This window comes from Thermobia domestica, chromosome 7 (assembly GCF_964235325.1).
Source record: "Thermobia domestica chromosome 7, izTheDome1.hap1.1, whole genome shotgun sequence".
NCBI lineage: Eukaryota > Metazoa > Arthropoda > Insecta > Zygentoma > Lepismatidae > Thermobia > Thermobia domestica.
This window is the reverse complement of record NC_137460.1, coordinates 163,258,976-163,331,064: the sequence shown is the minus strand read 5'-3', so window position 1 is coordinate 163,331,064 and position 72,089 is coordinate 163,258,976. Positions and strand designations below refer to the sequence as shown.

General features: G+C 36.3%; 1 protein-coding gene across 1 annotated transcript; it reads left to right on the top strand.

Annotated features, from left to right (window-relative positions):
* Window positions 1-18,620: 18,620 nt before the first annotated feature.
* LOC145690554 (calcyclin-binding protein) lies at window positions 18,621-66,592 on the top strand. The gene is made up of 5 exons (XM_081765546.1): window positions 18,621-18,811; window positions 23,938-24,142; window positions 40,787-40,883; window positions 57,395-57,504; window positions 65,942-66,592. Exons 1-5 carry the CDS (start codon window positions 18,788-18,790, stop codon window positions 66,190-66,192), a joined length of 687 nt encoding a protein of 228 aa, XP_081621672.1. The 5' UTR covers window positions 18,621-18,787; the 3' UTR covers window positions 66,193-66,592.
* The last annotated feature ends 5,497 nt before the right edge of the window (window positions 66,593-72,089 follow it).

Here is a 72,089-nt window from a genome sequence, read left to right as displayed (position 1 = left end):
AACTGTAGGTCCAAGTTGCATATAGCCTCGGTGCTGGAAAGAAACGCTAAATACTAATAATTAACTAATTAGATGGGTGCTTCTGGATCATGAAATTTATCCACTCTGATGCCGATCGATGCAGAGGAGAAAATGATTGTCACCTACATGGAGCTTAACCAATGAATATCACTATTTAATTGCACGAATCACTCTTAAAACGGTAGTTACAATCATTCCAACCCACTTTCACTCTACTGTTTGTATCAGGCGCATACGCAGCAATTTCTTTTTAGAGGGAGGGGTCCAATTTCAGTTGAGGATAAAGAATTTTAAAATTTGTAAAATCGCCCTACAAAATTAGACTAAATTTACAGAAAAGCAGCTTTTGGGGGGAGGAGCTGAGTCCGGACCACCAGAACCTATTGCCTGTGTATGTCCCTGGTTTGTATTTTATTTAGCTAGCTGAAATGCCCGTCCTTCGAACGGGGAGATCAGGTTTATAAAAATATTTGAACTCCCAACTACCCTAACAATATACATTTTAATAATTGATTACAGGATTCATCCCGACTATAGACAGTACATGTCATTCCCTATGTGACCCCGAAGGATTGATAGGGGTTTCTTAGCCACACATGGACAGAAACGCCATTTGGAATGGCACCATTCGTCTCCACAACCCTGAAAACCATAGATTCCAAACAAACATCGCTCATTTTCGATTATTTGTACGTCATTCCCCTTGTGACCACCCTAGGGATGGTAGGGTATCTGACCTCCACTGAGACTGAAACGCTATCTGGATTGTTTCCATTTATCTCCGTGACCCCGAAAACTAAGAATTCGACACTAATACCAGTCATTTTCGATTATTTGTATGTCATCCCCCTGTGACCCTCTTGGGGATGATAGGTGTATCTCATCCCTACAACATTTTTCCTGGTTATAAGTAATATGTGTACCAAATTTCGTTAAAATTGCTCCGGGCGTTCCAGAGTTATGCTAGACAATATAAAGACACATACAGACACACCTACATACATTATTTTTTACATATCATCCTCCTGTGACCCTCCTAGGGACGAAAGGGGTATCTTTCGCCCATAGTGTTTGTTTCCTCGCTGTAAGTAATACGTGTACCAAGTTTGGTTGAAATTGCTCCAGGCATTCGAGAGTTATGCTCGAACATACATACATCCTTTTTATATATATAGATAATGCCTTAACAAGTTTGATGTTTTTAATTTACGTACAGTACAACCTCGTTTATCCGGCCCTCGTTCACCCGGATCTCCGGATAATCCAAACCGGATTTGTAGAAACTTTTTAAAATTTAATGTTCCCATAGATAATAATTTTTAACTATGATAGCAAGAACGTAACCATAAGTACGACAAACATTTTCTTTTTGTTTTGATTAAATGTACAGTTCGTGTATAGATTTCACAATAAATTATGGTAATAGTGTACATAAAATGCTTCTTATCGAGTTTTAAAAAGCTTTACTCACAAGACATTGAAGTGAACTGACTCAGGATTCGTTTTGCTTATTATCCATATTATCAGGATTATTCGGATTTTCGATTTTCCAGATTGCCTTTGGTCCCAGATAGTCTGGATGTACTGTATATAAAAAAGACGTATGTAGACCCTATGTGTGTGGGTGTATATGTTCTAGCATAACTTTGGAACGCCTTGAGCAATTTCAACCAAAATTGGTAGGCCTACACGTATTACTTACAGTAAGGAACAAACATTATGGGCGAAAGATACCCCTTTCATCCCTAGGAGAGTCACAGGAGGATGATATGTAAAAAAATAATGTATGTAGGTGTGTCTGTATGTATCTATATATTCTTTAGCATAACTCTGGAACATGAGAAGCAATTTTAACGAAACTTGGTGCACATATTACTTATAACCAGGGGAAAATGTTGTAGGGATGAGATACATCTATCATCCCCAAGAGGGTCACAGGGAGATGACATGCAAATAATCGAAAATGACTGGTATTAGTGTCGAATTCTTAGTTTTCGGGGTCACGGAGATGAATTGTGACTCCCAATGCCATTACCGTAAAATATAGCCCCCACTGGTATGGGAAGTGAGGGGGAGTTAAAAATAAAAAATCACAGTGAGTATGACATGAACAAAGAATACATTCAGTCGAGATAAATCGGGTAATTAATCGTTAAAATGAGCATTATATGGGGAGTTGGGGACTTCGTCATACTGTGCGAAGAACTAGCATTTTAGCTAGTTTATATATATAAAACGAAAGGCGATGGTTCCGAATTTTACTTGAAGGAATAACAACGATAAGGACTGTGAGGAGTTTCCGTTATAGACAGATTTCCGTTTTATTCAAGTTCCGGTTTCTACAAGTTTCACTGGATATATACACTGCTGGATGAAGTTCTTTCCAACTCTTTTCTACAACAGCCTATCTTCCATTTCCACTTCCACTTTCTCTTCTGAATGGCCTTTGGTAGGTACTCCAATGCGCAAAAAAAATTGCGCGTATACTGTAACTCAAGATTTTTCGCATTTATTCCATTTTCCTTACGTTTATGGGTAAAATTCAGTTATTAGTATGTGGAGATAATAGAAAGCAATCCATCTAAGGAGATATTTCCAAAAAATATAATAAAATAATAAAAATATAAGCAAAAAACAAAATTATGCTCGGTTTTGTGTATACTGGCAACGATGATTTCTAGGGATTTTTTCAGTAGCAGATCACAATTGCGGAGGGAATTCAGTAGGGGAGTCGAGGATTGGACCAAGGAACTGGATAGTGGAATAAAATGTTGCATTTATTGGTTAAAACCTAGTGTGTAGATTGCCTGCCAAATATAAATTAGCTTCTGTAACTAAGATGTCGTACGAAAATATAAAATTAAACAGAAAAACTCTTATCTTAAGGTTCGAAGCGATACGGACCATGGTTATGAAGATTATTTCTTTAAAAAAAAAATAAATAAAAGCCAACCCAACCTAGCCTCCGTGGCTAGGTGGATAGAGTGGCGGAGTCGTAGTAATTTTACTATTTTGACACCACATCGAATCCCATCCCATCCTTTTTTCTTTTTCTTTCTTTTTTTTTTTTTTTTTTTTACAAAACATTATAATTTTCATGTTAGTAAGAACCGAAGCAATATAATAAGGACAACTTACTGATATTTTGCTGTAATGACGTATTTATCCAGGATTAGAGAACTATTGTTAATAGTTATTGTTTTCTGTTCATGCTGTTGTATAGTTTCTGTCATTCTGTTTTCTTGGGGAAAAAACAATTTTGTCTCCAACGAAGTGTGAAGGATATATACGGACAGAAAAAGACATCTTAGTACCAAACCTGATTTATCGTGATGAAGTGGACTAGTTTGCCATTATTAAAAAAAAAAAAATGAAGTTGGCTTTTCTTTAGGTTTTAACTATAATTTTTTTTCTTTATAAGAAAAAAATTAAATGAAATCTTTGAGTTTTACGTCCCACGCTTATGCCGGTTAGGCTAAAGGAGACGGTGATGATGAGTAATGAATGAAATGGTGGAATGAAGAAAGTGGGAGGAAACGGGAGAACCCCGAGAAAACCCACGCACACGGTGTTTGTCCACCACAAAGTTCACCTGGCGGGAGTTCTTTATAAGACTATACTTTATGAGGCAAGGTGTGTGATCATACCCTCAAATTTAGCTAGGGAGTGAAAGATAATTGTTTATATAAACATTTTACAGGTTTAGGTGCGTGAAACACCAATACAGCATGGTCTCGCTTATCCGACCATCCTTTGTTCCACATACCGTATGATCCGATATATCATTGCAAATAGCACCAATCGGCAAGAAGATCTGCAAGTTATGTTCTTAATCTATTTTGCATGCTGTGGAGTCTATCGCCTAGCGCGCCCGTCTACACCTTGACTCATACGTCTATCATTCAGTGCAGACACGTATTCAGGTTTTCTATTCGGAGGGGGCCCAACACGAATCCTCGTAAGCACGTAATTCTAATGTTTTTAAATATTATTATTATTATTATTATTATTATTATTATTATTATTATTATTATTATTATTATTATTAATAATAATAATAATAATAATAATAATAATAATAATAATAATAATAATAATAATAATAATAATAATAATAATGCAACAGTCCTGTACTTCTCTTAAACTTTTTCCTACTTTTCATTTATAAACCGGTTTATTTTGGAAACTGCATTATAGCACAAACAAAATGAAACATATTTTCGAGAGAAATGTAAGTAAAGAAAACTGTCTGCTACGTATATCACATAACAACAATAGCAAGAAGACATGGAGTGTATCGTTCTAATATATTAAAGTTAAAAACAGAACGGAAACGAAATGTTAATCCTATTTAAAACTGTTCTTTAATTCCACCTGACCTGGTATAATGGCATTATGGTATGTTCTTAGAATTATAACAAGACAACAGCACATTGCCCAAAGTTTGGACACTAACTACTAGTAAACTGATATAAAAGAACCTCAAAAGAGTAAAGGCAAGTTTATTAAAAAGTGCTTGAGTTTCGGAGAGAGACAGCTCTCAGGCCCTCACGCTGGATACGTCCCTGATTCAGTGCAGTGCAGTTATTTGTTATAAAACATTATTATTAGATGCGTAATATGTAAAATTATATCATAAGTTTTACTTTTAATAGGTCTTTTCTTAACACATCCATATTATCCAGCGTTCTGCCTGCCTGTTTATGTCGGATAAGCGAAACTCTTCTGTATTTCCAAAGCTAGCATATACATGAACTAGAATTGTATCGTCCTAGAACAGACAATAGTCTGAAATGTTTACATTAAAAGGCTGGAATAAAAAAAAGCATAAGTACTGTTTTAAAAATTAAACAAATTAAAAACAATTCAATATATTTCCTAGGTATCAGATTATCATCTTATTATGTCGATGTGTATTCTTTTTTAAACATAGTTTTAAAAGTTATACCATTCGCAATATTCCTAAGGAAATCGAAACAAAAACTCCTTGTGCCTCTTATGGCAAAGCGGCTTAAGTGCATGGTCCGAAACCGATTCCCACGTTAAGGTATAGATAAAGTTCCCGTACTTCAAAAATGCAAATCCGGGAGGCTACTAAATTACGAAAATCTTTGAAATGCTTAAAACTGAAAGAAGTGTTGAATACTAATTTACTTTCCTCCATTAGATAGAGTTGTTCAAGTATTACGTTATCACATTTTTATTCATTTCACTAGATCTTCCAAGGACGCCAATTTCCCTGTAAATTGGGGGGGGGGGGGCATTAAAATGCAGAAGATATATATATGAGGATTTTAAGACAAATTACACTCAAATAATGCCAAATATTGTATATTCATAAATACAAAGGAGGCCTACATGAGCTTTGAGCGGGCCCGACCCCCCAGATTCGGCGCCCTTGCCTTCTTCCTAGTTAAGCAAACGTAAGCAGATGATTTACTCCCTCCCCCTGGTAAGCAAAATTGTTTTTTTTTTTTTTCTCTCCTCAAGATCTGTTGTGTTTCGTGAAATAACAGAGGGAATTTCCTGATTACTTAACCATCTAAATGAATGTTTTCACTTAGAGCCATCCCGTCGATTCGCGTTGCCTAGGACTAAAATAAATTAAGGGTAAATAATGAAGATGAGACTTCCATATCAAACATGAAGAGACATGTGGATCGGAGATCTTTCTTTGTTCCAACTTGAATTTTTTCAAATCCATGATGGGAAATTATATTATGAGTACAATTTTCGAAATTAATAGTATACAATCGTAAAAATATCTTACAAAACGATGGTTTATTGCAAAATACTTTGACTCAAAGAATAAATTACAAGTAATAAACTTGTTACTTTTCCTGAAGAGTCTAAGTCTTGAATGAGACGGAAGCTGTCGAGCGTAGTGCTTGGAACGATTGCCTCACTTGTTCTACCTTCCCGTGGCGCAGCCTTGATTCGACCTGATCCTAAACGGATTATTCAGAAGTCAAAGTCGGAAGATGTTTCCCATTTTTCCAAAACACTCTTGGTCGATTACAATCTGCCTCACTCGTGAAGGGACTATCCCATGCCGTAAGCGTCGGTGGACCACCGATAGGCAACTAGTGACATGTCCCCAAAAATTGGCGGCCCCGCAGCCAAAAATTGGTCCCACTTCCATTTTGAAAATTATATCACCACCGGCAGAGAAGCGACGGAACGCCAACGAACCACAAAATTATTCCCCTAAAATATGTTAAATCGCCTATATACGTAATTTCTTTGCATCAGGATGAGTCTAAAAACATTTAAAAAAAATAAAACGAAAGTGCCCTGAGGTGGGCGTGAACCATCAACCTTAGGGTTACTAATTGCGTGTTCTTCCGAATTCGTCACGGAGGCGATTATGAAGACACAGCTTGTAGAGTGATAAGTCGTTGAAGTCCTTTTAATATTTCTAATCAGAGTGCTTCTTTAACCGTGTATATTTGAAGACAACTGTTCGGAATCAAATCAAATGCACTCGTCATGTAATTTTATAACAAAATGGCAAGCATCTATTTACTTTTTTCATAGTTCTCCCATATTCACTTGCTAGTGATCGGCGACAGTTGCCAACTAAATTCATACAATTATACGCACCCACCTCAAGATTTTTCACTTCATGATGAAAAGGCACTAGTTACTCTTGACCCCCGGAGCTCAAGTATTGTCCTTATAATAACAATTCGTCAGGAAAAAATAATATATAATAATAACCGCATGCACATGACTGGCGATAGTTCATGTTGGTCCCTTTACGATTCTCCGTGACAAATCAAACGAGCGCGGACCAAAATGAAGTCCTCGTTCTTACGTTGTGGTAACTTCAATACCCCCGATTCTAGATATCTGCTTCGACTCGACGAATCCCTGCCACTAGTGGCACGCTAGCGGCAATCCTTCGACGTGTCGCTATATGGACGATCGCCATTTACCGGCAAGTGGGCCACTAGGAGTTGGCGACGTTTACGGCATGGGGAAGCTAATAAACAAACAAACAAAAAAAAAATAAAAAATAAATAAATCTAAACCCTTATAAAAAAGTTTTCCGAAAAATTACATCTAGCAAAATCATTTGTTGGTATTCCAGAACTGTGAATTCACCTTTATTCATAATTTACTTCTATCGTAGTTTTGATATGAGAATGATATGTCTGAAACTGTAACACAGGTCATTAATACTTTTTTTTCTTTACTCAGATTTAGCAGTTTTACTTAACAGTCAATTTGGATCTGTGATATCAGAGTTTTAGAGATTTCCTTAATTTTTTCATTTCTAAAAAAGTTTGCAACTAACACCATTAACGTATCTCTTTCGATATTTCCATATGTAATGGCTTGGTCACTCCCAGTATATTTCAAACAATAAAATATTTACGGTGTCTTACTCCATTTACCCGAACTACATTTATATCCAACAACTCTGTGCATTTTCCCTTAAATCTGCAAATTTTCTACTAGGTTAAAACTGAGTATTTTCTATTTTCTTCCTTTCTTGCTAAAACGAAAGTGTTCTTTAGACAACCTGGAATGATGACTCTATACTACATTATGTTGCATATGGCATTTTATGTAGCATATCATTTGACAGTTGGACACTTTCTTTTTATATTGAATGCAACAGGGATTAAGTTCTTCTGCACTTATATGAGAAGTAAACACATTCTTTTTAATTCGTGGAATTGTGCCAATGCACTAGGTCCAGAGAGTTTTTAATTTAAGCTAATTAATAATAATAATAATAATAATAATAATAATAATAATAATAATAATAATAATAATAATAATAATAATAGTTATTATTATTATTATTTTATTATTGACTTAGGTTTTCCTGAATATTAAGCAATATTTCACAAAAAGCTGGTATTTTTAAACAAATGTGTTCGATATCAAGTTTTCATAAAAGTAGTCACTCTCTCCTATTAATAATTTCAGAGGGGCCGCGGTGGCTCAGTGATAAAGCGTTCATCTTTGGTGCATGGGATCCTTGGTTCGACCCCAGCTCGTACCAAGTGAATCTTGTGGTGGAGAAACACCATGTGCATGGGTTTTCTCGGGGTTCTCCCGTTTCTCCCACATTTTTCATTCCACCATTGCATTCATTTCTCATCATCACCGTGTCCTTTAGCCTAGCCGGTATAACCGTGGGTCGTAAAACTTAAAGACTTGATTTCAAATAATTCCAACCCAAACAGTTGCAGGAAGTATGTCACTTGGAATAAAACAAACTACTCTATAAAATTCTGAGTATTATTATTTTTTATATATACAATTCTATCGCACCTTATTTCTAAATCGAAGAGTAAGAAGACTAAATTCACACTCATATTATTATAAATTCATTTCAATTCAAGCAGTTAAAATAGTTGGGAAAAATTAGAAAGCCATACCCTATATTCCAGTGTGCCACAACCGGATAACGTGGCACACTGGCGTGCCCAGCAAAATGAACAGTGTGACGCAAACTTTTACCTATTATTTACAAGAATATTTGTCGAGTTTATTTTATTTATTATTATGAACGATTCTTCCACGGATCAGCTCTCTGTATACAATTAAACAAACGAGTATCACATTGAGGGAATGAGTGTAATTATTTACTTTAATAGTAATAGAAATGTATATTTTCTTGTATTTTCTACCGGGAATACCTGCATCCGGTCTAGAAAGCTGGGACTAACAACAAAGAAACCCGATGTGCTAAACACACACTACCTACGCACTTCAATACACCAATGAAGGTGCAGACTATTCATGAATTAAAGTCTCTCACCCAATGTATTCTATAATTTCTTCTATAATTTCGTAATATTGTATTATTTCTTTGTATTATTTATTAGGTTGGTTAGGCTTGTTTCAACACTTTTCTCTTTGCACCTACTTATTACCTATACCTTAACGTTGGATAAAAATACACTAGCTCTCACCGGGAATCAAATCCAGAACCAATGGACTTGAACCATTTGGCAACAACAAGGCACATTTAAATAGAAGTTTCGATTTTGTTAGGAAAATTGTGATTAGGTGTAACATTTAAAAATATATTTAAGAATGGGTACGGATGAAACGCACTGAATTTTCTCGTTCGAATTTCTTAAACTGACTCGTGTTAGGCTGCAGCTATTACTGAAACATTTATTTGGGAAATGCGAATATAATAATGTGTTTTTGGAAAATTTTGTTCGAAGCAACTTATGTCCAAAAGTAAAGTACCCATTGGTCATATTTCTGTTAGAAATAACTTATGCCATATATTAGAATTATTAAGGAAATAATTGTATGTGAACTATGAGCAAAAGCGTCTGAGTACTTTCTGAGAAATCGTCAAAAAAGTCATCCCCAAGAATAAAATATCCCTTGTGTATCTTTTCAGGACAAACGAGTTATGCTATTTATGAAATACGAACAAAATTGCCAGAGTCATTCTCGACAAAATCGTAGGGTAAAAATTGCCCCGAAAAGTAATATACCACATCTAGCTTTTTAGGATGATGGAATTATACCATATCGTTAGGTTATTTATGTGACATTCATTTATGAAATATGAACAAAATTGCGTCACGCGTTAATGGGAAAATCGTCGGAGAAGAGTAAACTACCTCTTCTGAATGTTTACAGGACGAACGAGTTGTGTCATATTGTTAGGTTATTAATGATACAATTATTTATGAAATGTGATTGAGAAAATTGCTCGAAAAAACGCATCCCATACAGTAAATTACACCTTACGTATTTTTTTTCAGAGCAATGATTCAAACTGTTTGTAAAAAAAAAAGAAAAAGAAAAGAAAAAAAAGCAAAATCTTTACAACTATTTTTGAAACAATTTAATTATTTTAAATTTTCATCCTTCAGTAAACTACCCTTATTTTTAGGTGTCGGAGAATATAGAATTCGAAACGATAAAGTGTTATAAAAACTTCATGTCTAGACTTAGGTCCAGATACGTCGAACAGTATGGCCTCTATTTGAATGCATGTAAAAGCGTGACGAACCAACAAATGAACAGATGGACAGACATCAAAATCACTTTTTCGATATGTGGGGGCGTGAAACTTGAATTCATTGAAATCTCGAATTCGATTTTTATCACTATTACTACAATTTCTTCTTTCGTCGCTTGAACGTGAAAAAGAATAGGAATACAACGACACGTAAGGTGGTAATTTGTAATTCCCAAAATTTAATGAGTTACGTATAATGTGTTGCCATGTTAGAAAAAAAGCTTATGCCTGTTTGTTATATTATTTTAATATCAGTTTTTCACGCTACTATATAATGTAGAAATATGGTATGATTATCGCTCATATTCATTCTATATTTGGAAATATTCGTGTTCCGCATACATAGATCTGTATAATTTAGTTACGTTCAACGAAAGCATTCTTGAACTTGTGGATATGAAAAAAAAGAGAGAGAAAGTCAATACTCTAAAAAAGCAAAAAACAAGCACACACACACACATACACGATCATCTAACATCAGGTCGATGTAACAAGGGGTAAGACTGGACAGACTTCAAGGTCGCGTATGTTCTTCCTGACACACAAACCCGAAGTGAGTGTTCTGCTTTTCAAGAACGGGAAGTAACATACAAGACTATAAACTGAAAACAATAACTGTTTCCAATAGTACACGTATTCTAATACTGAATAAATACGTCGATTAAAGGATACTACCAATAAATTATTTCCTTATTATATTGTTTCGGTTCTTATTAACATCAAAATTATACACTTCCTATAATGTTTTGTAAAAAAAAAAAAAGGATAGGATGGAATGGGATTCGATGTGGTGTCAAAATAATAAAAAAAACTACGACTCCGCCACTCTATCCACCTAGCCACGGAGGCTACGTTAAGTTGGCTTTTTTTAAAAAGAAATAATCTTCATAACCATGGTCCGTATCGCTTCGAACCTTAAGATAAGAGTTTTTCTGTTTAACTTTATATTTTCGTACGACATCTTAGTTACAGAAGCTAATTTATATTTGGCAGGCAATCTACACACTAGGTTTTAACCAATAAATGCAACATTTTATTCCACTATCCAGTTCCTTGGTCCAACTTCTCGACTCCCCTACTGAATTCCCTCCGCAATTGTGATCTGCTACTGAAAAAATCCCTAGAAATCATCGTGGCCAGTATACACAAAACCGAGCATAATTTTGTTTTTTGCTTATATTTTTATTATATTTTTTGGAAATATCTCCTTAGATGGATTGCTTTCTATTATCTCCACATACTAATAACTGAATTTTACCCATAAACGTAAGGAAAATGGAATAAATGCGAAAAATCTTGAGTTACAGTATACGCGCAATTTTTTTTTGCGCATGGGAGTACATACACTTGAATTACTTGTAGTGTATATCTCTGGGAGAGTTTGACTAGAAGTCTTGCTACTCGACTAGATATACTATCTACCTCAAGGACCTTGCTTTTCAATTTTTCGTTGATAAGAAATCCCACTCCGCCGGTCTTGCCACATTCTGATCCTCTGTAGTAGAATAAGTGTCCGTTCTTCAGTTCGATTAATTCTCCTTTCCTTCTTATTTCGCTCAATCCGATGATGTCCCAGTTGACTTTCTGTAGCTCTTCTTCCAGCTCCTGGAATCTTGCTTCTGAAGCCAGGGATCTTGCATTGTATGTAGCCATGGTCAATTTTAAATGGCAACCTCGTCCGTAACTCCGGGAATTCTTAGTACCCTCTGCCTGCATGTGATTCTGAACGTTGCCTTGCCGAGACACTGTTCGGCTTCCGGCGAATGAGGATCTTGGCTTATTGTGTCCTATTATGATTGTTTAAACACGTTGGAGGTATTTGGCAAAAATTACCGTGTCGGCCAGGCATGTTGGTGATAGCTCTCCCTGTTCGCCTTCCTATCGTTAGGGAAACCTGTAAGTTTCACCGTGGACAGGAAGTTACCAGTCTGCACCACTAGGAGGTACGGGTAGAACATAAATGGCTAGCCCGGCCGGTTCCATACGTCGTCGACTAATTCTCAGCGTGCGGGTCTCCTTCTGGTTTACTACTAGACACCATTTCGCAGATATATATATAGGGTACGTCATTTATAATGTCCAACCGTGATAACAAAAACTAAAAGAGGGAAGGAAGCGAAACCTTGCATGAAGCAACTTTAGGAAGGGGGACATCTAGCCACGTATTGGTTAATATCACCGGATGAAAAGTGTTGCCAACTCAACACAAAGTTGTATTTTTTGAATAGCACTACGTTAAGTTATTACAAATTTTAAGTCTACATACAAATCGAAAACACATGTGAGTAATGACACAAGTGAGACGGATGGTGCATCGCACATCGAAAGCACCTTAGTGTCGAATACTATGGTCAGCATATGGTGTATTTCTATCAAACAGAAGAAAAAAGCTAGAAGGAATTCAAAACTTGACTTCTTGCAAAGGGCTTTATTTCGAAAAAGAGCTGAGATAAGTATCACATCTAATTACGTGGATTATTTTCAAAAAGATATAATGATCATAATGCCGTTTACAGCAATTTGATATTTTACACCGTTTAGGAGATATGATAATGAATGTTAAAGTTGGCAATACTGCTAAAAGCCGTGAAATTAGGAGAATATGTGGTAATCGCAACTACCAAAAACTATTGGTCAAGTGTCAAAGGTACGAAAACAAGCAACGATCGCTTTAAAAATTTCTCGCAACTGCGTCATTTTAAGAAGTGTTGCCAACTGTAACATGTATATATGGTAATGTCCAAGAGGTCGGACGCCCCCAAAATATAACCTCAGTGCAAAAAGGGGGAAATCACTTCAGCAAATAACAAGAACGTTCATTTTTAACAGTTATAAAATTAACACACAATTACAAGCAAATTATCTCTCATTGCGTTAGACCATGTACGATTTATTGAACTTTTACATCATATGTCTCTCCTGTCTTCACAAAATAACCAACTTTTTAAACATATAGGGGAGACCGGGGCTGGTTGGCGGACTTTTCATTCTTTTATTTTTATGAGCAGATTGTGCACTGTATTGCAATGTGATGGATGTGTACGGACAGACCAATGTTTCCTCTAATAAATTCAATTTTTGTTTTTGTTTTGTTGCTTACAGTTTTCGAGAAATAAATATTTCTTTCTTTTAAAACGGAGTATGCCAACCGATCCCTACTAAGGGGCTGGTTGGCTGATATTGTGGGACTAGTTGGCATACTTTTTAAATATAGCAAAACACACACACACACACACATGGATTTATTAGAAATAAATGTTATTTTTCTAAATTCTATTACATATATTGCAATGAAGTAGGCTGTTTGAAATGACTTTCATTCACAACATTTAAAAGAATTAGCATTATGAAATATGAAAACTTCTTTCTTTCATTCAAGCTTGGTTGTCATGACATTGAAAGCTACAAGATTATCAAACCACATTCGTTTTAATATGATTTGGTGTAGGTTAATTCTTCATACTATTTCAAAATGTAATTAAAATAACTGAACTATGAAAAAATGTAGTTCATTTCCCGCTGTTCACAAAGTAGCTAAGAGAAACTAAGATATGTTTTTAGCTTAATTATCGAGAAATGCAGTTTATTTCCTACTTTCCACAAAGAAAGAAAAAGCAATAGCTAGGCCTCTATTTTTGTAACAAAGGAACACATACAAAATATTCTTGATCCTGAGAATTAGGCCTATTCAGAAAATTCAGAGTCCGGCATACAGTCTTATCTCGATTTCTAAATTTTGACAGTAATCCCATACGTGCATGTTATTCTATAACATTGAAGTAAAATATTAGTAGAACTGTAAACTACATAACAATAAAACAAACAATGTAACAATAAAGGTAAAATGAAATAAAATTTCACACGAGGTTGTTTGGTGCACTTATAAACCAACCCCAAATGCTATATGCCAACTAACCCCAAGCCCATGTTGTGCAACAAAGTCGTAATTACTCAGCAATTGTTTGGCATTTACGTTTTATTGTTTGAATATCCATAAAAAGAAAGTTCAGATGTAACTAATGCTATATTACTTACCTCTGTACTCAAGTAGTGACGAGTCTGTGATGTGACGGAGAACTGAAAAAAAAAAAAAAACATTCAGACTGGCAAAAATACTCTTTATCTAATAGACGCCATAATCCGCAAGTTACAAATTCCATATGAAGGTGGCAGCTGCATTCATAGGTCGCTCTTTTATGACAGCAGCAACAGCTCATTATGTTAAATAATGAAGGAGTTATATACAGTTCGTCAACCAGTCCCTGCTGCCAACCAGCCCCGATCTCTCCCACTAAATAAACGTTAATGTTATTGTAAATGGTTACCTCGTTCAAATCCTCAAATATTTGGGCGATGATTTGATTACTTTCTATTAATTGCTCTTAGTTTCTTGCTTGATATTCATAAATACTTTCTTTCTGTATGCTTTTTACTAGATTATCCAGTTATTTGATGATAATACAGAGTTGGGTGTTTTTCGTTTGGCAGATTTGTCCATTGGCAGATTTGGTAATTGGCGGATTTGTCCATTCTTGCGATTGGCGCATTTGGTCAGTTTTGCGTTTGGCAGATTTGGTAATTGGAAGATTTGTCAATTGGCAGATTTGTCCATTCTTGCGGTTGGCGCATTTAGTCATTTTCGCGTTTGGAAAATTTGGTAATTGACAGATTTGGTAATTGGTAGATTTGGTAATTGGCAGATTTGTCAATTGGCAGATTTGTCTATTGGCTGATTTGTCCATTTTCACAATTGGCACATTTGGTCATTTTCGCGTTTGGCGCATTTGGTAATTGGCAGACTTGGTAATTGGCAGATTTGTCATTTGGCGGATTTGTCCGGGTCCCTATGCTGCGACATTTAAAGAAATACTTTTGCAGCTTCCCGAAACATTTTCGTTGCCATTAGGTACAGTTTTCACTCTTTTAATACCTCAAAATACAACAATACTTAGAGTCACTCCACATTACAGTTATACAAAATAATCCTAAAACCTAGAATTATGTTAAATTCACTAAATTTAATTGTATATGCACACCCCTAAACTCTTATATTACACTGCAAAACAATGGAAAAGTAGAAGATGTTTCTTATTACTCTCTTTTTAATTAATATTCCTTACTGAGCTCCTTTCTGGCTAAGCATTTATCGTAAGCGCCTTTGACGTGGGAGACTCGCGTTCGATTCCCGGCAGGACTCATGCGGTTCGGATTCCAGGTTAATAATTAGATTCACGTCTCGTATAGCCTCGCTGTTGAACGGGATGTTAAACTCAAAAAAATCAAAGCAAAATATTCCTAACTACTTAGAAAGAAGAAAAGACATTTTAGGAACTGTCGATTTTTGTGCTATTAAAGAATAACTTATGAAGGACTTCCTTTTTGCGAAATGTTATCTCAGTTAGTTAAAAGGCGGCTGACTAAGATATCGAGCCCTTGTAAGAAGAAATGAAAGTACGCACGAATTGTGGCGCTCCAATAGGTTTATTTTGGGCCATTTTTTCGTGGCAATTAAAACACAATTCCTGTAGCTTTCTTTTGTTCAGTTGAAAAACGAGGAAATAAGAAATCTTTTCGTTAAAAATTTCGGAGAAAAATGTTCAAAGGAGGAAAGAATAGGTGCAGGTAGTAACGCACGGTGGGAACATATTAAACGTTGCTTACAGCAGGCTGCAGAAGAAGCAGTAGGTTACCGCGAACACAAAACTGCTAAGAAACCATGGGTTACAGAGCAGATGTTGCAGAAAATGAGGGAGAGGAAGATGTGGAAACAGGTTGATACAGAGGAGGGCAGAAAGATGTACAGAAAGTTAAATAATGAATTACGAAGAGAAACAGACAGAGCGAGGGAAGAGTTTTACAAAAGAAAATGCAAGGACATAGAACAATTAGAAAGAGTTGGAAAATATGAGGAAATGTACAAGGAGGTGAAATCTATGGAATTTCGGAGGAAACAAGGGGGTATTAATGGCAGTAGAAAATAAGAATGGGAAGGTAGTCAGCGAGACAAATGAGGTCATAGGAAGGTAGAAAGAATACGTTGAAGACTTATATGAGAGTAAGGATAGACCGTGTAGTCTAAATATTGAAGTAGAAAATGAAGTAGGCGAGGATGATAAAGGATTTAGTATTCTTAGGGATGAATTTGAAAAGGCTATATCCGAGATTAGGAATGGAAAGGCAACCGGAATAGATAACATACCAATCGAATTCATTAAAAATATAGGAGACAAGGGAAAGAAAGAATTGTTCCGATTATGCAATGAAATATATGAAACAGGAGAATGGCCAAAAGGCTTTCTGAAAACGATCATGATACCGATGGCTAAGAAATCGAACCCAAAGAGATGTGAGGATTATAGAACTATTAGTCTCATATCTTATGCAGCTAAAATTCTGCTAAAGAGAGTGCAATTGGAAGGGGAGTTCGACAAGGATGCTGCCTCTCGCCAACACTATTTAATGTCCATCTAGAAGAGATAGTGAAAAAGAGTTTACATGATGATGATGGCATTTCGGTAGAAGGTAGAATGATTAGATGCATAAAATTTGCAGACGATATGGCGCTTGTTGCAGAATCTGAAAAGAAAATCAATAAAATGTTAGAAAAAATGAGGAAGGGATTTGAAGAATATGGGATGAAAATAAATGTTAAAAAGACAAAATCCATGGTGATTGGAACGAAGATGTCTGTGTCAAATATAAAAGTGGGAGGGGAGAAAATAGAACAAGTGAATAGTTTTCGATATCTGGGTAGTATTCTTAGTAATGACATGAAGTGCGAACGTGAAATAAAAGCAAGGATAGGACGGGCGAAAGAAGCCTTTAGGAGGAAGAAAAGTCTGTTTTGTGGGATCTTGAATAGAGAGTTGAGAAAAAAAAAACTCATAAAATGCTTCGTGTGGAGTGTTGTACTGTATGGGGAGGAAACGTGGACATTACGTAAAGGTGATGAAAATCGACTGGAAGCCTTCGAAATGTAAGTGTGGAGAAGAATGAAAAGAATTAGGTGGGTCGAACGCAAAACGAATGAGAGTGTTAGAAATGGTGGGTGAGAAAAGAACACTTTTAGATATTATTAGGAAGAGAAACTGGTTGGAACATTGCCTAAGAAGAGATTGTATCATGAGGGACGTCCTAGAGGGTATGGTGTCGGGAAAGAGAGGGAGGGGGCGAAGGAGATTACAATTAATGGATGATATAAAAACAGAAAGATGATACGCGAAGACGAAGAAGTTAGCGGAGGACCGTGGAGCATGGAAGCTTTTCAGCTGCGGCAAGTGACCTGCCAATAAAGGCAGAATACCTATGATGATGATGATGTAGCTTTCTTAACTCCAAGGAAAGACAACCAATACGTACTCACGGAACGGCAAATATTTTAGAGCACCATTGGTATTCTATAAACCAATAATACATAAAAAAACTTCATATTTCCAAATGAAACTATATACATTCATGGGTCATTTCCAGTGGCGTATTTAGCGGGCTTCCGGGCTTAAGCTCCCCCCCCCCCGAAATCTTACTTACTATAGTAAAGTATATGAAATATCTTGCAGAATTTTCACATTTTCAGGCAAAGCCTGCCCCGAAAGTTAGCAAAGCCCTCCCCGAAACAAAATCGTAAATACGCCACTGGTCATTTCAAAAAGTGGGGGACAACTGCCCCCCTTTGACCCTCTAATCGCCGCTCATGTGTAGCATGATGTCCATACAATCAAGATATACCTTTTTGATATATTGACGGTGCAGAATGGCAAGACTTAATCATTAAAACGATGAGCCTAATGCAGAGTCATTCTGACGCATGAATAGTGCCATACTAAAGGATTCGACTAACATATGTTTCCTGCAGTAGTCAGGCTTTTAGTATGACGCTAATTATACTTCAAAAGGACTCTGCATAAGGCGGGATGACTTCCTAAGATATTAATTTCCACTGGTGTAGTATTTTTACATAACGTAGGAAACCGGTATTTTTTTTGTCCATAAACGTAAAAATACAACTGTCACATCATTACAAGTGCTATACCGCAGTTAAAATTAGTGACTTAAAGAAAAGAATGTAATATATTAATTTCTTCCGGCGGATTGTTCGTACAGAGTAGGAAACTTGTATTTTATGTTTACAAGTATAGAGTACTAGTGTGAAACCGTGACAAGTGCTGTAACTTATACAATTGCTCTGTTTTATGTGATATAATGTGTTTCTACCATGCAGTTTTACTATACGGTTCCATAATATAAGTAGTAGTAGTAGTAGTAACAGTAGTAGCAAAGGGTTAAAAGCCCCGCATAGGTGTTGGTTGGGTTTTGTTCCGACATACATTTTACGATTTATGGATCTGTATTGTAAAACTGCACCTATTATTCATTTATAATTTCACTACTTCATTTATAATTTCAAAGCAATACAATAAATATTACTAAATATAGTAAAAAAAAGAAAATAAAGAAAGCTCTATGTTACTGCATAAGGAATTTTTAATATACGGTCTTACGGAGGGTTAAATTGTCGATTCTTATCTTGCTTAAGGATTTCGGGTTTTATGAGTCTGGCAACGCTGCCTCTAGAAACATCCGAAACAGAAAGAAAAAAAAAAAAAAGAATCACATGGACGCACATGCAGGATCGTGAATGACGTACGTTTGATTTGTTTGTTGAATAAGAAGTCTGGTTGAATTTACTGATTACGAACTGAAAACTATATTAAACGAGTTAGAGACATAGGAAACACATATAGAGAATAGCGTGTAAAGATGCCAATGAACAAATTAGATGAAGTAAGTAACAAAGAATAGTTTTCTGGTCCGAACGTCAGGTAAACATTGTGCAGATTAAGAATCGAAGTGCACTAAAACCATTTTAGGTGTTATAAGCGGACAATATTTAGCAGAAGGGGTCCAGCTATTTTTTTCTAAAAAATGTTACAATTTCGGTAGTTTCTGTTCACAGGTTAGTTTATGTTAGGGTACTATGTTAAATTATAGCGTAGGGGTTTGGCATAATTTTCGAAAATATGATAAATTTTGTTATTAATATTACGGGATATAGTATACGAGAGTGCCTCATCATTTAGCGAGGACTCACGAAGTGCAGTCTTTTAAGGATTATTCATTGAGGATATAGGAACTTGAAAATGAGGTAAAAATGCGACTTTCATTTAATTACTGAGTAATATAAAATAAAATGTACGTCGGTTTGCGTTGCGTTTTATGGTATGCGAAGAATAATAATATGCCCTTGTACGTAGTGTATGAGTATATGTGGGGGATTTGAAACACATATCGCATGTCACGTGCACGTGGATGCTTCTTACTACTTCTAAATGTAATAAAATCATTTTTATACGTAATGCAACAGTAGGAAGTATCCACGCGCACAGATCATGAGGCACTGTTGTATACTATTACCCACTTGCTACTTCCATTTTTTTTTTTTATGTACTTCTGGACCCCGTATGCTAAATATTTACCGAGTATTTGTACACTGTACGAAAGTTGTACTTTATGATTACAAGTAGTATGAGAAACAATTACAAGTGCTATTGAAACTTTTATTACTGCGAAACTCACATTAAGATGTCTTGTAAATGGAATGTGCACTAGCACTGGTCAAGTTCAGTCACACCACATTTTGCAAAATTTACGGGTAAAGTTCAATACTGCCCATAGAAAGAGATGTTTATAACAAACAACTTACGTACCTAGTTTGTTAGGTGGCATTCTGAGGCGGGTTGTTGTGAAAGTAGGTGGGTGATGGTGGATTGCGTTGTTTCTTAAGATTGTTGGACATACATACTTAGAATAATTTGCATGTTTTGTGTGCTTGATAATATGAAAGGGGAGCGGAAGTTTTTATTTTATATAAAAGGTTCTAAACATGGAACTATTAGCAAACGGATAAAACTACTTGGCGCAAGGTTACTGCATGGTAGGATTGTGAAAATGTAATATACATTTGATTTGTAAACATGCTTGCAGGTATGTAGACACTATGTGCTGCAACAGTATTACAGTCTATGATACAATATGGTGATAATCAGGAAAATCTATTAGAAGTAAATGAAAATCATGCTTAATAGATCTAAAAAATAAATTGTAGAAAATATATTAAGCAAATAGTGGCAAAGAAACGTGGAGGAATGTAACGGTAAGTAACATGACCAACCTGGCTGCAAACCCGTTTTCACTCGCTGTCGCTCGCTCGGCATTACTATGTGGATTGAATATTAAGCTTTGATAAAGTAAATAAAAGTAAAAGTTGATAATTTCTAAATGTTCGTAGCTTCTTTACGCTTTTGGCCGAAAATAGGCGGAACTTCGGAATAAGTTACCTGTATTTTAGAAGTGTAGGGTTACTAGTGTATTACAGGTATTATACAACTGTGATCCCAAAGCTACAAGCTTAACCATTCGTTCACGACGAACACTTATAAGGAATAAAGTATACTTTACTCACCTTAGAAAACAGACTCTTCATCTTTATCAGAAATGGAAATTTCAGATCCTCTCCCAGACCCTTACAGGTGCTCTGATGTTTCTTGAGTCTTGCAACGAATTCTGTGTCATTTAGCTCTGTATCCTTTTCCACTTAAAGTTGGAATACGAATGAATGAAATCCATGTAGTCTTTTTTACTTCCTGCCGTTAAGAATTCCAACCATTTTTTCACGGAGTTAGCGAATGTTGCATGGGTGAGTCAAGGTACAATTACAATAAAACCGTATTAAGTACAGCACAGTGTGAAAAGACTGTTTCATCCAAAGAATGATCAGGAAAAATCCCATTTTGAATGGGTAATGGGGTCATCTTGCTTTCTTCTCTTCGTAGCATAGGGTTTGTAAGTCGTTAACTGTGCCACCTGGGTAGTCACCGTCGGCATTTAAGACGAAAATTATTTTGTGCGCGCATCTGTTTTTTTCGCAGATAAAATGGGCGTATTTAAGGGGTGTAATCCTGTCCCCGAAATATGAAAATTTTGTATATTTTACATAACTTTAGGCGAAATTTATATATTGTATATGTATTAAATCACTGAAGAAAATAAGTCGCTTTGAGTTTGGTCCTCTCTTGCATTATGTTCAGCTGTGTTAATTTTAGGGTTCTTCAACAATTAAGTTTCTCTCGTTTGGACCTAATTATGATAGGTGTACTGTCCAAGGCCGATGGACAAGGTGAAACATTGCTTTTCATCGGGTGAAGATATTCTAATGCAGGGACTAGGGATCATAGTTGAATTCAGCCATATCTCAGGAGGGCAACCCCCTTCCCCCTAGGTTTTGATGTCGCACCTTGAGTTGCATAAAGAGTTCCGTAGGTTAAGGCAGGGTTGGCTGGTTTAAAAAAAAAAAAAGTTTAACCCCCCCCCCATAAAAAAGAACGAAAAATGCTTTGAATCGTGTGGACTTCATGGTGACGTTTCCACATATCAAACCATCCGCCTTACGTTTATCTACTTTTCACGTTTTAATCAAGGGGTCCCGTGTTCAATTCTCGGTCGAACCACAACCCATCTTTCAAGTGTAAACCAAGTAGCGATTCGAGGTGTCCCTCTAAGCAAAAGTTTTCTCCATGATAACCTTGGTATTTCTTAAGGATGTTAAGCCTAAACATACGAAGTGAAACCAAATTATATATTTCTACTTGAATGAATGCATGTTGTTTTATAAAGAAGTCAAGGTTGCTTAAATATATTGATAGATATTGGCAAAATTTATCAACTGCCTACGTAACTTCCAACATCAGCTTGGATTTGACTTGGTTTTAATTTTATTGAATGATATCTACATACCAAATTTGTAATTTAATACCTCAGTTTTAGCGTAGTGGTTATGATACGTTGACCTTAAAATTTTACATACAAATAGATTTAAAGTAATAACAGGATTTTCCCAATGGCTAAGGCGGGAGTTTCTCGATTTATATATAATTCTGTATAATGTTTTTACTTGTGTAACTGTTTATCTTTTTGTCCTTCTGAAATGACTCTTGACAATCATATTAACAAGTACGCCTATGTAAAGATCAGTACAACGTATTTTTATCAGGAGTCCTTCGTGAGTGAGTCGGCAATCGCATTTGTGACCAATTAGTCCCGGTTTCGTGTCCAAATGGACAATTTCTCTTAGATGTAAGCCGAGAAGCGGTTTGCATTCCGCTTTAAACTTATGGGACCCCTTCTAGCATAACCTTGTGGTTGCATAATAACACCAAGGCGAAAAAAACTAATCTGTCCATATTTAAAATAAATACATAGAGCAAATTATTTAAACCAAAAAAAAAAAAAAAAAACTGTTTTTTTCAATAAAAACCATGGTTTTTGCCAACCCTGGGTTAAGGTGTATGTCTGTGAAGTAATGGTGTTTGAGCCCCCCGTGATTATAAAGTCTGAATTCAACACTCCTATGGACCTATATTTTAATGTAGATTTCTAACCATTTTAATACCCACCGGAGTTCGAAGTCGGAACCCTCTTTATATACGGCGATGAGCTTAACCATTGCTCCACCGAGAATACCACCATTCGACATTCTTCTGTGCATGTGTCTGTTCCCAGTTAATAGGGTCGTTTAGGGGCTCCGATTCCCTCCTCTCCGAAACAAAAATTTTGTACATTTTACATAACTTTAGGCGAAATACACATATTTTATACGTACTTTATGCCGCAAGCTGGTTCTGGGCCGCCCTTTTTTAAATACGTTCTTGCCAAATATCAGTAATTTTTATGAGAAAATACCATGTTGATAAACGTTGCTGCGCTTTTTCGTAAGAAACATTGTTTGGGATTGAAATTGATTAACAATTGGAGATTAATTCAAAATTCAACCCCAATGCTTTTATTGAAATGGCATAATTAACATTTCATACTAATTGCTAATGTTTTTTCTTCATTTCAAGTCTTGTGCTATATAAGGAGAAAGATGTGAAAATAAATTCGATGTAAATATAAAGATCAACAAAAGTTATTTTTAAAAAATATTATTTTTTTCCACCCTGCAGAGACATCTAAACAAGTGGCACAACCCTGTAATAATGTGCAAGTCGGCTTTTATTTTAGGACAAAATTGACTAACAACAAGTAATAATTTCTAAAGCAAAAAGTATCTACAGAAACTTAATTATATCCGATAACATTGACTTCACTCAACAAGAAGGGAATTGTAGAGTAGTAATAGCAACAAGTCTGCTTTCGACAAAAGTTAATTTCTTAAAAACAAGTTATTTAAGCGAATGGTTCCCATAGGGTTTCAAAATTGCTTTTAATTTATTACTAAAAGCTTTATCGTAAAAGTAAAATGAACCATGTACAGTCTAGACCTACGGCCTCTGCGGCATAACATTCATTTTTAAATTCTAAAATTTCGTAACGCTTACCTCTGGTGCGTAGGGTCCCTGGTTCGATCCCCGACCAAGTAAATTTGTTGTGGACAGCATGTGCTCATTAGTTTTCTCGGGGTATTCTCCTTTCCTCCCACTTTATTATTCCACTAATTCTTCCATCATCATTCACTTGCTTTAATCGTCGTCTCCCTTAGCCTAACAGGCATAATCGTAGGACATTGAACTCAAAGATTCCATTTTCTAAAATTTTGTCTTACACCTGTTGGGAATCGTTGATTACAAATATGTATCTAAGTCCCACCGATGAAGTTTTTAAAATATTTTTGCGCCACACAAATTATAGCATAGTTTTACTAATCAGGTACAAAACAGTAATGGAATAACGAGAAAACCTTGGTACTGGACAGGTAGACTTAGCCCAGTCTCTCCGAACTAAGTGTTTGTTGTATTAACTGAGTTGTAATTGCATTTGTGTAATGTCTATGATAGATGTATTTCTATGTTTATGTAAAGAGTGCCAAGAATACTTTTGCTAAACACAGTTTATTTATTTATTTTGTTAAAAAGTTAAAATTAGATGTGGAAGAGCTGAAGAAACTCCTGACTGTTGCTGAAAGGTCGAAAGTGAAAGATATTTTGACTGTAGAGATCAGAAAGCTGGAAACGGAAATCAGCGTTTCGTTTTCTTCGGAGGCATCAGCTGTTCCCAAACCTATCAGTTCTTGCTCGTCGTCAGCTCCTAAATGTTATGATGTCAAATTAAATAATTACGGTAGGTATTTTCATACTCTTAAAAGAAAGTTATTTCCTTGCTGTATTCGTTATTTTCCAATGTACTTTCTATTAATATTTTCCATAGGTATGTCGATGTTCATTGTAATCTCATAACACGTATTACTTTTATTTATTTTACTACCTTGCTTCAAATTTACTGTGTAATTAGTAGTAGGCATTAAACCGTGAAAACGATAAAACTTTTTGTTTGTTTGTTCCAACACGTGAGAGATGATTCTACTCTTAGCAACAACAAAGAAGTTCGAATAAAATATATTCTCCAAATCGCATATATGGATGGACAATTTATCTTTATCATGTGCTATAACGGAGAAACGAGAAAGAGAGAAAAGCGAAACTTTGAACGAAGGAAGTATAAGGAGGGGGACATCTTTCCATGTATTAAACAGAAACATATAACAGTGTTGCCAACCCAATATATTTGTATAGTTACATTTTTTCAAATGGCTACGTCACTACGTCAGATTATTACATACTTGAGATCAACATGTCAAACACAAATTTAAAATACCACTTTTATTATTCAGTATTGCGAACTGACATGTTATAGTTTTCACAAACATCCAAAGTTTGGATACCTCTAACGCCACAGCACAACAAGAGATGCACAGGATAATGCACATCGAAAGTACTTTAGCGTTGGATACCATGGTCATGGTATGACTTAGTTTGAGTAAATAGGAACGACGTTACCGGGGCTTGACAGTTTTATTTTATTTATTTATTTTTGAAAAGCTTTATTTACAAAAAAAAAAAAAAAAAAAAAAAAAATGCTTGAATAAGTATCATATCTAAAGCGTTTTTCACAGTCCTTTGCACCCTTCAAAAACTAACTGCGTAACTCGATGTTGTGTCACTGCGCGCAGGACTATTTGCTGATTGGTGAAGAGGAAATTGTTTCGTCTGTTTCCCGCAATATTTCTGCATCAGCACGTGCATGTATTTCTGCTACTGCTATGTCGATTACTCGTCTTTCTCACACCATCGCCGTGATATGGGACAAAATACCCAATATTACATGATCCCCCTACCTTTAAGAGCAGCTGAACGTTGTTATTTTTCTCCAGATTGTAATTACTGATAAAACTACAATGAGTTGTGTCAAATTATCAACTGAACGATAAAGAGATGGCGCTGGAATGTAAAAGCAAGCATATTTATCATTATGGGAGATTATTTCTTCATTTCTTACCTAAATCATTACGCATATCCATGAAAACAGATGGTTCTTTTCCCACTTAAGTTCAATTTCTTGATGTGCTTTCTTACATTGTATAGCATGCGAACATACCAATAGTAACTTCAGTACTACAAAGTAAATTAATAATGTATATATATTATTCTATGAGAACATGAACGTTAGCTACTTAAGGTCTTAATTTTCTTCAAGTGAATTGAACAACGTTGATATCGTTTGATAAACTATTTGCTTTTTTTTTTTCTCCTGTACTTACAGGTTTGCCTTGTTTATGTTTAACAGAATAACTCGGAGCAGCAGGTAACCTGCTGGCTTCCTTGGGCGACATCTTTATTTTGTCATTTGTTGTATCAGTTTTTTCTTACAATTTTGATTGTGGTTCAAGATTTCGATCCCATATAGATATACACTTTGAGTCGGAACCTAAATGTTCTTAATATGCCTTAACAATACATTAATTACCATAATATATTACATTTGTTGTGTACTATTTGCTTATGGAAGAGTCAACTGTTATTAGTCTCATTTTCAGTGTTGCAAACTTGTAGTTATTTTTCAGTTTTTCACAAAGAATCGTTGTCAAACAGTTATGTCATTTTATGAAAATGGGCTAAGAAAAAGAGAAATCAAGTGTACTCGCTGTTCTTACAGCAGATATTAAGTTCCTTATAGTATTTCAGATCATTGTTTGACTTTTCATTTGAGATGAGGAAATAGTCAATTCAAAAAAAGAAAAAGAGAGAGAGGGAGAATAGAGAGAAGTCAAAGAGGATAAAACCTGTTTTACTTATTTATTACGCAGTAATATGAGTTTTTTTTTTTTTTTTTTTTTTGTTTTTTTTAATTATAATTCCTATATAGCCTTTTTAAAATGCGCAGATTAAATTACCATTTTAGAGATGCAAAAACTGAATATTTGGTGCCAGGATTGATCAAATGTACAAAGGAATCTTCAACATTTGAGAACTTTATAATATTGGATAGGAGTGTTTTTAACTTTTGAGGTTTTTTTTTTTTTTTTTTTCTGGCTGCAGCGAAATTAAGATGAGGTACTATATGCATGTTAAATAATGTGTCTTTATTCCTATGTAGAATCTAAAAAGTTTCTTGGAATTTGATCAATAAGATGTCGATAGTGTCTTCATACTCTCATGACTGATATTTGTTTACGGCGTTACTTTCCTGTTAAGATATCAAATGAAAGGATAAGCCACGAGGATTCAAAATACATTTCAAAGGTATTTATTACATATAATAAAGGAAATAAAATAATAAGTTCTCTATTCAATAAATAAATAAACTCAGTAGTTTTCAAGTTCTTGAAAAATGAACAATTGCTTGTTCCAAACATTCGCTCGCCTGTAATGGAAACGTACAAGGAGCTCAAGTTTTGAAGTGAAATCTTTTTACAAAAATGAATGAAATGGTGGAATGAAGAAAGTGGGAGGAAACGAAAGAACCCCGAGGAAATGCATGCACACGGTGTTTGTTCACCACAAGGTTTACTTGGCGCGAGCTGGGATCGAACGAGAGACTCCATGCGCTAAAGTTAACACTCTACCACTGAGCCCCCAAGAACTCAATTTTGAGTAGAAGTGGTGAGTACAACTGCGCATTTTTCTAGATCCGATAATTAACTCCTTTGAGGCAATATGATTTGCGTATACATCATCGGGCGGGAGACCCGCGTTCGATTTCCGGAGAAAGTTCATGTAGTTCGGATCGCTCATTAGACTGTAGGTCCATATCTCATAGAGCCTTGCTATTGAAGGGGACGATAAGGGGATCCATCCATGCAATCATAGATCTGCTAGTAGGCAACTAAGTCGTCATGTAATAGTGACTCTGAATCCTAATATTTTCAATAGATTCGCAGCTAGAGGAAACGTTAGGAGTGGGGATAGTAAGTTTTAGTTGTAATTTACACTGGTAGTAGAAATTTAACATGTGGTTCTGCCCTTCTTCCTCCTGGGGCGTGTCTACGTTTACATAGTAGTTCGAAGATTCTGGAGAGCAGTGCGTACTTAGTTAAGTTTCGGGTTTTTAACTATTCTTGAGCAAAGATATTATGCAGAAATAAACAATTACGATATTGAGATACTTACACACACACACTTGAAATTAGAAGAACTTCAAAGGTTGAACCCCTTTCTCCTCAGAACTTCCGAGTACGCCAGTGCAAACGAGAGAAAATGGTTCCTTATTCTCCTATCACAAACCCATGCCATTTCATTTTTAATCTCATTGTTTCTCGCTTCAGTTTGTTTATTCATTTCTTAGCACAAAATTAGAAATAAAATTTTTTGTTTAATTAGTTGGCAACATTTCTGCACTGCAATCTGCATTGTTTACAAAGAGTGCAAAGGATCGTTAAAATCAGAATTGTTACTTGTAAGGTTTGTCATAAATGTCTAATTTATTTTTCCGTTTACAGCACTTCGATATTTCAAACCGTTCCGGAGATACGATAAATATTGCTGAAGTTTTCAACATTGCTTAAATCATGTAATTGCGAGAACTTGTAATTACAGCTATTGCTGTAATGGTATAACAGAGAAGGAAAACAACAATCATTTTAAATAGTTATCATTATCACAAATACGCCATTTTCAGCAGTGTTGCGAACTTTATCACTGTTTATCATATCTCCAGAACGGTTTCAGATATCGGAGTGTTGTAAAGGGCAAAATAATTTACACATCCATTATAAACCATACAAGTAACTAGATATGATACTTATACAAGCATTTTTTCGAAATAAAGGTTCTCAGAAAAGTTAAAATTTTCAAGCTCTGGTAACTTCGTTCCTATTCATTCGAAACAAGTTATACCATAACCATGATATCCAACGCTAAAGTACTTTCGATGTGCAAAATCCTGTGCAACTCTGTTGTGCTGTATGTGCGTTAGAGGTTTCCAAACTTCGGATGTTTGTGATAGTATGACATCCTTAGTTTGCAACACTGAATAATAGAAGTAATATTTTAAGTTTTCGTTTGACATGTTGATTTGAAATATGTAATAATGTAGGGTCATTTGAAAAAATATAACTTTAAATTGAGTTGCCAGGAATGTTGTGTGTTTCTGTTTAATATATGGAAAGATGTATCCCTCCTTATACTCCCTTGTGCAAAGTTTCGCTTTTCTCTCCCTTAGGTATGCAGATGATACGTTTATAATAGCTAAAACCGAAGGAGGACTACAGGAGATGATTGACAAAATAGTTGACACTGGAAAACTGTATGGAATGGAAATTAATATCGAAAAGTCAAAAGTCATGAGAATATCCCGTGGGAACACGCCCTTACGAATCAGAGTAGAACAAAGAGAATTTGAAGAGGTCGATAATTTTAAGTATCTGGGAAGTATTTTCACGAGAGACGCTTACTGTACCAAAGAGATCAGGTCAAGAATTGCCATAGCTAAAGAAGCATTCAACAAGAAAAGATCACTCTTAACTAGCAGGCTCAATATTAAACTTAAGAAGAAGTTGGTCAAGTGCTATATGTGGAGCATTGGACTGTATGGTTCAGAGACTTTGACATTACGGAAGTTAGGGAAGAAATATTTGAAAAGCTTCGAAATGTAGCGTTGGAGGAAGATGGAGAAGATAAAATGGACAGAGAGAGCAACAAACGAAGATGTTTTAAAACGGATAGGAGAAAAGAGGACACTTCTAGCCACCATTCTTCGTAGAAAGGCCAATTGGGTTGGACACATCTTGAGAAAAAATGGTCTTCTTCATACCGCCATAGAAGGGAAGCGAGGAATAGGAAGAAGAACACAGCTGATCGATGATTTGAAAGATAGGAGAAAATATTGGGAGTTAAAAGAGGAAGCTGAAGATCGTCAAAAGTGGAAGATACATTTCCAAGCCCAAATCTAAAATAAATAAATAAAAAATTAATCCCAGGACCTGCTAAAGGCAGAATACATAATAATAGTAATAATTGGGTTCCGCGTTATAGCGGATGGTCAAGATAAATTGTCTACCCTGTATATATGAACTGAGTTGCTAGTAGTAGCGTAGTGGCCGAACAGTAAACCGAAGAAGTTCCATTCTGAATTTCATTGCATTTGCACCTGTAGATTATATGGCAGAGATTCAAGTGCTCTTACTTTACCTAATTTTTAGTAGATAGGGGAAAGGTCATACATCTAAAAATCTACTTTTCAGTCAGAAATAAATTCACGCAAGTAATATTTTATAATGGAGTTACAGCTGAACTTCTGTTGAAGCAATGTGCTTGACCTGTCTCAGCTACTAAAATGGTATTAACGAGGGTTAGAATTTCTAAGCACGCACTTGTTTCGTTTTAGAGCAGACACTAGCTCTTCGAAAGTACCAAAGATGTTGCTTTTAATTGGAAATAAAGATATTTTCCAGCACCTGTAAATTTAGCTTTTTGTGTGGAAGAAGCTTTCATTCCCTTAATCTGTCTCAAATTCCTTGTCTTTCCCTTTCTTTTCTTTTACTGCTACTTTTTAAAATTTTATTCCAAATTTCCTAGTCATCGTGCACTAAGTGTGCCAGAATTTTGACAAGATTAAGCCTTTTTTTTTCTCTGAATTCAAACGAGGCAAATACCATTTCCAAAGCGCGCCAAGTTTCTCAGCCAGTGAAGATTCGTGATTGCAAACAGACTATTTTTGTATTTATGGTTACAAATGTGTGACATTGCCTTTAAAATCTTTGAAAAACAACACTTAGAAAAAGAATCGTAGAATTCTTGGAAAACAACAACAGTTAAATATTTTGCTAAAGATATGCTAGAGGTTGCTTTTCATAAGAATCAAAACGTTGCCGAGTTTCCAACATCTACAAAATTGCCATTCGGAATGAACACGAAGTTCGTTCCATTGGTTTCCGTGGATGTGAAAAGAGGATGTAGCATTTACAAAGATGTTTTATCGTCAAAGAGAAGTTCACTTACATATAACATCGTTAGATGTGCTTATATTAAAAGAAAACTGACCAAGACAACAAATATAGATATTAATACTACTTGTGTAACTTTCGCCTTCATCACACACGTTTCAATATTTGTGTTCTATAATAGCGTAAACTAATTAAATTAGAAGCAAAAAAGACTGCAATGTTTTCTAACTTCCTTCATTTGTCAACAGTAACAAAGGAATTTCGTAGAGGAAAAATTATTCTACTCAGCACTGAACGTTGGAACTTCATTGCGAAGAGCAAGACTATCGTGGATTCAGATTTACGTACGAAACGTACCGGTATTATCAGATCTTTTTCTATTATAAAATTGTTATAAATTTTAGATGCAGTATTACAGTATTTGTATCTGAACATTGCTTCACATATTTATGAAGCAATTCATGAAAATTTTTGTATCCTGAATAGCAAATTCTATAAATTTCTTCTTATATAAGGCAGAAAATTAGCCACAATACCAAGTGAAGAAGGTAGTCCAGCGGTAAGGTGGCGAGAAAACAATATTAATAAACCCAAAAGTCGGAGCATCAAATCCACCCTAGGTAAAATATTTTTTTGTAAGTGAAATTACAAAATAAGAAAAAATAATGGCCGATAGAAAAACTGGACAGGTCTGTAAAGAACAACATTAAAATAGTGATACAGTGTCGTTACATACACGGAGGAACAACTTCCTTTATGTGGAAAATATAGTTTGTTCGAAACAACAGCTTTTACGGAACATTGTTGCCTGAAGTTGAAATATAGGCAAAAAGACGTAAAGAAGTCCTGACCCTTCACTTCTCATTTCCTGAAAAATTCCGTTTTTTCATTGATATACAATTGCAGTAATTGTAAAAGCTTTCGATTGAAAGTGTAACATATTTTTACACAGACCATATTTGTTTCAAATTAATAGAGAATTTTTTTTTTTTTTTTTTTTTTGGTATCAATAGGAGCTTCTTATATGTAATACTGATCTTTCTTTTTTCAAATATATTGTAATTGTTTGGAATTAATCATATGATATATATGCCTTGTAAACGTTTGAAGTTTGGGTGTTCGTCAGTCGCACCCTTACTTTTCTACGTTTTTGAAAATATTGCAAAAGTAAAAATTAATATAATATGTTAGAAAATAATACTAATACTTCGCTTCATATTATATAATAAAAATATAATATAATAGAAAATAATAATAATATTGTTTCCAAAATTATAAAGTATCCAGTTGACAAAGTGGGAATAATCCACTTGGCAGAGGCTTTGGAAATTTGGAAAGGCATTTACGATGGAAAAACCCCGGTTTTAAAAAGAGTCACAGAAACAATGGGATCAAATTATTGTAAATGAGGTAATCGAAAACGAAATAGTCGCTGAAAACAACATTGAAAGTGCACGCATCAAAGCTTTAAGAGAGAAGGAATCAGGAGCATGGCTACAGTCAACCCCATCTATAAACATAGGAACATTCTTGGATGACAACTTTTTCAAAATCTGCATAGGTTTGCGCTTAGGCCTGAATATCTGCCATGAATTTATTTGCACCTGCAACAACAAGATGGACAAGAAAGGTCTTCATGGTTTGAGCTGCAACAAAAGTGGAGGAAGATTTGCACGTCATAGCGAATTAAACAACATAATCAAAAGAACTCTTGCAAGCATCGACTTTGCGAGTATATTAGAACCTCCAGGAATATTCAGGAACGATGGTAAACGGCCAGACGGAATAACATTAATTCCGTGGAAAAAGGGTCGTAAGTTTAGTCTGGGATGTCACATGTGTGGATACGTTTGCTCCATCTTATCTATAATCCACAAGTATAAAAGCAGGGAGTGCAGCGGAAGCGGCTTGTTCACGCAAACACTCAAAATACTCTAAACTTAAAGAAGACCATCATCAACAGGTGTCTTCAGCAAAGAAGCAATTGATTTTTTGAAGGAAGTAGGAGCAAGTCTGACAGCAAAAGCAGGAGACCCGAGAAGCTATCAATTTTTACTACAACGTATAAGGATAGCCATACAAAAAGGCAATGCTGTCAGTATTTTGAGTTCCTTCCCTTCTTCCCATAATCTTGAAGAAATTTTTTACCTCAGATAGAACACTTTAACCCTTTTAAATTCTCACCTTTTTAGGTGTTTTTCTTGAGTCTCAGATAATCAGCAACAGCGTCATCCCTATTTATCCTAGGATCATGGTTTATACCTCGTTTTTCTCAGAATGGAACAGCCTTTCAAACGGTATCACATACATGTCCCTATAATATGCCAAAAGAGAATTATTTGAGGGAAAATCGGGATTTTTTTTTTACCAAAAAAAACTTCAAGGTTTGGGGCACCCTGAGGCTCTACCGGGTCTGCGCACAAACCTACAAAAATATGGAAAAATACTACGTAGTGTACTAATTACTTGTGACAAATTAGAATTTCCTGTTTTGAATAGTAAGGGCGGGAAAATTTTTTACCCATGTTGAGAGAGCATAAAAAAAAAAAACGCCCAAAATTTCCCTAACATGCACCCTACAAATTTTTAAAAAATTCTGACACACCCCTAATAATCGTAAAAATATGGTTCATACGTCGTTTTGTTCAGAATGGAGTAGTCTTTCAGATGGTATCACCCGCATGTCCCTCGGATATCCCTAAGGAGGGAATAATTGAGGAAAATAGGGATTTTTGCTGAAAGAATCTCTTTTTTTCCGGTTTGGAGCCCTCTGATGACGCGGCCCTGGGTAAACATAGAGATCCAGAAATCACTTTCAAAAATACTACGTAGTGTACTAATTGCTTGTGCCAAATACCAATCTCGTATCTTCAACACTAAGGACGGGAAAAATATTTTCCTCTTCTGGGAATATTCCCAGAATGTCCCAGAATACCCTATATAAATTTCAAAAATTTCTTGACACGTCCCTAATTATCGTAGGATCACGATTCATACACCATTCTCTTCAGAATAGAGCAGGGTTCCAGATTGTATTACCCTCATGTCCCTCGGACGTCCCTAAGGAGAGAAAAATTGAATAAATAGGGATTTTTGCTGAAAAATCCCTTTCTTCCCGTTTTGGGGCCCTCTGGTTCGGCCCTGGGTAAACATAGAGATCTGGAAGTCACTTTCAAAAATGCTACGTAGTGTACTAATTACTTGTGCCAAACACCAATTTCCTATCTTCAATACTAAGGACGGGACGGGAAAAATATTTCCCGCTTCTGCGAATATTTCCGAAATTTCCCAAGGATACTATACAAACTTCAAAAATTTCCTGACACGTCCCTAATTATCGTAGGATGATGATACATACGTCGTTCTTTTTAGAATAGAGTAGGCTTATAGATGGTATCACCCGCATGTCCCTAGGACGTTCCTAAGGAGGTTACAAGTGAAGAAAATAGGGATTTTTACAGAAAAAATCCCTTTTCCCCGTTTTGGGACCCTCTGGCGCGACCCAGGGTTAACATAGAGATCTGGAAATCACTTTCAAAAATATTACTTGTGGTACTAATTACTTGTGCCAAATACCAATCTCCTATCTTCAATACTAAGGGCGGGAAAAATATTTTCCTCTTCTGCGAATATTTCCGAAATTTCCCAAGGATACTATACAAACTTCCCTGACACGTCCCTGATTATCGTAGGATGGTGATTCATACGTCGTTCTCTTCAGAATCGAGTAGGCTTTCAGAAAGTACTACTGAAATGTCCCTATCATGTAGCCTAGCGGAGCAAGAATCACGAAAATGGGATTTTTGGTCAAAAATTATCCCTTTTTACCCTTTTGTCCCTCTGAACCCCCCTTCTATGTTGACGAGGGCATCCGAAAAAATTCTCATAAAAACTAACTGGTCCACTGATTGTTTATGGAAAATGTTAGGATTCTAGGATTGAAAAGAAGCTCACCAAAAAATGTTGAAGTTAGATCTCAGTAAAAAAAGGGAATTTGTAAAATGATGACATCATACCCCCCTATGTTCTCACGCTCGGAAGCGTCTAGACCCTTCCAAGGCTTTCTTGAATGCCTCCTCTCTTGGAAAATAAAAAAACTGGAACTAAATAGCATTCTTAGTTCTCTTTTAATCGAATCTTTAAGACACTACAATATCGGTCGAAAACGACCGAAAAAACTTAAAGGGTTAACCAGGCATAAGGAGAACACGCGTTAAATTAGATTAATAATTATTGTAAAAACTGGAATCGACTTGAAAATGTTACATGTAAAAAAAAAAAAAAAAAAAAAAAAAAAAAAAAAAAAAAAAAATAATAATAATAATAATAATAATAATATTTTCAGCAGTACATAACACACGTAAAACACTACCACGATTTGAATACGTTTTTTTCACTCTAGAATGTCTGATTTCCTCCGTCTTTTCTTAAATTCATGTAATATTAATATTAATGTACTGCTGTTATATTACTATTGTATTTGAAATGATAATGATAATACGTTATTTAATATTCATATAAATAAAAGAACTAATATAAGTATTAGGAAAATACTTCGTTTGTGTTCTACAACTGTGCTCTTTCCTGAAAGAATATGTCTTTAATTCAATTACGATTTCATTGGCTTAGATACCAAAGTACGTACGGAAACCATCTCAAAAATTGTGGTCAGTTTAGTAAGTAGTATTTTGCTTTCTGTAGAAAATTAAACAAATATATATTATTCTCTTATTTCTGAACTTTTGAGAAATAAATTGTGTAAGTCTCGAGTACAGAAGTCATAAGTTGTTTCAAAAATGATAATGTAAGATTGGTGCAACTACGGTTATGTTGCAGGTATATGTCGGCTGCTTTTGTGCTATCGTATACGTGGTGTATTGGCATATATTCAATCGATGTTGATACTTTTCGTCGCTGGATGGTTAGCATGTGTTTCGGATTGGATTCCTGTAATATCACATGTGGTTCAGATTCTACATTAGACGGTAGGCTTACGCAGTCAGTTCTGAGAGGGAGTTGAACTCCAAACTAACAAACCAACCGATCTTGACACGTGAATATATCATGTAAAGGAAATGTCAAGCAAATATATATATTTTTATATTAGTGGCGCATACAAAATTTCACCCACTAGTAAGTGAATGGTTGAGTGAGTGTGTGTGTGTGTTACATTTAATTAATTAACGATCGATTCAGTACTCTTTTGAACTGCTAAGGAAAGCTATATAAACCACTTTGAATATAGTGCCTGCTATGAGTTGGCTGACTTCATCATATACAGTGCACATTCTCGTATTGAACGATATCATGCCATAACAGATGCTTTGGTTTGCCAAACAAGTTGCTGAGTGGAATAATTAACATTTTCCACAATATCGCAGTTTAGAAGAAATATTTTACCAGTCCCATCATGTCAATACCAATTACAACATTGCGTCCATGTGAATCACATGTTTCGTCCACGGACTCTCACATTTTCTTTCCTTTTACTTCGTGCCCAAATGTCAGCATTGTTTGTTCGCATACTATTTCTTCGAACGCTAAACCGTAGACATTTTACCCAGTTAAACATTTTTCATTATTGAATTCCATAGTCCGTAGGGATTGATTTCAGGGTGAGAGCGACAAGTTCTAACGTTCTAGTTCCCGTGAGAAGTATATTGACTAGGTGGTGTGCAGTAGGCAATTTTGACACTTGTAAAAGGTTGTTTCAGTTTCTGGCGATGAGATAAGTCCAGGAAAAGCGAAGTTCATAAGTCAACAAATAATGGAAGCTAAGCTTAGACTAGAGGATTGTCCAGAAGGCTCAGAGTAGAAGATTTTGCAAAATAATAATAATCCTGGATGAATTATTTATGAATAAGGTTGAGGCATATCGTCAGTTGATGAGTACTTTCATTACGGGTCTTAATTTTCTTGATATGATGTTATGAGACAGATCTGAGTACTACGAAAAGTCAAAGCGTAACGTGAAGAATGTTTTGTGTTGTAAGGATAAGAGCTTTTCAAGGGAAGGTTTTGTATTATGTTCGTGTATTTTGTTTGTACAGTAGTTTCTAGGTGCAGTTTTAGAAACTTCTTAAAAACCTTGGGGGAGGTATGGAAAATTGACCTATTAACCTTCTCCTCCCACTACATGGTAGTAAAACAAACATTTTCTCCGAAATCCGGTGTTGCCAAGAAATTCAAGCTAGCTGACAATTTTCGACCAGAGGGGTGAGTGCGTATTCCTCTCTGTCACTTGAGAAAGGTTTTGGCGAAAAAGAAAAAAAAGTAGCGTGGAAACTCCGAATGGTTTGTGTTGTTTTGTTATTTGACACTTTGAGTGGAAAAATCTTCCTTCTTCCTTTGGAGAGGAACAAAATTCAAACTGGACGGCAGCTCTCGGCAAAAATAGGGGGTGAGCAAAAGCTGATCTTCTCAGTCATATGAATATGGAATGGAATGTCTCAAATGTTTTGGCGAAGAAAAAAGTAGTCTGGAAACTCCGAGTGCTTGATGTTGCTGTTATTTGACACTTTCAACCTGCTTTCAACAGAATATTTCTTTTTCCATTGAGACGGAATGATCTATATATGCAGGCAAATTGGTCAGTGTTTGTTTATTTCCCCCTTCTCTATATAGAAAGAAAGAACCCAATGTGTAAGCCATTAATCACAGTGTAATGGGGACCAAAGCTATGGCAACGTTGTTGAACATAAGTTAAGTTACAATGTCACTAGTAAGAGGATATGATTGTTCGGACAGTTCCGATTACCACCCACTAAGGCTTTTAAGATCCTGCCAGTTCTCTATCCGTTTTCCAGTCTGACACTCAGGTCTGGCGTAATGATGGATTTGGCTAGAAAAGGTCCAGGTGAATTTCAATAAGTGATCTACTGTTCAGAGATTATAGGAATTGTTTAGATATCTAAAAATCCAAGTTACAATAATATCAGCAATGAATCGTAGCCACTGGGGAAGTTTTAGCGGTGTGAATTCGAAAAGTTGATGTAGGCTTTCCATAGAAACATCGGCGAAGGATTGATCCAGATTGAGTACTTTTTTCCTATACTAATGATGAGACATCCATTTTTGAAATGTAAGTGCCAGCATTTATTATACACGTACGCTGAGAATCGAATAAAACTATACATATCTTGTACGAGGTTCGTTCATTCTTCTCTTATGGAAACACTGGTAATAAAACCCAACTTGTCTGGACTTTCCTTTATCGGAAATTATTGTGAGAATTCTTAATATGATATAAAAGTTCCTTCTCTAATCCATCAGATTCCACAGGTGGCAGTGAAGGTCCATGCATGTTTCAAATAATGAACATAGGTATGCCGAAAAGGAACACACTCCACAATGCTGAAAACGTGTTCGTGATTCCAAAGACAACAGTGTTTTAACATCAGGTTTTTCAGAACGCCTGAGAGTCAATCCATTCTAAGTGGTCAAGCATGTGCCGCTCGACATCTCCAAAAAAATCTATTTTTTTCATGAATGTTTATCTTATATCAGGGTACTTCAAAACCACAATGAATTATTTTTTACATCATCCCATGGCGACACAGGGGCTGGCGCCATTTTGCGTTTTTTCGATTTTAGGCGTTTACGTTGTTTTGAATGTCTCAGCATGTACTTGTCCTAACAAATTGAAAATTGCTGGACGTCTCCAACTCGTGTAGAGCTAAAACTTTGATATCTCAACATTTTTGCCTAAAACCGTTTGAAGGGGGTGAAATCAAAGTCTGCAGTAGCAACATTTTTGGACATTGAAAACATGTTTGGGAAGAGGAAACAACTGACGTAGAGGTCTGAATTTGTGAGTGCATGTAGTTCGGGTTCATAAGTTGATACACAAAAATTTACAGACCTGTAGCTGCTCCCAAAGGCCTGAAAAAAAAAAAAAAAATCTTAAAGTTAAGGAATTATGCCAGTTTAGTATATTTCACTGTCCAATATTTCCAATGGTCCTGGGTAGAAAAATCTGAAATTTTGGGAATAGTTAGTCTTTTAGTATACCATAACACACAACAAAGCTTTTTTTTGTGTTTTTGAGCAGAAGGGGATCAAAGTACTGAGTAATGACGTCATACTCTAGGAGGTGTTTTGTTCATAAAATCTACTGGAAATTTGTCAGTGTTTACAGCAAGTAAGTGTTCACTGACTTGAGAATGTAGATCAAAAGAAAGGACAACAGTCTTCTGCATGAGTTGACAGTTAAAATAAGAATAAATATGATTCAGTATCATTGATATAGCAAGAGCAAGGAATACTTACGGACTTTTTTGTCAATGGTGCATTTTGACTTTTCTGGCCTTCTGCTGATAGCGGCATTCTTCACCTGTGCTGTTGTGGGTCTGATAAGACTGTTACAACGAGAGGAAATAGACGAGCTTGAGAGCCTTGACTGGACTAACCATTCATCCTACTTTATTTTACTTCACAACAACAAATTTTCAGTAGATTTTGTGAACAAAACACCAGCTAGAGTATGACGTCATTACTTAATACTTTGACTCCCTTCTGCTGAAAATCACAAAACGCGCTTTGTTGTGTGTTATGGTATACTAAAGGACTAACTACTCCCAAAATCTGATTTTTTTTTATTTATTTATTTATTTATTTATTTTTTTTAATCCAGACCCATTGGAGATATTGGACACTGAAATATGGTAAATTGGCATAATTCCCCAACTTTACGATATTTTTTTCCTCAGGCCTTTGGGAGCAGCTACAGGTCTGAAAATTTTTGTGTATCAACTTATGACTCCGGACTACATGCACACACAAATTCAGACTTCTACGTCAGTTGTTTCCTCTTCCCAAACATGTTTTCAATGTCCAAAAATGTTGCTACTGTAGGCCCTGATTTCACCCCTTCAAGTGGTTTTAGGCAAAAATGTTAGATCAAAGTTTTAGCTCTGCACGAGCTGGAGAGGTCCAGCAATTTTCAATTTGTTGGAACAAATACATGCTGTTATATTCAAAACAACGTAAACGCCTAAAATTGAAAAAACGCAAAATGGCGGCAGCCATTGCGTCGCCATGGGATGTTGTAAAAAATAATTAATTGTGGTTTTGAAGTACCCTGATATAGGATAAACACTCACGAAAAAATTAGATTTTTTTGAAAAGGTCGAGCGGTAATTGTTCTTTTTTCTCGATCACTTTGCATGGATTGACCCCTGAAAGATAACAAATCACAACACTGATAAAGTGAGAGAGATAAAAAAATTTCATAGTTGAAAGAAAGACAAGGTTGTAAGGCATTGTTTTGAACGAACTATGGCGTGTAGACTCTGAAGAAACGTTACAGTAATATCATGAAATCTTCACCATTGTCATCAACAGGACCAGGATCTTGTTGACAAGTCAACTTTTTTCTGTTACGCATAGGACAAGCCAACTTCAAATAAAAACGTTATCCTTCAACTCTAGATTCTAAAAGTATATTGTCTTAAGGTCAAATTTTGGTCACTTTTTGTCGTTTTGAAGTTTCAGGTCATCTTTTAATATTTTAAAGTAACTTTCAGGTCACTTATGGTCATTTTAGTCTTTTCCTTCTACATAAGGAAATCTTAAAATGAACACTGTTTACGGATTTGAAAAATACGAAGTTACCTCTTTCCCTAAATACCTTCCTGACTATTGGAGTGGAAAAACTGCATTCCTAAAAAGTTAATGGACACTAAGCTTTAGCTGGTTGAGTAGGGGTAGGAGTTCGTAGGTGGCCAAACAGATGGTTTTGGATTATTGACCACAAAGGATGTGATCACGTGAGCAACTAAAAATGGATTAGAAGATGTACAAAGATTTTAAACGGGGTTTTTGTCTATTATTCTCATATATACAGTCTACACTTTCGAGCATGTATTCTTCAAGTGTGCTTCCTAGTTTCAACTCGGGGATGAATTGACGTTTTCAGTACGTACAATGCCGTACAATGGACTGATCAATAGACAGCAACTGACTGAAACAAAACTTTTGAGAATGAGAAATGGTAATTAAAATCTAATAGATATTTAAAAAAAAAATGACAATGTTTAACGAAATAAACGTTTTAAAAAACACAAGTTTTAAGGTCAATTTTTGTGAATTTAGGGTTATTTTTCAGGAATTTTAGTATTTTATAGGTCACTTTTTAGAAAATTTTAGGTCAAGAAAATCCGGGCCCTGGTCATCAACCACAAGAGACAAAGAGAAATACAATGACTTAGATTTGTGAATGTTGAAAACCCGCACTGAAAACCTTAGCATGTTTATGTTTACAAGTGTTACTACTACAGTATTATGTTCTTAATTAATGTGTGTATTATTACCTGTGTAATTAATTTCCGTCCATCCTGCCCCCACTAAGCCTCATTTCTTACCTGTTTTGACAATGTTGACAACAGTTTCAGTGAAAATTCAGCGATTAAATGAATCCGTAAGACGATACGGAAGAGCAAAATATAAAATATGCACACTTTGAGTTTGTTTAAAAATATCTCTTCAAAATGCTTGCATTAACAATATATCTGATTCAGTTTTTACTTTTATCTTCTTTCTTTTAGCGTGGGACCAGTCGGATAAGTTCGTGAAAATATTTGTCACATTGAAGAACGTGCAGTCTTTGCAGGAGGATAATGTTACCTGCGAATTTACACCAAGGTGAGGTACACTAGTTCGTATTGAATTCAGCAGTTTTTGCTTTGTAAAGTAGGATTTTGGCTATCTGTAATATTTAGTATCTATATAAAACATCTTTGAACATACTTTCGATTTTTTCGACTAGAAATTTTCATTGCGAAAAAAATCAAGGTAATTATAACATTCTTCTATAATCATGTCATGTTTCTAGTTTCCTTGTTTGTGCGCTCAGAAAATGGTATTAAAAATAAATTACTTAGTTTAATGTTGAAATTTTTCTTCAAGCTTTTCCTTCACTCTTTCATTTGATACCTTATCCACCCATCTAATTTTGAACATGCTTCTGTAGTACCACACTTCGAAGGCTTTCACGGGGATACCAAACCATGTTTTGTAGTATGTTGATGGAGAGCACAGGGATACCTGAGCTGAGTTCTGTCACTGTTTTCACTTGCTTGTGACATACTCTTTTTGTTTTTGTTTTTTTTTTTCTTATTTCTTCACGTTTTCCTGTGGCAGAGTTCCCATAGACCTAGAAAGTTTTTAGGTGCAATTTCTATCGATATTGTATGTGGCAGTTCGAAAACATGTTTGCTACAGTACAAATCTAGAAATCAGGAAAATGCTGGAAAAGGAAATTTTACGAAAAAGTAAGAGACCAGTCAGGGAAAATGGTACTTAAACTGGAAATCAAGGAAAATTGGAGATTTTTGCTCAAAAAGTGAAACTTTTTTATATTTTGTCTATATGTTAAAATAAACTAATAATTGAAACGCGAGAACCCAATGAAGCAAACTGAGGGTAAAACATGCTCCAGTGTCCCCTAAACACACACTGTTGTTAGCATTTTCTTTCAGGAACCGTTTTTTTCGGAACCTAAGTTTCAACATATTATATCGTAAAATTAAGTAGTAACTTCTAAATTTTTTTAGGTAGCTTATGGTTTCTTAGTGGCAGAGCCTGACAGTATTGTATCACAGATTTAGAGGAGCAAGATGTTGTTATGCTTAACTTTTTATTTTTAATTTTCAGATATTAACTTATTTGGTCTAGGAATTAATTCGTGCGGGTGGACAAGAGATGGCGCAACGAACGGAGCGTCCCACAGTTCCGTGTATCCACACATGTGTTGCAAACCCCTGTCATCGCGTATCGTTCGTAGTATAGGGCAGTGGATTAAAGCGTCAACAACACCAGTTTGTAGTTAAGTGAACATGGCGCAATTTGTGCCTGATAAAGTGTTTTTGCGGGGTGTCCTGCTGCATTACTTTAACATGCAGAAAAGTGCGACTGAAAGTCATCGTATTTTGGTGGAAGTGTATGGTGACCATGCTCTAGCTGAGCGAACGTGTCAGAAGTGGTTTGCACGGTTTAGAAGTGGTGATTTCGGCTTGGCAGACCAAGAGCGAGCTGAACAGCCAAAAAAATTTCAAGACGAAGAATTGACAGCATTGCTCGAGCAGGATTCGTGTCAAACGCAGGAACAACTTGCAGCAGCATTAGGCGTTGATCAAACAACAGTCTCCAAACGCTTGAAAGCCATGGGAATGATTCAAAACATGTCACATTGGGTTCCACATGAGTTGAAAGACAGAGACGTTGAAAGACGAAAAACCATTTGCGAATTGCTGCTTCAACGACAGAGCAGAAAGGGGTTTCTGCATCGAATTATTACGGGTGATGAGAAGTGGATCCATTACGAGAACCCTAAACGAAAAAAGGCCTGGGTGAAACCAGGTGAACCAGGTCCATCACAACCAAAACGAGATATTCACTGTGCAAAGGTTATGCTGTGCATATGGTGGGATATGAAAGGTGTGGTGTACCATGAGCTGCTGCAACCGGGTGAAACTATGAATGGAGAACGTTATCGACGACAATTAATGCGTTTGAAGCAAGCTCTGGCCAGAACACGACCAAAATGGGAGAACAGACATGATAAACTTATTGTTCAACATGATAACGCTCGCCCACATGTCGCAAAACCGGTCAAAACCTATTTAGAAAATGTCGGATGGGAAGTTTTACCCCACCCGCCGTATTCACCAGACGTTGCTTCTTCGGACTACTACTTGTTCGATTGCATGAACAACGATTTGATTGGACAGCGGTTTACTTCTTCAGAAGATATCAAAACATGGGTCTCTGACTGGATCGCTTCCAAGGATGAGGACTTCTTTCGCCACGGAATCCGTACATTGCCTGACAGATGGGCGAAAGTGGTGGCTAGCGATGGATAATATTTTTCTTAAGGTATTTATGTATTTTGTGTTTGTACTACAGCTTCAATGTGTGCGTACGAACCGCACGAATTAATTCCTAGACCAAATATATTAATCTAAATGAAAAATAAAAAAAAATAAAAAGTACTTTTAACTCCGCTTGGTGCAAACCGGTTTTGAAGCTCTAGTGGACAAAATGGTTAACATCCGTTAAGAATAATTTTAATAAAGCAGGATTATTGTGTGGAAAAAGAATTTTAAAGTAACATGGGAGTGCAGGGTCAAAAATCACACTTAAGTGCAATACATGTTTTTAAGTTTAAGATGTTCTTTGAGAAACAGACTCTTGTATCTGATCTTTTTAATCAAGTATTTACTAGATCAATCTAGTCGTACTGATCAGTCAGCATTGTGCTGTGCTTCCTACATTTACCCATGTGATACAAAAACCCATTAGCAAAGCCTTTTTCTAATTTTGATTTACGTATATTGCTGAAGGTATATTAATATTTGACTCTCCATATTGAAATGGGGAAAAACAAGACTACATTTCAAGAATCGTGGAAAGACTAGTGGAAATGGGCTGTTAGAATTCAAGATCCATTTAAGGCAGGGTGTAGACTATGTGAAACTGAATTTGACATTTCAATGGGAGCTGCTTCGATGAAGTCCCATAGAAAAGGAAAGAACCTGTTATTCCGGAAAAGAGTGAGAATGCTCCTAGCCCAGCAGAAACTAGTGATGTATTGTACAAATATCAAGGATCAAGTGACAAAAGCTGAATTAATGTGAACATTAAATAAAGTTACAACTTAGTTGTCTTGCAGAAGCCAAGCTAGTGCTACCGAATTGTTTCCCTTAATGTTTCCTGCTTGTGAAATAGCGAAAAAAGAAATGCAGGTACATAAAGACAAAATAGGTTATGTTACCACTTTTGGATTAGGTCTGTATTTCCAGCAGACATTACTTCATGACCTACAAGTGTGACTATTTCGCAGTGTGTCTCGACGAAAGCCTAAACAGTATATCTTAGGAAAACCAAATGGACGTAGTAGTTCGTTTCTGGGACAGTGGAAAAAACAGTGTCGACGTAGTATTTAACATTAGTATACCTCGGTCACTCTGGTGCCCAAGATTTGCTGAATGCTTTTTTTAAACACTTTCAAGGAAAATGGTCTCGATTATTCTTGTAATATACCATTACAGTTGAAAGTAATGGCAATTTTCTTTTTTTTATGCACCCTGTACCTAGTAATTTTTTTTTTTTAATTCAATTTCGGTTTAGTTACACAATTTATTTACTCTCTCTACTTCGAATTAAATATAATGAACCCAAAGGTTTCGTTAGTAACCATATTCCCACTGTATAATATATTTATTTATATTTTGATTAAGTGTAAATCCCATTTCCGGATATATAATTTGAATAGTTACAAGGTTTACCATTCTGACGTCATACCGAAACATAGTTCCGTTATTGGATATAAATTTCCTTAATTTCAGACCAATGTAGATTTTGGCCAGGTACCTAATCTTTCCCTCACCCCCTCTCACTAGTCCATAGTCACTTTCAGATCCGGTTATATCTGGATTTGCCAAATTTCTATTTGCTTTGTAATTTCCGCGGCTAAAGTTTTCGTTCTGATTGGAGGAATTCTCCTACCTCTGGCTTTTTCGGCGCAATATTATCAGAATAATTGAAGACACACTAGTAGGAGCAGCTTGTGATTTTCTTGCCACATATTTTTCGGGAAGGTCTCAAATTTTCAAGGAAAACTAAGGTAACATTTAATGTAACTTAATATTTAAAGACTGACAATGATTTAGGAGCTGACAAACTTCCATTTTTCGTCAAGTGAACTGTAAAATAAAGCAGAAATAGGAACCAGCTTTTCTGACGCCATATTGCTCATCATCCAAGCCAAAGCATAGACAGTTTATGAGAGTGATTGTCTGACCTTTTTAAAAAAACTCAGTTACGGATTAGGGAAATTACGACCTGATTAGTGCATGTTGGTCGTGTATACAGTAAATGTGATTTATCATTATTTATTTCGTAATTGCATGTATGTAGTAGGTTTGATAGTACTGTAAATAATCATAATGGCAGCTTAAGTTAGCTTAAAAGGGCTCCTATCCCCTTTTCCAAATTGAACCGGTTCTAGCGGGGGAATGGGTTAGTTATTGTTCGTTTTAGGGCCTTTTCCCCTTTCAGGGGAAGGGTCCCTCCATAAACCTCGTTAAGGTGCCCCCAGGGCATCAATTTTTGGCAATCATTATGTAAACAATTGGTCAGGTCAATTAGACCTAGTGTTACCTTTCTCATTTTTGACCCCCTTTAAATTAAATAGAGCCGACTGTATATACCGACGAGGGAGTAATGTATTTTAAATCTAATGTGTTAGGTTATTTTCGTCAACATGCATGTAACTAAATGGTGCATGTTTAGTTTAGTTAGTTGTCTTTATGTATAGTACTAACAGTGGTGTATGTAGTTAGTAGTTTTGTGTGAGTGTGTGAATTTTCGATTTGGACAGTGTATAAATATGCTTTAATTTAGTACCATTTTTCTAACATAAATAAACCAGAGTAAATATTAAATTTCTGATTAATGAGTACAAGTATACATTTCAGTACACGGTAAATTATGCCTCCACTACAGCGCCATAGCGTCGGTTTTCGGTAGTCAATTGTTTGTTGACAGTACGACATCGCATGACTTAGTGATTTAGATTGTTTGATTTTGGACAGTTATTCTCAAATTACTTCCCGTGGACATGGTTTTCGGTTCGGATGAGTATACCTTCGTATAAAATAGCATGAGATCTTACTGTACTAAAAATTTCAGCTTGCTAGGTCCAGTAGTTAATGAATAATCCGCTGAAATAAAGAACACCTATTTTCTTAATAGAAGTAAAGCCCATATGCTGTTACTGTTTGTTTGAAAATGTAATATTAAATTCTCTTTTCCCGTGGCTGTAGAAAATTCCATTGTTGCTTCAGTTTTATCAACAAATCAGAAATAGATTAATCGTTGACAATTTAACTTTCCGTAAATACATGTATGATTTTTTTTTTTTAAACCTGCAAGGTAAATACAATTTGGGTGCTTCGAAATAAAGAGTACGTGGTTCGATGAATGTGATCGTGTGGTGGTTTGAGCGTGATAGATTGTGATAGTTATATATATATATATATTTATTACTGCGTAATGTAAATATGTGTATGGCCTGCGTGTAAAATGTACGAAATAGGGTGTTTATAAAATATTACTTCGTGCGAAAATTAGTAGATAATGAATGAATGTAATGATATGTTAATAATATGATATATAATATGAATGAAATGATGACCCCTATATTTAAATGGATAGGCCTAGTGAATTTTATATAGTGAAAATATGAATATGTTTACGAAGAAAGAAAGAAAAAAAAATCTCTCGCGTTTTGACTTCCACACCAGTGCATTCATCCAACCGAGTTTGCTACTTGGATAGTAAATTATAGTTGGGAATTGTGTGTTACTTTGCATTTATGTACCTCCTAACAACAGCCCCAGATCTTAAGCCTTTCAATAGATAGAGTAGCATCATGTGGGAATTACTTCTAAAGGTTGACAGAAATGATAATTAAGAAAACCAACTGCTATATCCTGTGATCATCGAAAAGTACAGGTTTCGGTCATTTGTACCTTTAGCATTCATTGCCTCTCCGAGATTTTTTTTTTTCGTTGCTTACCTTATTTATTTATTGTGCAGTGTTCATATAACTCAGTTCGGACTATCCGATTAAATTAACTGCTACTAAATTAATATTTATGTTATAGCGTACCCGGATGTCGACCCCTAGTCCCCTTAAGTATTTTCGTTTCTTTTCTTAGTTTAATTAGATGAGGGAAATTAACGACATCCCAGACCGTGGCGTGTCTGCGCAGGGTAGCTATCGGTGATGTTTTGGTTATTGAAATCACCGATCCAAAATTCAGTTTATTTAAATTTTTTTTTATTTTGGCAAATTCTCATTAGGGATATCTTAGCTATTACTCTAATTTCATTACTATTCTGGAATCTTCTAGTTCCCAAGTGGTCGGATGATTTTTTTTTTTTCTTTCTTGAAATTCTAAATTAGCGCCTTCTCTAACCTTCCGGACGATTTCCGGGAACCTGCTGGTTTGGGCCGGATACGGGGATCGGATTTCAATCTTACAACCAAATACTTGTGGGATTGGGATCTGATGGACACAGAACTTGCATCCTTGGCAGCAGGGCGTTCCTTGAGTCTACGTATTTGAGTAGACCACCCTTTTGGCATTTTAATAATATTTTGGCTAAGGATTTGTTGAGAGTGAAATTCGACTTCTGTCTTTGTAGCGTTAGTTATTTCTCACTTAAGTCTTTGGCGCCCCTATTCTTCGTCTTCTTTCTTTTCTATCTCTCTCTCTGTCTTCATTACTTAGAGATTTTTTTTTTCAAATTTTTCAACCTTGCCCCCCCCCCCCCCCGGTTTCTGAAACTCATAAAACATACAATATTCATTTCACTTATTTCGATCGTATGTACTAACTGAGACATCGAGGGATGCAATTCGTGGAGGTATTGCAGCACAACTCAGGACCATTTTCGCGATATTCAATCCACCACGGGAGAAATTGACGAGAAGGTACACTATGCTTTCAGATTCCTAGAAACCTTTGTTATTCATTGATCATACAACTTATATCAATTGATTACTGATTTCTGGTTTTTATTTCTATTGATTGGTCATATAGTGTGTATGTATTAGTAGTCTGGGCCCACTAGTTTCGAATAACATTGATTTTTTTTTTTGTATATACATCTATATATGTACTTACATAGTTTTAAAAGTTACGTGCCTGCTCTATTTGTTGCATTTTCCACCTCTTATGTCAACTCATTAAATAACACCAGCTATTTTTTTTTTTTTGTATATATACGCGGATCTTTAGTAAATTGAAAATGATTATTGATTATCGGGTTTATTCATATGAAATACAATGTTGCAACCTTATGAAGGAAAAAAGTGAATTTTGATAGTCAGGGTTTTTGTTTTGTCTTTGAGCCAAATAAATATAAATATTTATAAAATATGAATACTTGTCGAATATGAACGGTGATGTAGAATTTAAACGTCGATGAAATATTAAGATAGATATTAAAGTGAAATTTATTGTATTGATTAATATGAATATATATATATATATACGAGTATGTATGTAATGGGCTCGATATTTACCCTGGTCTTGTTAGGTTGCCATAGATTTTAGACACCCGGTATTAACTAACTATTTGTGATATATAGTATTCCCGCGTAAATTGTCATAAATTACTTTTTGTTGAGTTGTTATTAATTTTTGTAACTATTAAAGTGGAATATAATGTTAACTACTGCATGTGAATAAAACAAGTAGCGGGTCGTAAGATAAATAAGAATAACCCTAATCCTTACCCAAATTTACTTTGCGAGTGAAACTAGCAACCTACGAAACAGTGCGCCCCTCCAACGAATCTTTCCATTAGTAAACCATGAAACAAATCCTTCCCCTACGATTGGAAACCAAACTATTCAATATTTAGAATCTTTTGACTACAAGATCTATACTAGGAAAAAAATTAGTGATCTTAAATTCAACGAACTGAAATCTGTTTAATAAGTTAATGTGAATACCGGAATATGGAAATATTTTCCCAATATCTGTGACTGGATTTGATAATTTTTCTTTAATATTAACAAACTTTGAAATTTTAGATCAAGTGCGTCGAGTGACAAAATGAAAAATATAAACATATATGTGATATGAAGCAATTAGTTGTCTATAGTTAAAACAAAACCAATTGAATACTCTCATGGACACAAACCACAGTGCCTAAAGAGAATTAAAAAAAAAAAAAAAAGGAGCTATTATCGACGTAAAAACGAAGACTCATAAAACTGTCGATATGTCTCCTATTGAGACAAAGACTCAATAAAATATTACTAAAGTGTTTTTTTTTTTTTTGAATGATTAACCAATTATTTTTTCTCTTTTGCCTGCAACGATATGTATTCATTGCACTGAATTTTAAATATATCTTGACCCTTGAAGTTTTTTTTTCTTCTTTTTCTTGTTTCGTCTTTGGTTTAATTCTTTTTCATGTAATTCAACTTTAATATATATATATATATATAAAAGGGAAATGTGTTATTTGATCTTGTTGCAAGTAGCGAATTTCTGTGCATGTTTATGAAACATTTTTTTTTTTCATGTATTAAATTTTTTGTTCTGTTATGTCAAACTAAATCTTCTTCTATTGAAATGTAATAAATGTCTATAGCAATGTAGTTAGGTTAGTTTAATTCAACCAAATACAACCCGAAGTATACATTGTCCTGTATGAATGTGTGTGTGAGTGAAATGTAGGTTTAGTATTAAGTGCACCAATTATCTTGTCATACATGTGTAATTTATTATAATTATTGGTAGTTATCAATTGAACTCATTGAATGTTAATACTAACTTAAGTTGGCTCTATGAAGGAAGTAAAAAGGACTGAAGTAGCCTTAACGAATGATCATCATGAGAGAACTGTGAAAGTCAAAATCTTCGACACATATGTGATAATCTGATTTTTTTTTTTCTGTGGTCGTTTCTAACATGCCATCAACTGCGTCGTTCATTTTTCAAATATTGAATATTAGTCTAAAACTTCTGGAAATATTGAATAAACGGTAAAATTAAACTTTCTCATCTATCTCCGAGCTAGATTGGGATAATTCGGTAGTTGGGGTCAAATGGATCTAGATCGGGGATGTATGGGTTAACATGTGTCTACCTTTGATCACCCTAATACCAGACATTCACCCAATAGCTATTGGAAATGATCACAATTAGATATTTATTCACTTTCCTTTACCATATTCCTCAAAATATCCAGTAACAGTTTCCTCTTCATCACCTTCTTACTTTACCTCTTTCCTCTTCTATCTTCCTCTTCCTTTCTTCATCTTCTTCTTCTATTTTTAATAAAACTGAAAGGGGGGTCGTGACTGGGAATTCTATATGTAATAAACACGGTCATGTATTTATTTGATTTTATTTTCTTTAGAAGTCCGATAAAAAGTTTTCTCGTTTCGATCGAATCTAGTATGTTCAAAATTAAGAAACGGCTAATATATTCCAACGTAATTAGACATAAGCTGATAGCTTCATGAACATCCCCACCAGGGGTGAAGGGTTCCCACTTACGACTTATTCTTTTCTTCAAACAGTTTTAGATTGACAAGCAGTGACAGGATTCGTTGTTATGGCAACAGTGGTTGCTGTGGCAACGACCCCCCTATTTTCAGTGTTATTCTAAGTTAGTACAAATTTCTGTTGATGGCTCCAATGTTAATTTGAAATTGCTCAGCGACTTGAAGACCTTTCTGAGTGGAGGGCATGGTGATTGTCCACAGCTCTTGGAAACCAGAACATGCTCGTTACATGTTGTTAATGGGACTTTCAACACTGCACATACCAAAGCTGGTTGGAAAATAACTTAGTGTTTTAAATCATTATACTGTTTATTCAAGGACGTTCCATCTAGAAGAGCAGACTTCATTACAACCTCGGGGGCCGCTGTGGCTCTGGGGTCCCGGGTTCGATCCCAGCCCCCGCCAAGTGAACTTTGTGGTGGACGAACACCGTGTGCGTGGGTTTCCTCGGGGTTCTCCCGTTTCCTCCCACTTTCTTCATTCCACCATTTCATTCATTACTCATCATCACCGTCTCCTTTAGCCTAACCGGCAAACCATGGGACGTAAACTCAAAGATTTAATTTTTTTCATTACAGCCTCAGGAACACAGACGTTTCCTCCATAAATTCTGCTCCATTAGGTGGGTGGAAAATTCGAGTGAACAATCGTGCAATGCTCATGATTCCTGCTTTAAAAATTTATGTCGATAACAGTGAAAACAAAACCACCTAAAACATCTTGTGATGTAAGACTAAGGTTCCTTTTATCTCTCCGTAAAGCTAGAAGAGTTTCTCGTAAAGTACCAGAAAGAGAGAGTGCAACTACACCAAAGAGTTTGATCTCATTAGATGTTTATAAGGAAATCTTAAAACCAGTTAGATAGTTGATCTTGGAATTTCTGCTACTGAATATCTTAAAGGAGTTGAGGCTTTTGAAGTTCTCAGTTTTAAAGGAGAATGTAGATATCACAAAGACCACGATTCATTAAGTTAGAAATGCATCAAGCAGGAGAAATGAATATTTAAAAGACTGTACTGAGAAACAAGACAGAAAATATCAAGAAAAGAAAAGACTTAGAGAAAATAAAAATGTTAGAAGTAAAAAGTAAAAACCGCTGACTGATGCTGAAGCATTTGCTTTGAATGAAGAAGCAAAAAAGTTAAAAGCCACATTGAACTTGTAAAGTATAAGAATTAAGATTATTAGGTTGTGTTTTGCAGTGTATTTGGGTTACACACTGTGTGAGGATGAGAACTTGTGCTTTTATTTCAAAGAAAGAAAGTTGTACTAGAAATTGTATTCAAAAAACAGCAATCTGAACACCTTGTTTTCGTTCCTTATACTTACAGCCAGGCTTATTTTTCTTATCAGAAGTGAAAAGTAATTTACATTAATTTTATGTAACTACGTTTGGTAAGTTCTAAAGAAATACCATAAAGAAAATTAATTTTAAATCATTACGAAGCGTAGAATATGTTGTATTTAATCAACTCCAACCTTAATACACTATTTTTGTTACGGAATGATTATACAGACACAAAGTACAGGTTGACAAGAAATAAACCGGACGAATATTTGTTACCATACATTTATTAAACCGAAAGAATTGAGCAAAACAACACGCAATACCAAGAGCATGAGTATTCAGGAACAATATGTTCAGCCGATTTCGAAGTGACGGCCTTTGCGGAGGTACAGAGGTCCAAACGTTCTTTCAAATGTTCGGCGATGAGCCGCAGGTCCTCAGGCAACAATCGGTTCCACTCATAACGGAGGGATTGCTTCAGCGACTCCAAACTTTTGTCGCGTGTATTTAATGCCCTGGCTTCAAAATCAATCATATGCCGTAGTCCATGGGTTGAGATCCGGCGAGTAGGACGGCCATTCTGCAGACGAGAAGTCCGGAAAATTGGTTCTGCACCAGTCTTTCGTCCGTTTCGCCCTGTGGGCTGGAGCGGAGTCCTGTTGGAAAAAGTCCATTTTATTTTGCCAAACTGCCGCTTGGCCCACTTAAGTACTCATGTCCAAAATTATTGTCGTGTATCGATAACTGTTTTCTTGTAATAATATACTTTGATAATGATTTTGCAGGGTAGTTTTAATACCGATACGATATGGATAATCGGGAAATATATGTTTGTGGTAAATTTCATAGGAAAAGAATTATATATACGAAAATTAAAATGAGTAAAACATAATGTTGCTAAATGGGCAAGAAAGTTATATTTTCGTTTTATTCGCTCTTATTTACTCCTCTTTTGACATGAAATTTGCCTCATACATGTCTTTTCCGATTATACACATACTAACATTATAAGAAATACCGGGCGAAATCGTTATCAAATTATATTTCTACAACAACATATTTATACATGCGACAATAATTTTGGACATGAGTGTACATACACCTCGTGGTTGATCTTGACATCTTGATCCACGAAACCAAAGAAATCTTGCCGCTTGCGCAAATTCCGCCCCAGACCATGACTGACTGCAGATTTTGGCGGTGTTCCACGATGGCTGCGGTGCCGGGAGCCTCTCCGGACCAGATCCTGTTGCTTTGGTGGTTGTGCACTTGCTCCATGGTGAGCAGCTTCTCGTCGATGAAGAGAATGCGCTCCCATCCCTGACCTGCTGCCTGGCGCTTGAGAAGGCGGCATGGTTTGAGTCGCACGCATTTGTTTTTGTCCGTGAACAGCTGAACTTTTTGGAGCTTTTACGCCTTGAGGTTGAGCGCCCTTTTCGTTATTTGCTGCACCAATGTGTGGTTGATCCCGGTCTTACGAGCGATTTTTTTCACGGAGACCCTCGGATTTCGTTGCACTCGCTTTTTGATGATCTTGCGGTTCTTGGACGTGTTAATTGTGCGCTTTCTTCCTCTTCTGGGACCGTCGCCTTCATGGCCGAGCTCTTGGAATCGCGATCTACGTCTGAGACTGTTGTTTTCGGAACCAAGAAAACGAACAATTTCATATTAACGCTTTTTTTTGACGAAACCGTTCCAACATTACCCTGCGTCTGGTTGCTATTCTGAAACAAAAAAGAAATTCCTCGTGCGGAAACAGAAAAAAATATGTACATGTACACAAGAATCTAACAAAAGAACACTTATTTGGCTACAGGACACTACATTCCTGGCAGGATACGCCATACTTTGTACGGGTTATTCCTTGTCACCCTGTACTAAAGTAACTTGGCTAACTAGAATTGCTTCTTTCAGTTCAAGGACTTCCAAATATTACCTTTGGACCAGACCTAGGATATTCTTAAAAAAAAACGGAGCAGGACGTTTGAGCGCAGACAATTGGGTAAAAGTCGTATATCGAAATAGATTAATCTACTTAAATGGGTTATAATGTATTTCATAACTAGAACCCGGATGTTTTCGCACTAAAAGTCTTGAAAATAGGCACTAATATCACAAAAACTCCGTCATAAAAAATAACTGCTCAACTTAAGAAATTCAGAAAGGCGAAATTTGACCCCAATTGTCTTTTAAAATGTCTTCAAAAACTCTAAATTTTCATTACATTATAGTATGTCCTATGATCAACAGTCACTGAAAGTCTCAGTTGCATTAAATGCTTACGCATAGTTTAATTTCTAGTAAATTTTTGTATAATGCAGAAAGAAAAAAAAATAATTTGTAGTAAATTTTTGTATAATGCAGAAAGAAAAGAATATGTTACATCTACCATGACATTATCATTACATGACGGAATTATGGGCCAAACCCAGCAAGTATTCTGCAATATCAAAGTTTCAAAATTCTGTACAATACTGCGAATTCTTTCATCTGCCTGAATATATTTTTTTCTTTCCTTGGGAGGGTCTTCTCCTTGAAGTAGTGCCTCGTACACTAAGTCCTGCTTTTTTTGTGCGTGTGTCCTCCGAAGTGCATCAATAAAGCAGCAAATCGACCAATATCTTTCCTTTATATTAGATATATTATAAAGGACAGAAGTTTATTTTGTGGTGTCACAGGCTGCCTACAGTAAATTTTATTTGGATCATTATTCCTATTTCAGTGTAGTGCCTATTTTTATGAAATCTGAAATAACGTTCTATTAATACAATAGAGTCTCAACTATCTGACCTAATGGGCATATCGAATAACAAACAAGCATTCAATAAATACTCACTTCCTGATCCACCCATATATAGCGTTAAAAACACTATTTTTATTCCAAAACCAGCTCTTATTCATTTTTTCTGACCTCTTGGTACAGGCCAGTATTTAATAGACATTTCTTATGTTTTGTATCTTGCGTTTTAATAATTTATTATAGAAAAAGAAAGTGCAAAAATGAAAATATGTACAGTATTGTACAGTCCCCAGCAAAAAACCTGCAACATGAGCATGTAAGTTTATTGTGAAACTACGCCTAACAGCGCAGGGAATCAACATAACTTCTAAGTGGCACGAAATACGTCAGGAAAAACTTCGGCATCCTGCCCTGCACATTTATTTTGGAACAAAAGACTTCGTCGTTTCTCAATAAACTTACATGCTCATGTTGCATTTTTTTTTTTTTTTTTTTTTTTTTTTTTTTGCTGCGGACATATTTTAAGTCAAATCTTTAAAATAACTGGAGATTAAAAACTTTAATAAAATTTTTTTTTCTAACTCAAATTATGTGTCCTTATTACATATGTATGTCTTAATTTATTACAAATAAATATTCTTTTAAAACTAAGGCGCATAGTACGGAGATCGGATACTCGCGATCTGGATAATCGAGAGTCTGCTGCAGTTCTTTCTCACTTTTTTTCTCAACTGGTTCATGACGTGCAGAAACTTTGCTGTGTTCAAGATGTAATTTTAGTTTTTGTGAAATTATTGTGGAAGTTTTTCGAAATTTCCGCCTATTTTCCTATTTTAGTGCCTAAACTTCCGGGTTTTAGTTATGAAATACAGTATAACATATGTATTGTAGGTAGGTAAACTTATTTGTATAAAAGATTTTGCTCCCAAATAACCGCGTCTAAACGTCTCGCGCCCAAATGTCATGTACCCCAGAAAAGTGACTTGTGAATCCAGAATATTTTTGTTTTGCAGTTCGTAACTTCTCTTTTTCTGTTTTGCTAGCCATTCCATCTTTATACCAAATATACGTAATACGTTGTATGAGAAAATTTGTAAAAATGGAATAAATAGCCATTCTCCATCCAAGAAGAATATGCAGTAACATGTAATCATAAATTAACATGTACCTAGAATTTAAATTTATAACTTTTATAACTTCTTCAACAAAATGTTAAAAAAGTTAATATTATCAAGGGATATGAATCATACGTTAGTTAACAGTGAGAACTCTGCTTGCTTTGGTCAGTTATTGCACATTTTTCTCAGTTGGCCTTCTGGTAGGGGATATTAAAAGTAACAACTTTATATATATATATATATATATATATATATATATATGCACTATGTGATCAAAAGTATCCGGACACCCCCAAAAACATACATTTTTCATATTAGGTGTATTGTGCTGCCACCTACTGCCATTATCAGCGACCTCAGTAGTCATTAGATGTCGTGAGAGAGCAGAATGGGGCGCTCCGCGGAACTCACGGACTTCGAACGTGCTCAGGTGATTGGGTGTCACTTGTGTCAGAAGTCTGTACGCGAGATTTTTACACTCCTAAACATTCCTAGGTCCACTGTCTGATGTGATAGTGAAGTGGAAACGTGAAGGGACACGTACAGCACAAAAGCGTACAGGCCGACCTCGTCTGTTGACTGACATGGACCGCTGACAGTTGAAGAGGGTCGTAAAGTGTAATAGGCAGACATTTATCCAGACCATCACACAGGAATTCCAAACTGCATCAGGATCCACTCCAAGTACTATGACAGTTAGGCGTGAGATGAGAAAACTTGGATTTCATGGTCGAGCGGCTGCTCATAAGCCACGCTTAGTGTAAGGAGCGTAAACATTGAACGATTGAACAGTGGAAGAACGTTGTGTGGAGTGACGACTCGCGGTACACAGTGTGACGATCCGATGGCAGGGTGTGGGTATGGCGAATGCCCGGTGAACGTCATCTGTCAGCGTGTGTAGTGCCAACAGTAAAATTCGGAGGTGGTGGTGTTACGGTGTAATCGTGTTTTTCTTGGAGGGGGCTTGCACACCTTGTTGTTTTGCGTGGCACTCTCACAGCGCAGGCCTACATTGATGTTTTAAGCACCTTCTTGCTTCCCACTGTTGAAGAGGATTTCGGGGATGGCGATTGCATCTTTCAACACGATCGAGCACCTGTTCATACTGCACGGCCTGTAGCAGAGTGGTTACACGACCATAACATTCCTGTAATGGACTGGCCTGCACAGAGTCCTGACTTGTATCCTATAGAACACCTTTGGGATGTTTTGGAACGCCGACTTCGTGCCAGGCCTCACCAACCTACATCGATACCTCTCCTCAGTTCAGCACTCCGTGAAGAATGGGCTGCCATTCCCCAAGAAACCTTCCAGCACCTGATTGAAAGTATGTCTGAAAGAGTGGATGCTGTCGTCAAGGCTAAGGGTGGGCCAACACCATATTGAATTCTAGCAGTACCGATGGAGGGCGCCACGAACTTGTAAGTCATTTTCAGCCAGGTGTCCGGATACTTTTGATCACATAGTATATATATATATATATATATATATATATATATATATATATATATATAAACAAACCCTGGGAAGTAATATAAATAAACCTGGAAAAAGCCTGGATTAAAAACAAAACATCTAGGAATATGCAGGAGCCCTGCACAGGTTCGAGTCCCAGTGTGAACTCATGTGGTTTGTATTTTGAATTCCACGTTAAACTGTAACTCCATATCTCATAGAGTCCTGGTGCTGAAAGACACTACCTCCTGACTTAGTACAAGGAAAAAACATAAATTTCCTTTACGAATGGCAAGGTTCAATAACTGTTTATTAGTGTCGTACTCACCTTTAACAGGACCATTTTTAGTAGAATGGCGCTATCAGTTCATCAACAAAACAATCATATGATGTAGAGTCGTAGAATTGCTACATAATAAACTTTTTGTTCCTAATGGAAATTTTTATTTTCTCCTACAGGTCCATGTTTTTACAAGTGAAGAACCTCGAAGGCAAGAATTACAACTTACTTATAAACAATCTTCTTGAAGAAATTGTTATTGAGAAGAGCTACCGGAAAATCAAAACAGGTTCGTATAATCATTTGGAGAACTTGAAACACTTCTATGCTTATGTTGCTCTACATACTGGTTGATTTGTTCAGAAGTTTAATGAATACATTAATTTACAATACATTCTAAGCATTGTTGCGCTTCAGACTTAACACAGGATCCAAATGTGAACTTACGAAATATCACTCAATGATCTTGATAGGATACACATCGAATGTTAATCATGTTTGTGCTCACTTAAGCACCAGTTTTTTAAATCTTCATTGTAGACGTCTCAGCGACCGACTTATTGGTTTCTTCAGTACGACTTTTTTAAAGGAAGGAGATGATGTATCGAGCTAACATTTTATGGGTTTTCAACGTAGTCCCTTGCACTTGAGAACGGTGTTCTCATTTGTTTTTCAAGTTGTAATATGTTGTTTAAAAGAATGTTTTCTGGGCTCCACCCATTTAAATACAGCATCAGTGACAACATCGTCGGTAGTAAAATACTTTGGTGACCTGAAGATGTCAGGTCGATGGATGCAGTGGATGTTGGATAAAGTTGCAGTTAACAGTCGTAAAGTTGCTGCATTGTCTGTTGAGTAGGTAGCACGGTGCGTTGTGTTCAGGGAAAAATTTTTTACAATCTGCCAAACGTTTCAATTGAGCTGTTGTCACAGACGCTGGTAAGTTGCCAGTAGTCATTGGTATCCATGGTTTGCCGTCCGAGCAGAAAAGCTATGAAAATCCCCTGAGAGTACAGAAAATCTATTTCATCGTTTTCTTTTGAAAGTTAGACAACGATAATTCTTCAGAGGAGGATATACATTGCATTCTACTGTCTTGATTGCTGCTTACTCTGTGTGTTGAAATGTTTTCATATTTCATCCAAAGTCTCAAGCCTGTTCAGAAAATCCTCTTGATCGCAGAGGATTACGCATGCATTACAATTTTGGCCTAGACAGAACCAGTGTTGGCGTTCTTATCCACCGTCAAGTTTCTGCGAACAGCCACCTTACGTTGTTCATGTCCAGATACTCGTAAATGATGACATGGACACATTTTCTCCGGAGATGCCGAGACATGTTGCAGTAGTTGTTCTTATTTCGCTACCAGTCATGATTACACCCATTTTCTGTGATGTTATTGTGTGTGAAAGCACTGCACTAATGCCTTCCACGTGTTTTTTTCACTAAGGGATTGTTCATGTAATTCAGTCGTCTCTCGTTTCACACTCGAATAAGAGAGTCAGTTCTTCAAGGTATTGTGCATGTTCTCATGAATGTACAGGATAAGGCATAGGTCGGTTAACACCCCTGTAGCACACGAACGACTTGGTGTTCACACTTCGTTCAAGGCATGTGTTGTTCGGGTAGGTAAAGGACTATATTGCATGACATGATTGCCATGGCTGCCATCTTGGATCCAACTTTGGATTTTTAAATGGGAAGGGGGGGGGGGCATGTGGGGTATCATTTGATACGAGTTCGATCTCAGGGAAACAGTGGTGCGTCCATTTTCACCTACTGTTGTTAGTTAGGAAGTTATTGCATCGGAAAGAGTGGAAATTTGTTCCAATGAAGTAAGATGTCACTAACAATCCCAGAACGAATTGAGTTTGTGGAGAAGAGTGGGGGACGATCTGCCAGGGTGATTGCGGCTGAGTTTAATGCATCCCACCCAAAGAGGGAGAACATCTCCCACGTTGCAGTGTTCAAGTTGTTGAAGAAGTTCCATCTACGGCACCCTGACTGGTGAGAAATATTCGTAATGTGCTCGAAAATGATGTTTTCTCTGCTCTATTGAATGAGGACGGTGATTCCCCATTCCTTTTTCAGCAAGACGGAGCTCCACCTCACTATGCGTTATGCTCACGTCAATGGCTCGATAGACAATTTCCGGGACATTGGATAGGGCGACGGGGACCAATAGAGTGGCAACCACGATCCCCCGATCCCCAGACGCAGCTAGACTTCTTCCTCTGGGACATGTGAAGCAGCTGGTTCATCAAGAATCCATCCGTGATATCCACCATCTGATGCAACAAATTCTGCAATGTTGTGAAACCGTCGACCCGGACATGCTGTTGCGAGTCCATGCGGATTGGCAGAGGCGCCTTGTATTGTCTTGCTCAAGGACAGCACATAGAGCACATGCTGTAATGCCAAATTTTCACCTTTGTGACGCAATAACTTCTTAACCAATAACAATAGGTGAAAATGTATTGCAGCACTGTTTTCCTGAGATCTAGCTCGTGTCAAATGATACCCCCACATGCTCCCCTTCCCATTTAAAAATCCAAAGTTGGATCCAAGATGGCAGCCATGGCAACAATGTTGTGCAATATGATTGATTACCCACCCAAACAACATATATCATGAACCAAGTGTGAAGAAGCTGTTCGTGTGCTTCAGGGATATTAATCGACGTGTATGTCTCACCCTGTAGTTAGCCATCAAACAATTCCGGAACAGGTGGCGAATCGGAGCATCCTGCTTCACAGTTTCACTTGCTGAGTAAGGTTATGTAACATTAGAACATGACGTGGCAGGAAATATATATGAATGTTACTCTTTAATATATATTAATTAACATTTAACACATCAGAACTACTCCCTTCCGGGTATGGTCAGGAACTTTTTATCCACCTCCTCTAGTACTAGAGCCTTTTTTTTTTAAAAAAAAGGGAGGATTTTATAATCGTATGATTTTAAGCTTTATGAAGGGATCGTTTAGCCTTTTTTCCCGACTGTTTTTCTGCTTGTGTCCTGTTAAATTCTTAATACATATTTGTACGCAAATGGAAAACTAGATAAATTTCAACTGGATATGTTTTTTGTACCCATTAACTGTTAAATGCAATTAAATAAATAAATGAAATTTAAAAAAATAAGTAAACATACAAACTCCATAAACTTACTTTTGCTGTAATAAAAGTTTCTCTACACAAAACAATGAGATCATTGGTTGATACCTAATTCATACCAAGTTTCTAGGATAATTTATCATCACGCTATGGGAAAGAAAATCAGTAAGATGTTAGAAAACTTGAGGAAGGTCTGTGAAGAATATGGGATGAAAGTAAGTGTTAGGACAAAAGCCATGGTGATTGGAACGAAGCAGTCGGTGTCAAGTGTTGAAGTAGGAGGGAAAAATAGAACAGGTGATTAGTTTTAGATACCTGGGTAGTATTAATAGTGATGATATGAAGTGTGAACGTGAAATAAAAGCAGGATAAGAAGTTTTTACGAGAAAGAAAAATCTATTTTGTAGGTCCTTGAATAAAAATCTGCGACAAAGACTCGTAAAATGCTATGTATGCAGTATTGTACTGTATGGATATTATACAAAAGCGGTTAAAAAAGACTGGAAGAATGGAGTGAATTAGAAGGGAAAAAGGGAATGAGAGGGTGTTAGAAATGGAAGGAAAAAAAAGAGTAATGTTAGATACAATTGAAAATAGGAAGGGAAAGTGGTTGGGACATTCACCGAAAAGAAATTGCATCATAAGGGACGTGCTAGAGGATATAGGTGGCAGGAAAAAGAATAAGGGATGAAGAAGGCTACAATTGATGGACGGTATCAAAAACAAGAATCATACGCGAAGACGAAAAAGTTAGCTGAAGATCATGGTGCATGGGAGCTTTTAGTTGCAGCAAATTAGCTTCCAGTACTTACGATGGCATGATACTTACGATGATGGCTATAATTGTTACGCATTTCCTGATGTTACATGTGAAAACGTAGACAATCAAGAACTAGCCTGTATTAATTATAGTAGTTCACACAACCGCTGTTAGAGCATGGTAGTAGTATTAGAGACGCGTCAAACAGTAAGAAGCATAGGCGTCCGATTTTGAACATCGAATGACCATCAAATTCTATATGAAACTGAACGGGACAGCTAGAGATTAAGCAACATGATATCCGTTCTCATGAAAATGTATCTGGAGATGGATAACAAGCAGTAGAATTGACGCTATTCGTAGGTTAGAATATACAGATGATGATCAGAAAAATGGAAACACCTGAACGAAATTGCAACTTACCAGATTAATATGGTGTCGGGCCACCTTTCGCCTTCAGAACAGCGTTGATGCGACGTGGGATGGAGGCATAGAGGTCGTGAATGGTAGCAAGTGGAATTTTACACCATTCCTCGTGCAGGGCATCGGCCAGTTCTGTGAGAGAGGATGGAGGTGGAAATCGTCGCCGGAGTCGTGTTTCCAAGACGGACCACAGATGTTCAATTATGTTGAGATCTGGGGATTGGGCGGGCCAGGGGAGGTGTTGAACTTCATTCCGATGTTCCTCAAACCACGCTGCAACAACGCCAGCTGTGTGAATGGGTGCATTATCATCCTGGAAGATGGCGTCATTGTCCGGGAACAACATCCGGACCATAGGATGCAAGTGGTCTCCTAAAATTGCGACATAATCGTTGGCAGTGATTCGTCCGCTAAGTATGACCAAAGGACTCAATGTAAACCATTATATGGCGGCCCACAGCATCACCGAGCCGCCGCCATGTTTCACAGTTGGACGGAGACACTGCAGATCATAAGCTTCTTTGGGCGTTCTCCACACATAAACACGGCCCGTGGTTGGGAATAGGGTGAAGGATGACTCACCCGACCGTATCCAGTCCTCAACGGTCCAAGTTGCATGGTCGCGGCACCATTTGCGGCGTGCGAAAGCGATATGGTCCCTGATGAGCGGTTTGGCCCGTGCAACACGACCCCGTAAGTTCATGTCATGTAATTCGCGGAGGACTGTGATTGTCGAAACAGGGCGGGGGAGGTGCTGATTGAGTTCCTCGGTCATTTGCTCCGCAGTGGCATGACGATTCTGCGTGACAATGCGCTTTAAAACCCGGCGTGACCTATCACTCATGATTTTCTTCCGCCCACTGTTCCGCTTCCCCGATGTGGTTTTCCCGTGTGTTGTGTAGGCCGTCATCACCTTCGACACTGTCCCATGCGACACACCTAACACAGTAGCCACTGCCGTCACACTCACTCCACATAACCGCGTACCAAGAATTTGCCCTCTTTGAAAATCTGAGAGGTCTCCCATTTTACACTACCTCCGTCTGCTGCAGCCACTGGACACTGCTGTTCCACTGCGCCTGACGTAGTATGGAGACCGACCTAACACGCCACCACTAGTGGTCCGGCGCTGCGGGTGCCACGACACCACTGCCAACCCATACATCTGACGTGTTGCCAACTACAGGTGTTTCCATTTTTCTGATCACCATCTGTATGTAACTTCTTTTAGTAGTTTTACACAGTTCATACCTAATGTTCGGTCTGACAGTGTAAGGTACGATTATCTTTATGACCATATATATTAATTTGCTTTCCTATTACTGTACTTCTCAATGGTGTCTAGCTCCATTGTGTTGTCACAGAAGAAAGCGTGTGTTGTCATATACCGTGTCGAGTACACTCCTATAGAGGCTCAGAAAATTTTTCCGTGAAGTTTTGTTCTGTGTTTCTTGAAAATAGCAGTGTTGCCCACCGAACCATTGGCATTTATCCGTATTATCTGTTGTGTATTCAATGTGCCAGGAAAGTTAAGGAAGTTCCGAGCTGTTCGAGCTGTGAGTTCGTGTCGAGTATGTTGGAAGAAGATAAAATGCTTATTCCTGAACTTGTTACAGCATTTGTTTGAAAAGTAGAACCTTTTCTTACAGAAATTCAGACTGACTCTTCTCTCATTCCATTTCTTATAACACTATCATACGTGATGTAAAATATGATACAAAATAAGTTTGCTAAACCAGAAGCTTTTAGTTCTTTGAGTTTATGTATATGAATTGATGTGGAAAGGGGAAAAAATCCTGTGAAAAAAGTTGACTTTGACTTTGGTTTTGCTATACATACTGCCCTTAAGAAATAACAACCAATAATGATTTGGACATTTTGGATTTTCGCCGAAATTGCGGAAAGTATCTATCGAAATTTGACTTAAATTTCTGCAAAATTCACTTCTGAATTATAAATTGAGTACAACTCTTTCGTGTTTCGATCTTAATGTTTCTTCGCATGAAGTCTTGCTTTTGCTGAACTAGTTAAAAATAACAGTTAGATGACAATAAGACAAATAAAGTGAGGGAATTCAAAGTTTTGTTTGAGTCTAAATAAAACAATTATGAGTCAGTATTCTAGAACTGGTCAGTGTATAGATGACTTTTGGCTAAAGAATCTAAATACTCCAGAGTAAAGTGATTCAAGAATGTTGTTAAAATGATTCTGATTTTCAATCAATGCACAATATGTAGCAGATGATTTAAAAGAACAAATTTTAGTAGCATTCAGACTGTACGATTCAGTAGCTCTCCTGGTAGCCTTGAGAAACTATCCATAAAGAAATCCATGGTTCATTATGCACGAGATCTGCTACTCGTTTTGCAGTAGCAACAAATCAACTACGAGAGGAAGAGGAAAAGAAACAAAAAAGAAGCTGAAGATAGGAAAATAAAAATTATTCTGAACGAGCTTAAAGCTAAAGTGACTAAAATAATGGATATGCGCAATATTGGTCAGGAAATAAAGCGGTTGGAGAAGTGAAATGAATTACATAATATTGTTGATTTTTCTTTTGAAGATATGTTGTTAATATACCGCAGCCAGTTTTATGTACATATATTCACCCTTTTATGGTATCTCTGACGTTTTCCTTTCATGTGGGATGAAACTTTCATCGTGTGGCTACTGTTACAGGTTCAAGTTTCAGGGAAGATGTTTAATTTCCTGCTTTGTGGAGAAATTTTTAGTGTGTAAGTGTTTTGTAATTTCATAATAAAATACTTCTATTTGTTTGTATATTATTTATTTTTGTACTTTATTAGAGAAAAATATTACTTGTGTGTTATCATTATGTTTTATTGGTCTTTTTTTCCATCAATATGGGAAAGTTTGTATAGTTAATTATATATGGGAAAAGTTTCAAGAAATGTTCTGGCAAACTGGAAGGAATTTTGGAATTGTTTCCTATAGTTTTTGTCGCCATTCTGGTCAGCATTCTTGTAGATTGCATGACTTACTAAAACAATAGATCATACTGTTTAAGCACTTGTACCTTTGTTTGGGTAACGAAAGGAATCTACCAACTACACTTTTTTTTTTTTTAACACATATTTTCTTCTCTCACGTATACACAGAAATCAAAATCATTGTCAGACATTTCAAACACTCACTACCTACTGTAAAAAGTTCCCACTTCTCGAAATTCTAATTTTTCCTTCCTTCTGTTTCTAAACTAACTTTTTTTTCGCTCAACGTAACCTTTTGTTCATTTTAGGTGTGAAACACAACGCTAAAGCATTTCTCTCCAAACATGCAGTGTTCAAATATACTATCCGCCGGCTACCTCCTGTACTCTCTCATCCTTGGAAAACAGAAATCTGTGGTTGTGTCTGTATAAAATGTGTAAACACAAGTACCTTTTCCTTAATCACAAGCGTCCCTATTGCTACTTAAAAACAAATATTCGAATAATTTTAACATCACTAGTATCATAGTAAAATTATAATTATTAACGTGCCGTTGAAAACAAACCTCATATACTTCTGTTTGTCATTCAGCTCTCGATTAATAGAATTTGTGCGCTTTCTACTCTCTGTATGCTATCAATAGAGAATGATGTGGCTAGGCAAATGGGGGCAGTAATATTCAGTGATAAGAGTAGTTAATGTCTCGAACATAGGGCTGTGTGTAGTCTACAGACATACAGTTTAGCAGGAAAATCCAACCTATGTCCATACAGAGTTCATACCTGCTACTACATATGAAGATAAGGTACACATCCTTCTCACCTCGGATCTTCATTCAGGGTGATATAATTAGTATATCGTACATTTATACGTCATGAATCATCTTGTCTGACCTTATCTAGACAGTTTGCAGGATCAGGATCCCATTTCCAACAGGATAAGGCCTTCCTCATATTACAGAGCAACTCGGCGCAATCTACTTGGTATACACCTACCCTGGCCTATTGTCTCTCCTGATCTAAGCTTTACCGAGCATTTGAGATGATGGAACAGCACCTGACAGCCAGCCGGTCTCCTCTAAAATCTACAGGGTGAGCGTGAGATACTGAATTCCAGATGAGCATTATGATTTGTATGATGGGCTACTTGCCGTACGCCGCTGGATGTATGACCACTACTAAGTTGTACTGTATACGTTTTGAATATCCTGTATAAGTTCGGGCTGTTCGTGTTCGGAAAACTACTATAACCATTTTGTGTATCAACTTCTGCTAGATCCATGAATTCCTCGTGGGTGTTCTTACACACGTTTCAATGAGAACATCTGCTCTTAGTTGAAGGTTGTGGTTAAAAATATTACGAGAATTAACTCTTTATTTCCAGCAGTAGTAAATAATTGCTGTTCTCACAATTGTGATACTTTTTTTTTTAAATGTATTTTAATTTATTTCTTTTTGGTTTTTATTTTCACAGATATGGTGGTTATTTTCTTATCGAAGAAGAAGAATTCTCACTGGGCATACATGACTGGAATCGAGAAGAAACAACATGACATGAAAACACCAAAGTTCAAAGATGATGAAGATGCTGATCCATCTAAATCTTTGATGAATATGTTGAAACAAATGTATGATGATGGTGATGATGAAATGAAAAGAACAATCGCAAAAGCTTGGACTGAAAGTCAGAATCAGAGAACAAAAGGCGAGGAACCAAGGTTTTAGTTGTGCGACAGATCTGTACTTGTGAATGAACATTGAATATTTTATTCGGAACTGAATGGCGTCAGTAATGATAGGGCATTTATACCATATATTCCGAGAAGTCTTATATACGTTATCATATCTATAGCCTTAAGACAGAAAGAAAGAAAGAAAAAATGACAGAAGTGCTGCAGTATTACGTTAAACAAAATAGGATTGTTCCCTTTTTTTTTCCTGTTGGAAAATAATGAATTCCTAGTTCATTAAATGTAAATATATGTATTCCAGCTAGTAACGTAAAGTTCTTCAGTAACTACACAATATTATTTATAACAAAAAGATCATAACTGTATTTCAGTAATACATTTTTTCTTTGTATTAAGGCAAAGGAATAAAAAAAATAAATATATACATAAGGAAATACATTGATTATATACTTTTCGTATAATTTTTTTTATATCCTTATCACTTCGATGCACTCCAAGGTCTGTAAGAAATTTATTTCCTTATACATAGATAACTCATATCAAATGAATATTATAACATTTAATTTAATCGTTGTTTAGTTAAAATGATACGAATTTTACAGCATGCATGGCGTATATATATATATATATGTAGATAGATAGATAGATAAATATATATATATAGATATAGGTGTCCATAAAGCCCTTTGTCACCCCTAAAACTCGGAAACTATGAAATTTATGTCAAAACGAGAAAACACGTATTTCATCATTTCAAAAGTACCACGTATTGAGGGGGACAAAGTTGCCCCAGGGTCCAAGACGGGGTCCAACTTAAAATTTTCAAATAGCAAGGGGGGTCAAGTGGTATTTGAAAGCTATTTGAAAAAAAAAAATGATGGTATAAGTTTCGGTGCTGTATGGTAAACCTGTTCAAAATGGCGGCAGGTCAAAATGTTAATACAGTTTGCTTTGAAAAGTCTTTGGCCACCCCTAGAAATCTGAAATGGCTTAACAGATTTCAAAACTGAAAAACACGTATGCTATCATTTCAAAAGTACCACGTATTGAGGGAAACAAAGTTGACCCAGGGTCCCTCGGAGGGTCTTAGACGGAGCCCAACTCAAAATTTTCAAATAGCAAGGGAGGTCAAGTAGTATGTCATTTGAAAGCTGTTGTTAAAAGAAGGAAAAATGGAACAGGTCTTATGTTTCAATGCCAACCCTGCATGAAATAATGGGGAGATTACAATGTCAACACGGCCTTCATCGAAAAGTCCATGTACCTTCCAATGATCCGAAACGGTAAAATATAAGATGTCAAAACGCTAAAAGGAGTGTTTCCTTATTTGTAATAGTCTAGGCATCAACTTGACAAAAGTGCTCTCTTTTTCGTGTTTAAGGGCAAATCATATAACAATTTTGCATCCGATATTTTTTGAATATATACCCATCACTGATCATAAAAATGCCGGATGTCAGAAAAAACGCCTCACGGGAGGGGAGGGGAAGAAAGCCGAAATTTTACCCGTTTCTATTGTTCACTATAACTCCGTAACCATTGGAGCTAGAGCAACCAATCGTTTTTCATTTTGTTTGTCTAATTGTCTTCTGCAAGTTAATCCTAGTGCATTTTTGAGCTAAATATAATGGTTTTCTTGTTATTTTCATTTTTACTCACTATTGGTTGCCCGTGACGTCAGTTCTTTAGCCACAGATTTTTTACAAGATCGAATTCGGAAAAATGTTTCCTCTAAAAGCTTTTCGTCATTTTATGCTCTTTCAAAAAATGTATACCTATATTAGTGTAGGACCATTAGTGCCTGAGTTAAAAGCGACTTTATTCTGTCGTGTGTGAAACTGATCACGGCGTGGCCCAAGAGTTTCTTTCTCATAAACAGTAGATATTAGCAGCTGATGATGATTAATATATATATAACCTTGTCTGCCTGCAAGTATATAATCCTGATAATTAAGTCTGTCTATAATCTAATTCAAAATATCCTTTTATTTTCCTTAGGAAAGATTCCTTTATCAGCAAGCGCTATTGAATCTCCAGAACTGATTTCCACAAAGCTCCTCAAGGTTAATGCGAAGATCTGTGATGAAGCTAGGCTCCTCCTTTTAGGAAAATGCAGCCTGGAGAAATTACCTCCAACTAGTGATGCTCTGAAACAACATATAAAGAGATTCCATTACCAAACAGCAATTTGGGAAATGCTGACAAGAGTGAGATCTACCAAGGCCAGAAGACTCGGGATGGTACTTGGAGGACCAAATTCTGAGACCAGTTTTGAAAACACACTAAGATATTTCCAAGGCTTGTTTAGAGATTACCATGTGTAGCTGTCAGAAACTTGAGTGTGTAAGTTTGAAATGCAAATGTAAGAATCGCGGTTTCTTGTGCTCTCCAATGTGTAGTTGTCCAAGCGAGTATAAAAATTCAATATCAGTTAATGAACAGAGTGATGAAAAAGACTGAATAATGTATTAAAAATATCACAAATTTCTTGATCTTTTTCGAGATATAAAGGTAATCAAGAAAGTTCTGTCGTTTTTGTGGAGGTTTGCGTTCAATTGGCCCTCACACCGTAAGTTGAATGCGAATGTTGATAGGGCGGAGGTCAGTTGTTGGTGTGTGTATATCCAACATACTACCTGGTTTTGACAGTTCAGTTACACCGTGAACTTGTGTAAGGACAGGGTGAACATGGGACCTCCACAGAGCGTCATAAGGGCGTGTATGCTGTACGAGTTCAAACTAGGATCAAATGCCGCTGCAGCGGGGCGGAAGATATGCCAGGCCTTTGGTGAGGGTGTCGTGACTACACGGACAGTGCAGAAATGGTTTAACAAGTTTAAGGATGGTGACTAAACACTAAAGACTCACTACTTGCCGGAAGACTTACACATGTACACTCCGCATCAAAAAAATTGCGACACCTAACGCCCTGCAGTTAGGCCACCCAATATACACATTCTTATCCCATAATCGTGTCAGGTAAAGAGACCCCTTCTCTCTCCTCCTTTCTTTCCTATACTAAAATTAGCTAACAAAATGAGCGCAATTCTTATTTCAAACTACACATGTATTAGTTTCGATAAAATGAAATAACAAAACCGAGACGAAACAAGATTCATAAGTTGATGTAGAGGGAAACTGGAACACACACAATGAAAAAAAAAAAAAAAACAATGAATGTCTATTGCACAGAGATTCATAAATGAGGCAGAGGGAAAGAAGAGGAGGGAAGAAGAAAAAGAAAAGGGAGAACAGGTAAAACTGTGGAATTTAAACGTAGTAAGAAAAGAAACCAACATTATAAAGTTCCGTTTCCACAAATCCAACGGAACGGAAGTAATATAGAAATAACGTTTGTTTTTACATATTTTTTCAGAACTATTCAAATATATAGAGGATGCTTTAAACATTCATTATGTCACTTTCATAATGGATAGCATACTAAATTTCAAGTAGAACTGTAGATCTCCGAGACACATCTGGGATAATGTCGAAAGTTTAACACACGTGCTTTGTTCCCGCGTGGTTCGATTGCAAATTCGGTAGTGTTCATTGGACGTACTGTTCCAAAATACATTCTAATATACCCAGTAGATAGCGTTGGTCATATCCTCCATTCCAGACTACTAATGCAAACTGAACAGAAAAGAAAGAAACGAAACAAAAAGAGAAAGAGAGAAAATAGAAGACAGTTCTATTTTACTATTAAATTTCTATCAGAAATACCCTATATTAAAAGTTCAAACTGTATTGTACTAAAAAGTTACAAATGTTGGAAAGGGAAAGTTTATATTCCTCATAGATGTAGCATGTTTCAAATTTCAACGTGAAAAAAAAAAAAAAAAAAAAAACATTGAATTATAGGATGGGAACAAATTTTGCGTCGAAATAGTATAAATAAAATTTTGTTTTCAAATATCCGAAGAGTTACCATTCTCTAGTCTTTTCCGAAGATGTATCTGTTCCGAACATCCTCCATTGATTTCATCTCTTCCGGATATAACGTAATTTGCACAAATAGAATGAACACGCTAAAAGCTCAAACGGATCATCGTGTCAGTCGGATGATGTTGGTTAGGTTATAGATCACCACGGGGTCGAGGATTCAAATCCATAGTGACCCAGTAATTCGACTGAGACTCGGTAACCCAGAGGATATAAAAGAGATTTTACTGATTCCCTTGCGTTTAAACAGTATTTCTGTCAGACATGACCAAGACTGGAGATGTTATCCCCAGAGCACGAAAAACACGACGACGAAGTTAACAGTTAATTAGATTCTCCAGACCAGGTATATCGGGCTCTTGCTCCGTTTAAACTTTCGAACATGAAGTGCGTGTGTGTGAGAGAGGGAAAGAGGGGGAGAAGTGAAAGATGCAAAGACAGGATAGGGAAACGTCAAGACAGAGAGAGAGAGGGACGAATATAAATATGAAACATATTTATCATTACAGTGTATGATATAGAACGCTTACACTGTTTATTTGAATTATCGCAAGTGATGCCTTGTAAGTTCTCCATCAGAAGATAAACCTCTGAAGCCATTATTTTAATGCGAAAAAATCATACTACCTGATGGGGAATCGAACCTAGATTTTCTATTTGGAAGTCTGGCACTTTACCACTACACCACCAATTTCTTTTGTCAAACTTTGTTTAACAAATGGTGTAGTGTTTCTTTCTGAGAAGGATAGCACGAAAAGTGTATACTGCAGATCAATGAACGTCTTTAGAATGTTCTGGTAATTTCCCTGCCCTTTCCCAACCAGCATTCGTAAATTGTGTCAACCATGATACAGGTATTTGCTTCCACATTATGTATTGCTTATCCAGTATGATAAGTCGATTCTTCACAATTACTTTGTAAAAAGTTTAACTTTGGCTTGAACAGGATTTGAACTTACGTTCGATAGCTCTATTATTCATAAGTCCATTACGTTACCCCTACACTATCACGCCACCTAAAATTACAACCCAAATATTACTTACTTTAGCCCTGATCTTTGGAACGAACCGGCTTCTTTCTGTAACGTTATTTGCACGAAAGTGCACAACGAAATTGATTTATTTGTCGGCCTAAAGAGAAATTAGTGTCCACTGATAAAGCAAAAACATACAATCGAGGAAAATATAAAGAAATAAAACATATTTTGGAGTAATTTTTCCATGCAAGTTCAAAAGTACGCAAATAATAATAATATTTATTATAGTATTGAAAGTAACTATGTTTGTGACTCCTAATCTCTTGAACCACGCGACCGATCTTGATCAAATTTTTAACATTGATAAGGTTCGGGCCTGGGAAGCTTTTTTATCATTTCATTTTAACGGTTAAACTTAGGGTTAGGAGGGGGGAGGAGGGTAGATATAAAAAACGAATAAAACGTAATAACTCTTGAACCACCAGACCGATCTCTACCAAACTTTCAACATAGTTAAGGTTCGGATCTGGGACGACTTTTATCATTTCAGTTTACCGGTGCAACGTAGGGGCCGGAGAGAGGGAGATATATATATGTAAAAAAAAAATGAAAATAAAATTGACTATCTTTCTGACCATCACTCTTGAACCACCCGATCGATCTCGATTAAATTTTCAACATAGAAGAAGTTCGGGCCTAAGATGGTATTTATTTATTTACTTTGACGATATAACAGGGTTTGAGAGGAGTGAGGAGTTAAAACTAAATAAAACTTGATAACTGGTGAAACAAAGGATCTATCACGATCAAATTTTTAACATAGGTGAGGATCGGGCCTGAGATGATTTTTATCATTTCACTTTCACGGGAGAACTTGGGGAGGGGAATGGGAGAGGGAGATATATAAAACTAAATAAAACAGTGAACTCTTGAACCACCAAACCAATCTCGATCAAATTTTCAACCTAGATGAAGTTCGAACCTGAGATGGTTTCTGTCATATCACTTT

Bases quoted from the DNA above. Each gene is read 5' to 3' on its own strand.
- LOC145690554 (XM_081765546.1), top strand. From the start codon at position 18,788: ATGCCAATGAACAAATTAGATGAA. The intron at 40,884-57,394 runs GTGAGGTACACT...TTTCTCCTACAG, and splicing joins ACCTGCGAATTTACACCAAG to GTCCATGTTTTTACAAGTGA. The intron at 57,505-65,941 runs GTTCGTATAATC...TTATTTTCACAG, and splicing joins CTACCGGAAAATCAAAACAG to ATATGGTGGTTATTTTCTTA.